Consider the following 72089-nt stretch of genomic DNA (forward strand, 5'->3'; position numbering starts at 1 on the left):
AGGGAGGACAACCCTAGTGAAAGCTCCCTTGTGGGTTTTGGTGGTTTGGATGACAACTCAATTAAAGGACTGACATGTGTTGCTTTTTGTTGAATAGGTGCTTAGTGCAAAGCTTGTAGAGTTCAACACAAGAGATCAAGTTTGATGGTCTAAAGGCTGAGATGAATATGGACAATGAACATCACAAGCTAAGTGAAGGTGAACATTGCTTATGTGAGACTCGATGTGCATAACTTGGAGACAACTAGTAAATCCAAGGATGGAGGCAAGATGAACTTCGAGGTACCAAGTAAACGAGAGAAAGTCGAGGAGGCCAAGATACCTAAAGTTAGGGGTGAAGAAGACGACTTGCAAAGTCAAGGTTGATTGAGTTGAGAAGAGCTATGGTGCATTGAAGATCACTACCTAAGAATGTGAGTTACAACCAATAAGCTAATACCTATGGATATGTGGTGTAAGTCATAAGGCTCAAGATTAAGCTCAAGCAGTAGAACAAGGTCACTAGAAGGATGAGTAGTGTCAAAGCCAGAACCTGGAAACAACCCAAAAGAGCTATGTTCACTCTGACCTTTAGTTTGGGTTGTTCTTGTGTTTAGAAATGTTATATGTGACCATTGCAGGGTGTTGGAGCTATAGATGACAATCTAGATCAATTCAAGTCGACTTGATGGTTTGGAGTCCAATATCAACCTCAAACAGGCCAAAAAGGGCAAAACGATGAAGAAGGTTAAGTATGTAAGGTTTGAGTGTTTAACTAAGTTGTATACACCTTCTACTATGCATATGGCACTTTGGTGTTGCTCTCTAACCATGTTTGTAGAGAAAGTATCATTTGAGGCCCTGTTTAAGGTGAAATAGAAAAGTTATAAAGAGAATGAAAAGAGGTAGCTTTCTGGGACTTAGTCAATTGGATTATGCTCTAATCATGTGTGTCTAAGTCACAGGTCAGTACTCCAAAGAGTTGATATCATTTGGAGAAGAATTGGAAAAGATAGCCCTCACATGAAACCTATTTGGACACTCCGGACCGTGAACAACAGTGGTCCGGTGGCGCACCGGACCGCTGGGCAGTGGGGCTGGCTGATGGCTTCAGCAACCAGGTGCACCGGACCGGGTTCATGGTGTACCGGACTGCCTGTACGGAGGAACAAGCCGGTCTCAGGAATTATTTTTATAATTCACCGGACCATGAACAGTACCGGTCTGATGTGCACCGGACCGCCTGTCCAACAGCTCTCTCCAACGGGCTGCGGTGACTAATGGCTAACTGATGTCACCGAAGGGTCCTGTGGTGCACCGAACTGGTCCGGTGACACTGTTGGGGACTTGTTCTCAAATGCTAAGAATTAAGAACAAGGCAACACAAAAAATGTTAAGTGTTAAGGTCCTTCGTCCTCCATAACGATATATCCCTTCGGGATATAAAGCATCTCGGACGAAGGTTACGAAGGACATACCTTCGTAAGCATAACAATGAAGAATGAAGCATTCACATAAATCATAGAATATGAAACAAACATTTTAAATATTGTCATAGAATTATCTCTATTTGTATTAATGAATATAAATGACTTTGAATTACAAATGTACCTTCGGTCCTGCGGAAGGCAAATGTACAAGCGTGATGCGAAAGCAAATGACAGGTTCACGTGAACAGTACAGAGGTACTGTTCATCTATTTATAGGCACAGGTCGCAGCCTGTGACAAATTACAATTATGCCCCTTGCGAAAGTTTACAGCATTGACTCAGACCTATATGTATAAAAAGGTCATTCTATCTCTATGTCGGTTTAAAACGCCGAAGCTCCATGAAAAGGGACCTTCGGCCATCTCTTGGAGACGACTTCAGCCGAAGCTGCTTCTTCGTGTGAGACCTTCGGCGCACCGAAGCACGACCCCAACAGTAGCCCCTTTCGCGGTGCTAGATCGTTCTTCGTAACGAGCTTGACCCGTGAAAAAAGCCTCTTCAGCTTCGGGAAGCCGAAGGTCCAAAAAACACCTTCCCTGAGCTCGTTGCGGAGAAACGATCCGACTTCCGAGCGCGTGTCGGTCCCACCTTGCAGAGTTACTGTTTGATCCTTGCGGTCCACTGCGCAGCGGGTACAAGTTACTGCGCGCCTGGTGTAACAATTCCGTCGCTTCGCCTTCTTACCTGCAGCACTATATAAACTGACAAGTAGTTGTGAAGTTACCACAGCATTCATTGCTATTTGCACTGTTTTGCTGCCGAAATTTTCCATCATAGCCGAAGCTTAAGTCCCAAAATCGAACGAAGGTGCTTCTCAACGTCCGCTTCGTCAGAAAGAAGAGCTTCGGAGAAAAGAAAAAAGTAAAAAGTTTTTGACTTCCCAAACTTAGAATCAAATGGCGAGAATACGATCTACTGCCAAAGTTGTACGTGAGGGAGACGAAGCCGAAGGTTCAGACACTGTGCCCATCTCCGAAGCAATGCAGCGTTCCGGTCTACTGACTACAGAAGAAATGCCTGCTGCCGAAGCAGGCCCAACAACTGCCGAAGGAGAAGAAAACATTGAAGGGACTGACTCCGAAGATGACTATCACCTTGCTACGCCCAGCAAGCCCAGTCACCTGGATTTTGGGAAATCAACTGTTTCAAAAGCTGACCTTTCGAAGATGGTGAAAGCAGGTTATTTCAATGAGGACCAGAAGAAGCTACTCCGCTTCGGGGAAGAAGAAACCACCCCGAAGCCAAGGAAGGATGAAATTGTTATTTTCAAGAGTTTTTTAAAAGCCGGGCTTAGATTCCCTCTCCACGGTATTGTTGCGGAGATACTAAGGAGGTTTGGTATCTACTTTCATCAATTGACTCCTAACGCCATCGTTAGGCTCAATGTTTATATCTGGGCCCTCCGAAGCCAAGCTGTGGAACCATTTGCTGACAGCTTCTGCCGAGCTCACGAATTACATTACCAAACAAAGGCCAGAAAAGATGGGCTACATGATAATTTCGGTTGCTATAATTTTGCCTACCGGAAGACAACAAAGTGTCCTGTCATCAGCTACCGAAGCAAATGGCCAGCAGGTTGGAAATCTGAGTGGTTTTATGTAAAAGTCGATGAAGACAAAGAAAAATTGGTTCAAAGCCCTCTAGAGTTAACCTTCGGAGAGACAAGGCCACAATGCCACATTGGCGACCTAAAAGGTCCCACCTGGGCTGCTCTGGGTGAATTTGAAATTATCTCAGAACATATTGGCACCAGGGATCTAGTTCAAGAGTTCTTGGCATTCAGAGTTTTCCCTACTCTAAAAGAGTGGGAGATGCCGAAGCTGGAGGGAGAGAAGAAGAAGGGGGAGCTTGTCCGGCTTCCCTATTACTTCAAGTTCAAGAAGTTCTTCAAAAAACCCTGCAAAGAATGGTTAGACACTGTTGAGGTGATGTGCAACGAAATCCTGGGGAATTACTCCAAAAAAGAGGATCAACTAATGACAGCAGCCTTCGGTGCCCGACCGAAACGAAGGCTGAACCGAGTGCTTGACGCCCTAGGCTTCGAATACCCAGACTACGAACAATTGAACAAGGGCACCGAGGGCCTCAAAAGAAAAAGAGTAGCCGAAGCTCTGATCAGGGATGAAGAAATACCAGCAAAGAAGAAGAAAGTTCTCAAGAAAAGAAAAATATCTGCTCCGAAGCGCAAATCACCCGAAGAAGAGGAGACCCCCACACCGCCTTCTACCAGCGACGTGGAGGAAATTTTAAAGGTAATGACTGAACCCATGCCTACAAAGCTAAGTCCACTAGGGCTCCAACTGACGAAGCTTTTTGAAAAGGTGGACGAGCCGGATCAACCGAAGATAAACAAACCCAAACGGCAAAGAATTATTGCGGTAACTGAGGTTATCGACAAAACTCCACCTAGGTTGTCAATTCAGAAAACGGCAGCTGCCGAAGATACAACAATCGTCGAAGGCGTAGCTTCGGAGGTCGCGGCTACCGAAGCCGCTACAGCCGAAGATACAAACTTAGAAACTACGATTAAGAATATCAACAAGATTTTGGAAGACATGGCTGCGGAAGAAGCTGGTGCTACTACTGAAAAAACCATGGCCACAGTGCCTGAGAAAGGAAAAGAAATAGCCGAAGACCCTTCGGACGACGAAGCCTACTCTTTCCAGAACTTAGTTGGGCAAAAACTGACGAAGGACGAAATAGAAGAACTTAAAGACTACGCCAAGTCTTGCGGCTACAAGTCAGGTGCCCTCCTATTTGGGGGTGTAGATGATGAAAAACTAGGCTGTATTCGAGACCAGACTGGAGCTAAGGTAATCGGTACTCTATCGAAGAGTATCGGTTTTCCGAAGCTAGAGACAGACATCAGCCGCTACCGACGACAACATATCGTCGGCAGCTTGTTTTATTCTAACTTCAAGGTAAACAACCTTTTTCTCTGGTTTTTATTGTCGTTAACAATGAAAATATTACTTAACATAAGTTGTTTCTGTTCAGAGCATGCTACTGAGCAAAGCTCTGATGATGCAACAAGACTTGGAGGACAAAAAACACGAAGCTATAATTGAAAACTTGGAAAGCAAAATAAAAGAGCAATCTGCCATCATTGAAAAGAAAGACTTCGAGCTCCAATCGACCGAAGGCTTGCTGGCTGAAACTGAGGCTAAAATATTAGAGTTAAATTCGAAGCTTATCAATCAATCAAAACAATTTGATCAGGAGAAGCTAGAACTGAATTCGAAGCTTAAAGCCGAAGTCTAGACCAGCTCAGAATTGAAGAAAGCATTAACAAGCCTTCAAGACAAATGCTTGAACTTTGGCAATAATTGTATTGGACGATTAAAGAAGATATTTTACTCTGTTGGAGCCAGCAGTGGGAAATTTAACCCTTCGGCGGAAAATTTACCCCAGGCCTTCGATCATATTGAAGCTGAAATCGAAGAGCTTGACGAAGTTATAGCCGGGCACGGCGACTTCTGTGCCTGGGTAGCTTCTCGGGGTACCGCTGCTGCATTTCTGAAGGCCGGCTGCGAACATGGAAAGGTTGTCAACAGGCCCAACTTCACCTTATCTTCATCAATCCTGGATGATATGCCCGACCTCGCCCGAAGTATCTCCAATAGATTCATAAAAATGGTATGGACAAAGGGCGGGCGAGAGAAAGCTGGAGACGAAGCCCGAAGTCATCTTGAACCAGTAAGAAATGACATTTCGTGCTTACCTTTTCCTTTGGGCTTGATTCTTATGATTCCTTGACTCATGTAGGATGACGAAGGTGAAGATGATGCCTAGGATATGTCGCCGAAGTTGTCGTCGAAGCTGAAGCTTAATGAAGACTAGCAGAAGTGTGCTTTAGAAAAACTCAGGATAATTTTGTAACAACTCTTGTAAATAGAATTAAACTGTTCTTCAAGGAACTTTGTACATACCTTGTAATATATTCTTACCCTTCGATTGAGGTGCTTTGATGTGGACGAAATCAGTTTTTTGAGCCGAAGGCGAAAAAACACCTTCCCTTCTTTTCGTACACAACGAAGCATAAAAGGCCGCTTCCTCTTTTTGCCGAAGCCTTTCCTTACATAACAAAACATAAAAGACTGCTACTCTTATCTGCCGAAGCTTTTATTTACATAACAAAACATAAAAGACTGCTACTCTTATCTGCCGAAGCTTTTATTTACATAACAAAACATAAAAGACTGCTACTCTTATACACAACGATTCATAAAAAACCACTTCTTCGAAACCTTTCTTTTACATAACGAATCATAACAAACCATTTATCCGAAACTTGTCTCTGTGCCGAAGCAACCATTTAAGAACACAAATGCTATGAATGAATGCTTATGCATGCAAATGCCATGATGTAATGTGCAAATGAATGCCCGAAGCGTATGTCCGAAGCCACACTCATCCATCATTTTCTTAGGAGCAAACACACGTCAGCTCTGCATTCCCTTAGGAACGACTTTGGAGCATCTTTGCCTTTTACTTAGGCAGTATCAGCGTTGACTTTTCGCTGTAAGCTCTGCATCCCCCCAGGGACGTCTTTGGAGCTTCTTCGTCTTTTACTTAGACGGTATAAGCTCTGCATTCCCTTAGGAACGACTTTGGAGCTTCTTCGCCTTTTACTTTCGGCGGAATCAGCGTTGACTTTTCGCTGTGAGCTCTGCATCCCCTTAGGGACGTCTTTGGAGCTTCTTCTCTTTTTTTGTTTCGGCACTCGATGGTGCGCTCTCAGCTTTTACATTTACATTCTTTGGGGGATTTTGCTCTTATAAAACTAAAAAGGAAATTACATAAGATGGCCCCATTAAAAACCTTTCTCCCCCTTTAGAAAGGAAAAGGGTGCCATGAAAAAGAAAAGAAAAGTCAAAATTACATCGAGTTATACATAAAACCGCCGAAGCTCATCCGCATTCCAAGATCTTGGAATTTCATTGCCATCCATGTCCTTCAGTCTGTACGAACCAGGCCTTGACGAAGATGCTACTAAGAAAGGCCCTTCCCATTTCAGTTGCAATTTGCCCACTGTATCCGGATTGGCCACTCTCCGAAGCACCAAGTGTCCTGGCTCAATATTTTTTAGCCGGACCTTTCTATCTCGCCATTTAACTGTTTCAGCCTGGTACTTATTGATATTCTCCACGGCCTGAAGCCTGATCCCTTCTAAGGCATCTTTTTCCACGAGACAAGTATCTTCGGGACCTGATTCTGCCGAAGCTACCACTCTTATTGATCCAGCTTTGGCTTCTTCCGGGGTTATTGCTTCGTCACCAAATAACAACTTAAATGGGGTAAAGCCTGTAGATCTTGATGTTGTTGTGTTATGGCTCCATACCACTTTGGTAAGCTGATCTGGCCACTTTCCCCTTGGTTGATTAAAGATTAGCTTCATTATTCCTGTCATTATGATGCCGTTGGCCCTTTCAACAAGCCCATTCGACTCCGGGTGCCTGACTGACGCAAAGTGGATCTTCGTGCCAATTTGATCACAAAAATTTCTGAATTCTTCGGAGTCAAATTGTGTTCCATTATCTACAGTTATAGCCTTCGGCACTCCGAAGCGACAGACAATATTCTGCCAGAAAAATTTTTGGACAGTGGCCGAAGTTATTGTAGCTAATGGCTTCGCCTCAATCCACTTGGAAAAATATTCCACAGCAACTACAACATATTTCAGATTGCCTTGAGCCGGTGGTAATGGGCCCAGCAAATCGAGGCCCCACCTTTGCAATGGCCAGATGGGTTGTATTAGCTGTGTCAAAGACGAAGGTTGTTTTTGATCTCTTGCACATTTCTGACAACCTTCGCACTTTTGAACTAACTCAGCTGCATCCGAAGCTGCCTTCGGCCAATAAAATCCTTGACGGAACACTTTTCCAAGTAACGGCCTGGATCCGATGTGGGATCCACAAAGGCCTGCATGTATCTCCTTCATCAACTCTATACCTTCGGCTCTAGACAAGCACTTGAGCAGCGGGGCACAAACTCCATGCTTGTATAACTCCCCTTCTATAATGATATACGGACGAGCTCTTGCCTCTATTCTTTTATTATAAGCTTCGTCATCTGATAGGAAGTTGCCCTGAAGGTAAGAAATTATTTCAGTTCTCCAATCTTCACTGTACACAGGAGAAATAGTAAGAACTGCTCTTTCAAGTAACTCCACTGAAGGTGCCTTTATTGTTTCGAAGAATACATCCGAAGGTAGCGGCAGCCCCTGTGCTGCAGACCTGGCTAACAAATCAGCATGTTCATTTTGCCCTCGAGGGATATTCTTAACAGAAAATCCTTCGAAGGAAGCTTCGATCCTTCGGACTGTGTCGAGGTATTTTTCAAGCTTCGGGTCTTTAGCCTTGCAACTTTTGTCAATATGACCCGAAACAATCTGAGAATCAGTTTTAAGGATCGCCCTCCTGATCCCCATCGCCTTTAGTTTCCGAAGACCCAGGAGCAAGGCTTCGTACTCAGCAATATTATTTGTGCAGCTGAAGTCCAGTCTTGCTGCACAGCAAGTTTTAACCTTGGACGGTGAAACCAAAACAGCAGCTGCTCCTGCTCCGAAGGTTCCCCAGGAGCCATCACAAAACACTGTCCATGCTTCGGCATCTTTATTCGCTTCTTCGCCCTGAGCCCCTGGCGTCCAGTCGGCAATAAAATCTGCCAATGCTTGAGACTGGATCGAGGATCTGTGCACATAATCAATGTAAAATTCATTAAGCTCCGCAGCCCATTTTCCAATTCGGCCAGTAGCTTCTTTATTTCTCATGATATCTTTCAACGGCTGCGAAGAAGGAACAATAATATTATATGCCTGAAAATAATGCCGAAGCTTCCTGGATGCCATTAGAACGGCATACAACACCTTCTCCAGCTCTGTATAATTTTTCTTTGAGACACTAAGGACCTCAGATACAAAATATACTGGGACCTGCTTCTTGATTTGTCCATCAAACTTCTCCTGCACAAGTGCCGCACTTACTGCTGAGTGCGAAGCTGCCACATACAACAACAGAGGAGCCCCTGGCATTGGTGGAGTTAATGTTGTTAGATCTATCAGGTATTGCTTGAGTTCTTCGAAAGCTTTTTGTTGAGCTGGGCCCCATTGAAAGACTTCAGCTGATTTTAGCACCTCGAAGAAGGGTAGATTTCTTTCCGCTGATCTGGATATAAATCTGTTAAGAGATGCCAGTCTTCCTGTCAATCTTTGGGCCCCCTTTCTTGTGGTTGGTGGCTCCATTCGAAGTATAGCTTCGATTTTATTTGGATTAGCTTCAATTCCCTTTGTTGAAACCAAGCATCCAAGGAACTTACCCTTCTTTACTCCGAAGACACATTTTTCTGGATTCAGCTTCAGACCAGCTTGTCTGAAGCTGGCGAAGGTCTCCTGCAGATCAGCAATATGGTCTTCTTGCTTCGTGCTTTTTACAATAATGTCATCAACATAGGTCAACACATTTCTGCCTATCTGAGATTGGAGAACCTTCGCAGTCATCCTGCTGAAACTCCCTCCAGCATTCTTAAGCCCCTCAGGCATCCGAAGATAGCAATATGTACCACTTGGGGTTATGAAACTAGTCTTCGGCTCATCCTCCTTTTTCATCCAGATTTGATGATAGCCTGAGTAACAATCCAGGAGACTCATGAGTTCCGAAGAAGCTGCTGCATCAACTAAAGAGTCTATCCTTGGCAGCGGGAACTCATCCTTCGGACAAGCCTTGTTGAGATCTGTGAAATCAATACACATTCTCCACTTTCCATTGGCCTTCTTCACCATAACAGTGTTAGCTAGCCATTCTGGATACTTCACTTCTCTGATAACTCCTGCACTTAGGAGTCTTTTTACTTCGTTGCGAGCCCCTTCGGCCTTGTCATCAGACATTTTCCGAAGCCTCTGCTTGCGGGGTCTGAAGGATGGGTCAACATTGAGCGAATGTTCAATAACATCCCGATTCACTCCACAAAGATCATTGGCTGACCATGCAAAAACATCTTTATTGTTGAATAAAAACCTTATCAAGGTTTTCTCTTGATCTTCAGATAATTGCGAGCCCAATAGCACCTTCTGCTCTGCTATATCCTCACACAGCAGCATGGGCTTCGGCTGATCAGCCGAAGCTGCTTTTTCCCTCCTGAACTTGTACTGTTCACAAGCTTCAACTCCATCTATATTATGGATTGCCTTGGAATCAGTCCAGCTTCCTTCGGCCCTTCTGGCAGCTTCCTGACTCCCATGAATAGCAATAGGCCCTTGGTCCGAAGGTATCTTCATGCAGAGATAAGCTGGGTGAAGAATTGCTTCAAAAGCATTTAGGGTACCACGACCAATGATGGCGTTGTAGGGGTATTCCATGTCAACAATATCAAATACAATTTGCTCAGTCCTTGTGTTATTAACAAATCCGAAGGTTACCGGCATGGTAATCTTCCCGAGTGCCACAATCTGCCGCCCTCCGAAGCCACAAAGAGGGTGCGTAGCATCATGAATCTTGTCTTCAGGTTCTTGCATCTGTCTGAAGGCTTTGGCAAATATAATGTCAGCTGCACTGCCTGTGTCAACTAGGACATTGTGAACCAGAAACCCTTTGATCACACAAGAAATGACCATAGCATCATTGTGAGGATAGTCCTTGAGCTGAAGATCTTCCTGAGAGAAGGTAATTGGAATGTGAGACCATTTTGACTTAATGAAGGGTCCCTGCACTCCAACATGCTGCACCCTTCTCTGAGCCTCCTTCTTCTGCTTTTTGTTAGCTGGCTCTGAGCAAGAACCGCCTGTTATCGGGAGCACCAGCTTCGAAGCCGAAGCAGCTCCAGCTTGAGTGTTGAACGAAGCCATCAGCTCAGAAAGGTGGAAGTGAGTTGACCGGAGGTGGGCGCCAATGTTGGGGACTTGTTCTCAAATGCTAAGAATTAAGAACAAGGCAACACAAAAAATGTTAAGTGTTAAGGTCCTTCGTCCTCCATAACGATATATCCCTTCGGGATATAAAGCATCTCGGACGAAGGTTACGAAGGACATACCTTCGTAAGCATAACAATGAAGAATGAAGCATTCACATAAATCATAGAATATGAAACAAACATTTTAAATATTGTCATAGAATTATCTCTATTTGTATTAATGAATATAAATGACTTTGAATTACAAATGTACCTTCGGTCCTGCGGAAGGCAAATGTACAAGCGTGATGCGAAAGCAAATGACAGGTTCACGTGAACAGTACAGAGGTACTGTTCATCTATTTATAGGCACAGGTCGCAGCCTGTGACAAATTACAATTATGCCCCTTGCGAAAGTTTACAGCATTGACTCAGACCTATATGTATAAAAAGGTCATTCTATCTCTATGTCGGTTTAAAACGCCGAAGCTCCATGAAAAGGGACCTTCGGCCATCTCTTGGAGACGACTTCAGCCAAAGCTGCTTCTTCGTGTGAGACCTTCGGCGCACCGAAGCACGACCCCAACAGACACCTAGCTAAGAAAATACGCCAATCAGATCCTAGACTGGGGGCACATAGACCCGATCTAGTGGTGCATCGGACTGGTCCAATGCGCCCGCAGACAGCCAGGATTTGGCATCTTTTTTGTAAGGAAGGGGCAACGACTAGGGGCTCATTCTGGGTTATAAAAGGACCCCCTAGGCGTCTATATTTAGTGCCCCAAGTCTCCCAAGTGTAGCAACCAAGTGTGGACGGATTGGAAATCATTTCTACCTCCCTCTCATGTGTACTTCTCTCTAGTTTGTGTGTTGGCGTGGTTATAAGCCAATAGAGAGAGAGAGCAGATGAGTGTTGCTGCAAGTTAGAGCAAGGTCTTGAGCATATCGTTACTCTACCAGAGAGCTGATGACATCTATGACAGCCTCGACCCTATGTAACTCGACATCGACATAGTGGAAGGCTCTCTCTTTCACCATGACAGATCTGAGCAACTGGAGGATGGAGTGAGATACTCCAAGCCAAGGTTTAGCTAACTCCAACATGGATGTAGGCAAGCATTTCAAGCTTGGCCGAACCACGGGATAAATCCTTGTGTATGTTGTGTGCTTTGCTCTGTGGTGGTCTCTATCTCTTTGTTTTTTATTAATTTACTATTTGCACTTCATTACTTATCTTTGGTATAAGTTTTTCTTAAAGTGCAGGCTAGATTCAAGCTGGAACTTCAATTCCACTGTGACCTACTTGACATGATCTTCATTCCGTTGCGATCAGACTTCGATCAGAGTAAGAAGTTTAAAGTTTTTAGTGTTAATTTTTATTCGCATATTCATCCCCCCTCTAGGCGACATCCAGATCCTATTCCCGGGCAAAGGGAACTTTCAATTGGTATCGGAGCTAGGCCTCTCCATCATGGGTTTAGCCGTCCGGAGATGACAATGTTGTCACAAGAGGTAACACTAGAACTTCTACTTGGTGATGGTACTAATTACAAATTTTGGCATGTCTCTGTTCTTAATGCTTTCATGAGTATTGATCCTAATTTGAAACATATCTTTAGAAAAAAGTATTGTACCCTATAATATTAATACAAATCCCTCTAATAAAGAACTAAGATGTTTATCTCTCAATCACCATGCTTGCAACATCTTAGTTGACTCTATTTCAAGAGATGCTTATTTTGCCATCATGAGTAGTGATAATGATTTATTTGTTAAGGCTCATGATTTGTGTACTAGAATTAAATTGAAACGTTTTAAGTCCAAATGTATTGCTTCTACTCCCTCTATTGCTTGTGGTACTACTAACTTGTCAAAGGGAGAAGAAGACGAATAAAAACGATGGCAACCGAACGAGGAATCCACCTCTCCAAAAGGTACATTTTGCCATAGTGCTTTGCTTGCTTCCGCTAACCATGATGATAGGGAAAATGAGACCGAGGACATGGATGAAGAGGAGATTCGCAAGTTCTACACCCATCTCAACAAAGTAGACAAGATGCTTTTGATGAAGCTGTTGAGAACGAACAAGGAACAAGGCGTGACGCTTCTCAGGCTAGAAGAAACTCTCATCAAGACCAATGACGGTTTGGATAAGGTGACCAAAGAACATGAGGAGCTAAGGTGCTCCCATGATTATTTGGTCTTAATGTATGATTCGGTGTTAATTGAGTAAAGAAATAGTGAAGATGCTTTATATTGTGTCCCTCAATTTAAAATTGAAAGTGCCATGCTTAAGAGTCAATTAGAATTGCTAAATCTTGAGAAATTTGCTCTTTATAAAAAATATGATATGTTGTCTAAGTCTCATGATAATTTATTAGATGATCATATTATGCTTGAAGTTGCTCATGAGGTTGTCATTGTTAGTTTAAACTCTTGTGAACATCATCAATGCATATGTATTCATTTAGATAATGTATTACCATGTGCTAACCCATGTTGCTCAAAAGAAAACTAATCATTAATTGAGTAACAAGTTACGTCTTCAACACAAAGAAGACTTAAAAGGTACAAGAGAAGAATGCAGAGAACGCGTCATGCTCAACCTCCTCAAGACATCCACAGACACGTGGTGAAGAAGCTTGAGAAGGGGAAACCGAAGCATGCACCAGACTCCATCTAAAGCGAGTTCCTAAAGAAACAGGAGAAGCAAACAACAAGAACAAGGAAAAGTTGAAAATTCAAGTATATATGTTGTTTGCACTAATGATCTTTCTATGATCTTTAAGAGCAAAAAGAGGATCAGAAAGAGCGGATGCTTCAGATGCAAGGAGTTGGGCCATTTCATAGCTTCATGTCCTCACATGGAGAACAAGATCCTTGCATCACCAAGGATGACCTTCACCAACAATAAGTGTCATGTTAGGCTAAGCGACGCTTCTGCAACAAACATGGTGAGCAAGGTCATCTCAAGATGGTTTGTATTGTGAGTAAGATTCCTAAGCAAGAAATTCATGTCATTCTTACTTGCTTAGGAGACCCAAATACGACACTTGTGCTAGACCCATGATTAGATCACCTAGAACTAGCACAAAGGCAATTTGGGTACCCAGGGCACTTTTAGCTGATCTCTATGAACCCATCTCGAGACTGATACCGAAGTGTGCAAACTAGACCATGCAGGTCCCTAAAGATGAACTGGAGACCTTTGGAGAGCTCAAGACGGTTAATTCGGGTTTTGTGCTTAAGCTATCAAATTCATTGGTTATCCATTGACCCAAGGTTGCATAATTATGTATTTATAATCTTATGTTCATCTCGAGTTAAGGTGTAGAAGTCCTTGATCTGTATCTGTGAATCAAGCAAAGGACCATTAATGAAGAGATCCTGCAACATGCAAATCTCCAAAAGACAGTAACTTTGTGATCCAAAGTGCATTATTTTCATTTGGTATTCTCCTTTTGTCTTAAGTTTCTATCCTGTTGTTGGTAATTATGCATAAATTAGTACTGGCCTATGTGCAAGCATGATATTAGTGTTTAGTCCATATTAATGGGATCTCTTTGTCTTAGTAACCTATGGTTGCTAAAACAAGAAATCCTTGCTTGGGTTTCTAATGCACTCCCTCGAGTAGTGTCAAGGTAATATTAAAGGAGGAGTTGCATGAACAAGCAAAAAGAAGCATTCAATTGGTATCAACAAGTGCCTTCAAACTCATACTGCCTTAAGAATGAACCTCAGGTTATTCAGGTAAAAGGCAAAGGTATGAAGTATGGAACTATGTAATTCATTGTGATGTTCTATATGAGTTCTATTTTTAATGAATTGTGATCATTATTGTATTATTGCTTTTCATTGGTAGTATCATGGCTTAGGCATGTTGTGTTTTGAATTAGTGTTTTTTCAATTAGTTTTCCTAAGTAATTCCTTCTGACCATGATATGCCTAGAAGTATAGAGGTTCATGCTTAAAGATGGTGTTCTTCCAATGTAAGATCTAAACATTGATTTTCAATTGTATATGATTTGTAATGATCGTTTGGTGTATAACATGCCTATATCGATAGTAAATGAGATTTATTTGTTAAGGCATGTCTTGCTATGATTCCACTAGGCATATGTTGAATTCTTTCAATTAAATTTGGTACAATTATTCAAATGGTATATTTGTGTAAATTAAATTAACATTGTTATGCCTAGACCAAGGTTTGTGGTGCCCCTTTAGTTCTGAAAATGCTAGATGTGCTGGTGCAAGTTATTCAAAAATTTGATGCACATCTTTAGGGGGCACACATAACTTGTGTCATTTGAGACCAATTGGTTCTTGAGTAATACTATATAGTCTCAAGGTGGAAGAAGGAAGCCGAGCAAGCTGTGAAGGAATCCGGACTTGGGTACCTATATGGATTCGTGTAATAAAGTTGTGAGTTATTGCATATTTAAATATTTCTCTTGATCGTTGGTTAATATTTGTTTCCATGATAGTTGGTGATCCTAGATGTTTTTCATTGAATATCCTAGAGTTGTTTTGGTCAACTATATTGTGAGGAGCTTAGTAATCTTTCACCTATGTAGTAGTCTTTCAATTGGTAGTCTCGGTAGTGCTTTCCAGTTGGAAACCTTTGGTGATCACTAGAGTAGGAGTTTATCATGTGCCATAATGCAATAACTTGTTCTAAGCCTGGTGTCCTAGCAAAAAGAAAAGATCAAGATAGAGGATCAGGCATAAGTATGAAGAAGCTCCCTAGAGATGGAACCTTCAAGTGGGAAACCTTCAATTGGATGGCAAAGGGAACCACAAAATAGATGGAAAGGGCACCATCACTTTGTAAATGTCATAAAGGGGGAGAAGTTGTGCATTAAAGCTTACCTCGACCACCATCACTTTGTAAATGTCACAAAGGTACAACATGAGGTATTATCACTCTTATTTTGAGTAGTTGTACTTTAATTCCCTCTAATGCTTGTGTTGCATACTCTTAAATTGTAAGGGGGTGTAATGTTAGTGTGATGCATTTCTCTGCTTCATACCCTGTTGTCCCTTGACATCATCCTCTATTCTTGTTTGAAATGTGGTTTTGGTGTTTGATGTCAAAGGGAAGAAGTTCTACATTAAAGCTTACCTCAACCTAAGAGAAAAGCTTATCTTAAGAGGGAAGGTGTGTTGTGTGCTAAAAGGCTAGAAATCAACCATGTGATGAGGATGAGCTCACCTTGGATAAGGTGGGGTTTCCTTGAGCTCCTTTTGATCTTAAGGAGCAGAATGCTTTAGTTGTGTTAATATTGCTAATAGTTGTCGATGCTTGATATTTTATTTGATATATTCTTGGTGTAGCATTGTCTTTAGGTGTTATTGATTTGTAGATAAATTGCTATCTATTGTGCCTATTGTTTATCTTGTGATAGATATTCATGTGTTGATTGCTTATATGGTGCTTTACTTGGTATCCTTATAGTGTATAGTGGTACATTGATATCCTGAGGATATATCTATTTAATTGGTATCTATATGGTGTTTAACTCTAATTGTGTGCATTTCAGTGTCATACGCATCACGGTTTGATTCTTTACACTATGCACCCCACAGGTGAGATGAATATGGACAATGGACATCATAAGCTAAGTAAAGGTGGACATTGCTTATGTGAGACTCGGTGTGCATAACTTGGAGACAATTGGACAAGCCAAGGAAGGAGGCAAGACAAACTTTGAGGTACCGAGTGCACGGGAGAAGGTCAAGGAGGCTGAGGTACCTAAAGCCAGGGGTGAAGAAGAAGACTTGCAAAGTCAAGGTTGGTCGAGTTAAGAAGAGTTATGGTGCACTGAGGATCACTACCTAAGGATGTGACATACAACCAATAAGGTAATACCTATGGTTATGTGGTGTAAGTCATAAGGCTTAATATCGAGCTCAAGAAGTAGGACAAGGTCACTAGAAGGAGGAGTGTCAAAGCCAGAACCTGGAAACAACCCAAAAGAGCTAAGTTCACTCTAACCTTTAGTTTGGGTTGTCCCTGTGTTTGGATATATTATATGTGACCATTGTAGGTTTAGAGTCTAGCACTTGAAGTGATACCAGGGGAAGCAAACAAATCCAAGAAGAACAAGGACAAGGAGAAGAAGATGAAGAATATTTCATCCACTCTAGATCAAAGAACAACTGCAAGAACTCCAAGAAGGAGGAGTGTCAAAGCAAGAACTGCAAGAACTCTAGGAGGTGGTTATCTCCTCCTCCAACAATGGCACCTCTCGATCAAGCTCAAGTAGCGAGGATGAGGTCATCCACACCAGAGGTGGCAAAAGAAAAAAGCGATTAAATCTAACTATGCTCGCATGTCTTTCAATTATGGTGGCATTCCTTCCAAGACCAATACCCCTCTACTATATGTATCACTTGGCAAGCCTCCTCAATTTTATGGAACCAACTATGTCAAGTGGAACCATTGTATGAGAGGACATTTATACTCACACTATCCAAGCATTTGGAATGTTGTTATAAAGTGAAGCATCCCAGTCCTTTGGGACTCAAATGTGATACAATTACTAGTCCCAGGAGGCTAGTAACCACATTCCTTACTTCAAATAGTATAGAGTTCGAAAAAAAGTTATTACAATACCAGAGTACAAGCTCGATAGAGAGCCAGAATTACAAGTGTGGTAGAAGATAAACTAGCCCAAGCCACAGGCAGAACTGGGTGCAGACACAGCCCCCTCAATCAAGCATAGCAGAAAAGAAGTCTTCAGCTGCTGAAAAACATAAATAAATCTGGGTGAATACACTAGGTATTCCGCAAGCCCATCCCGCTCCCGTAAAGAGAAAGGGACCTATATAATACATGCTTTATGTGGTGGAGTTGAAGTCACTCTTCTTTTTCCAGAGAAAGGCAATACTTTGATGGTTTTTCCCAAAGAAGGAAATAGCACATTTTCACACTCAACCACCACTGAGCTTCCCGCTCCCGTGGCATCGTTTTCATTTCCAAAAACACACCCACACACACACACTTCCCTGTTCCCGGAGGTTGTAAAACACTAATTGTCATACCACACCAGACTCGTCCATTCTAGTGGACACGGACTATTTGAATAGGTTTGAACTCTGCGCAGAGGGGTACACTTTACCCACTAGTCTGGTTTCTGCGATCTCACCGTTGTGAGACCCGAATGCCGAATCTCTTTCTTTCCTCGCACGTCCTTACCTTAACGGTTATACCGGAAGGAGTCAGGCCACCACCATGTCCAAACCGGACAAAACATTCCCCCTCCTTATCCTCCCGGTGCTCTCCAGCCTTCATAACCCTAGGGTTTAGACCGTACGAGTTCAGATTGAGTGACTTCCCATACAGTCTCGAGTGGTTGTACTTATCATGAGTACATATAGTGAAAGATGACAAATCGGTCCTTATATGAGGGGACAATCCTTCTGCTCACACCTAAACCGGCTGAGCCATCACCTTAGGCCCTCCCCTAAACCAGGGAGTCCCTGATCATCCCACTCACAAGGTGATGAGGGTGAATACCCTTCACCATACACTTTTTTGAAAACATCGTTCAGTAAAAACACTGCCCTTTTCCCATCCCACATTTTGTACTCAAAAGATGTTTGTTAATGCGGGCTATCTCTCTGCTCACAATGCAAAAGATCCATCCCTTAATCCCGGCTTAGGTAGTGGTAGAAAGAATAGGTAATTTATGCATCAAGGGAAGAATGGACTTGCCTTCGTCGAAGTTCTCCTGGCACAAAAGATCTATTTCAGAGGGGTTGGGTTCCTTCCCTTCTTCCGGAGCTACAAATTCCGGAGGATCGAATCCCTCTTCTTCTAGCAAAAATAGGCAATGAACAATACCTCAATCATGGTGACTTGGTGGGGTGTGCCAATTATTAGACATTATTATTTTGTGCCCTAAAATTTATTTAGACTATTTTTGGTGCATAAAATATCAATATATATACATATATATATATAATAGGAAAAGAAAAAGGAAAAAGAAAAAGAAAAGAGATTTTCTCAGCTAGATGGGCCAGGGGGGATTCGGCCCAGCCGAGCGCGGGCGCGCGCGGCCGCGTGGGCAGGTGGCCCACTTGGCCCGCCAGCGGGGGAACATCGTGGGGACGGCGCTGTGGGTGCAGGCCCACGTGCCATCTGGGGGAGGCTGACGGCGCTAGGAGGGGGTGACGGGGGGACGAACCGGTCGAAGCCCGACCGCCGGTGAGGTCCGCGGCGGTTCTCCGCCGAGGTCCCGGTTCTGTGACTGTGGAGTGGTGGAAAGGCACTGGTAGGGGTAGGGGATCACGGTGGTAGGGCCAATTTGGCTGGAGGGCGCTTGGGATGGCCGGTCCACGGCGAGGTGGCGGGCGGGACTCACCGGAGTGAAGGAAGGGCGCGGCGGCGCTGGCTCAATTGAGCTCGGGGGAGGGAAGAGGGAGTGGCCGAGGCTGGTGTGGAGAAGGAGGGAGCTCGGGCGGTCCTTTTATGGGCGCCCGGGGCGGGGAACGGGGCGAGAGGTGGCGAGCACCGGCGAGCTTGCCACGGTGGGGATGGTGGCGCACAGTGGCGACGACGGGATGGCTCGGGCCAGGGGGTGACGGGATGGCTCGGCTGGCGCAAGGGGACAGAGACGCAAGGCGCCAACCGGGCTGGCGAGACGACGGGGCGGTGGCGACCGGTGGCGATCGTGTCGCTAGCCCGGTCACGGGCGTGAGGAAGGCGCTGACAAGCGGGACCCGCTTGCCAGAGAGAGAGAGATCACGAGAGAGCGAGGGGGAGTGCGGCTGACGCATGGGGCCGAGCTAACAGCGGTAGAGGGGAGGGGAGCGCGGGTGCGCGGGTGATGGGCCGCTTGGGCCGCGAAGGGGGGGGAGTGCGGGCGCGCGCGCGAGAGAGGGGGGTTTGGGCCGAAAACGACCCAGCCAATGGGGGGTTTCCTTTTTCTTTTTTTTCTATTTTCTATTTATTTTTTCTCCTTTTCTTTTGAACAAATAATTAGATAAATAATCTTAGGTGCTAAAAAAATATTCTATGTGAGGTGCTTCTAACAATCATAGTGTATGCATAAGATGAGATGTCCTATGAGGTGGAGTCTAGGGAGAGATTAAGGGGGGGTTAGGAGATTAAGGTTCCAAACCTCGGGTTAAATTTTGGGATGTTACAAACCTACCCCACTTAAAGTAATCTCGCCCTCGAGATTTAGACTGGGCTTGAGAAAAGGTAAGGGTATTCCCTCCTCAAGGAGTCCTCACTCTCCGAGGTAGCTTCCTCTTCTCCTTCTCTGCTCCACTGAACTTTACAAAGCCTCACTTCTGAGTTGCGGGTCTTTTGGACTACCGAGTCAAGAATCTTTACTGGCTTTTCTCGGTACTGAAGATCCTTCTGAATCTGGATTGCCTCTTCTTCGATGTGATTTTATGGTACTTGCAGGCATTTGCGAAGCTGGGACACGTGAAACACATTGTTGATATCTGACATAGATTCTGGCAATTCAAGGCGGTATGTTGCGGGTCCTACTCTGCCAATGATAGGATAGGGGCCGATGAACCACGGGGCTAGCTTCCTTTTCACTTGAAACCTTTTGACTTCGTGCATCGGGGAGACCTTGAGGTAGACGAAGTCTCCTTCCTCAAATCTGAGTTCTCTCCGCCTGTTATCTGCATAACTCTTCTGTCGACTCTGAGCTTCAAGTAATCTTTTGCGGATCAGGGCAACCTTCTCTTCTGCCTCTTTAACGAAGGCAGGTCCTTCTAGTGTCTTTCCCCTACGTTGGACCACATTAGATGGGTCTGGCACTTTCGTCCATACAATGCTTCGAACGGTGACATCTTGATACTGGCCTGGTAGTTGTTGTTATACGAGAACTCTGCATAAGGCAAACTGGACTCCCAATTTCTGTCAAACGTCAACACACAGGCTCTTATAAATCCTCGAGGACCATGTTGACCCTTTTTGTCTGACCATCTGACTGGGGTGATAGGTGGTGCTGAAGTCTAGCTTGGTGCCCATAGCTTGCTGAAGGCTCATTCAAAATTTTGAGGTGAACTGTGTTCCCCTGTCTGACACTTTCTTCCATGGAATACCATGGAGTCTAACTATCTCTTTAAGATATATCCGGGCAAGGGTGGCTCCTTCGAAGGTAGTTTTCACTGGGATGAAGTGGGCCACCTTGGTAAGACGGTCTATTATCACCCAGATAGAGTCGTTCCCTTTTTGGGTCCGGGGCAGTCCGGTTACAAAATCCATGCCTATTTCTTCCCACTTCCATTCGGGCACTAGAAGGGGTTGCAGTAGACCTGCAGTCTTCTGATGCTCGACCTTAGTTCGTTGCCAAGTGTCGCACCGGGCCACATATTGTGCTATCTCTTTCTTCATTCCTCTCCACCAGTATCTGGTTTTGAGGTCTAGGTACATCTTGGTGGTCCCTGGGTGGATGGAGTAGGCTGAGTTGTGAGCTTCCTCGAGCAGGACTTCTCATGCCTCTCCTTTTGGTACACACAGACGGTTCTTGAACCAAAGGACTCCTTCCTCATCTGTCCTGAAGTCCAGAAGTGGTTCCTTGCGAGCTTTTCCATAAGACCTGTTGTCTCAGTGTCCAGGCTTTGAGCCTTGCATATGAGGTCTTCTAGCATTGGCTTGACATCTAGGTTGCCATTGTCTCCCAGACATACATTCAGTTGAGCTGATTCTTTCTTCCAATCTTCCAAGAAGTTGGTTCCTTTCTTCCCGAAAGGTTTTCGACTGAGGGCGTCTGCTACCACGTTGACCTTCCCGGGGTGGTAGTGGATCTCAAGGTCATAATCTTTGATCAATTCCAGCCATCTCCGCTGACGGAGGTTGAGGTCTGGTTGAGTGAAAATATACTTCAGACTCTTGTGATCGGTGAAGATGTGACATTTGTTCCCAATTAGGTAGTGCCTCCATATTTTTAGGGCATGCACTATGGCTGCCAATTCCAAGTCGTGTGGGATAATTCTGCTCGTGCGGGTTTAGTAAGCGTGATGCATATGCAATGACTTTCTCATTTTGCATAAGTACACACCCTAAGCCTTGCCTTGAAGCATCACAGAAGACGACGAAATCCTGATGGATGTCGGGCAGTGTCAAAACGGGTCCGGTTGTGAGCTTCTTCTTTATGAATTGGAAGCTTTCTTCACACTTCGGGGTCCACACAAACTTATTGTCTTTCTTGAGGAGCTCGGTCATTGGTCTTGCTATGCTGGAGAATCCTTTGATAAAACGTCGGTAATACCCTGCCATTCCCAGAAAGCTTCGAACTTCACTAACGTTAGATGGCTGCTTCTATTTGGATACTGCTTCTACCTTAGACGGGTCTACTTCTATTCCTTCTGCAGTCAAGATATGCCCAAGGAAGGCTATCTTTTCTAACCAGAATTCACATTTGCTGAGCTTAGCATAGAGTTGGTGTGCTCTGAGTCTTTCGAGGACAATCCGGAGGTGATGCTTATGATCTTCTCGATTCTTGGAGTAGATAAGGATGTCGTCAATGAAGACTACAACAAACTTATCCAGCTCTTCCATAAATACCTTATTCATGAGGTTCATGAAAAAGGCGGGTGCGTTGGTTAGTCCGAAGGGCATTACTGTGAACTCATATTGTCTGTACCGGGTGACAAATGCAGTCTTCTGAATATCTGCTTCCTTGATTCTCAGCTGGTGATATCCTGACCTTAGGTCTATCTTGGAGAAATACTTGGCCCCTTGAAGCTGGTCGAAGAGGTCGTTGATCCGAGGGAGTGGATACTTGTTTTTGATTGTAACCTCATTTAAGGATCGGTAATCGATACACATCCTCATACTTCCATCCTTTTTAGCGACGAAAAGGACTGGTGCTCCCCAAGGAGATGAGCTGGGACGAATGTACCCTTTTTGTTGAAGCTCTGTGATCTGGAGTTTTAATTCTGCTAATTCAGTGGGAGCCATGCGATATGGTCTCTTTGCGATGGGCGCAGTGCCAAGGATTAGATCTATGTAGAACTCCACTTCTCTTTCTGGTGGCATTCCTGGTAATTCTTCTGGGAATACATCCATGAATTCTTCTACCACAGATATGCTTTCTGCTGCTAGATTAAACACCATTGGATCCTTGGCGGGTGGCTGAGCCTGACAAGAAACTGACTTTCCTTGGTGGTCAGTGAGAAGGACGGTCTTACTTGCGCAACTTATGATTCCCTTGTGTTTGGTTAACCAATCCATTCCTAAGATCACATCAATCCCTTGGGATGGCAAGACGGTTAAGTCTGCCAAGAACACTACCCCACTTAAAAGAATTCTAACTTGGGAGCATTTAAGCTGGCACAAAAGGTCTGACCCTGGGGTTCGGGTGACCAAGGGAATTTCTAGGTGGGTAGAGGGAATGCCATGCTTTTCCACAAAACTAGTGGCTATAAATGAATGGGATGCTCCTGAATCAAAAAGTACAGTAGCGGGAGTAAATTCAACAAGGAACTCACCGAGCACTACTCCCGGAGCTTGCTGAGCCTCTTGAGCATCGACGTGGTTTACTCGTGCCCTGCCATGATACTGGGTCTTGTTCTGCTGGCTGATGGAGGAGGGTGCCTTAGAGGTGGGCGCTGGGGCATTCTTGGGGCCATTCACTGAGTTGGAGTAAGTAGGTCCTGATGCCTTCAACTGGGGGCAGTTATTCTTGAAGTGACTGGGGTCTCCGCAGTGCCAACAGACATTAGCTGGTGGTTGGTTGCTTGCGACTGAGGGGGCCTGAAAGGAGCTCTGACTCCACTGACTGAAACGTGGCGGAGTGGGTCCAGCTGTCTTATTGAAGCTTGGTCCCTTGGGTGGAAACCCAAAGGATCGAGTTCTGTGGTGCCGGTCTTGCTGCTGAGCTCGAAGGACTTGGAATTTCCTCTTGAGGTGACCTTTTTCTTCTTCCCTTGCCCTCTCCACTTGTATAGCTTTGTTTGAGAGGTGCGAGAAGCTGAGGAAATATTGGCTGGCGAGGATGGTCTTGAGTTTTGGTCTTAGCCCTTTCAAAAAGCGGGCCATCTTCTTGGCTTCTGTGCTGACGTCGTCAGGCGCGTAGCGAGCTAATTCTGTGAATTTGTGCACATACTCACTGACAGATCTTCCACCTTGAGTTAGTTCCCAAAATTTATCCTCCTTGAGCTGAACGATCCCTTGGGGCACATGATGTTCTCAGAAAACAGTTTCAAAATCTACCCAGGTAGCATCTCTTACGACAGCGCTGAAGGTATCCCACCAGGTTAGGGCCATCCCGGAAAGTTGATGAGTAGCCAATTGAACACGCTGATTCTCAGGGCATCCGATGGCTTCTAACTTCCTTTTTATCGTGTGTAGCCAGTCATCAGCATCGAGGGGATTGCTAGATCCAGCGAATGTGGGAGGCTTGAGCCTTAGAAAATCTCCCATCCTGTCATGTGGTCTTCCACCATTCGGGCGCTGATTCTCCAGACTTCTAGTGAGGACTTCAATGAGTCGGGTTTGGTTGGCTAGAACTTGGGCTAAATCTAATGGCAGCTCCAGAGGTGCGGGGAGGTGGGTCTCACTCCCTTCTCCACCGGCTTCTCCTTCAGCTCCTAGGGGAAACCCTGCTCCAATCCCGGAGGCGGTAGTCGTGGTTTTATCCGAAGCCATCTATCAGGGGGAGAGAATTACTACTATGCATATGCCAATTTTTTCAACCAAGTTATTTTATTCATCACACAAGTTCATTACAAGCATACAGTTACCACAAGTCGCACTACACGCGAGCGCTTTCTAAGGTACTTCCGAACTCCCTTTCTAAAGTGTCCCCAAATTCCTTGAGAAGGTCGTCAAGGCTAGCTAAGGACATATCCTCGACATCGGACAAATTCTCTATCCTGGAGGGAGGTAGTGCTGGAGGGGCTTCCTTCTTCCGCTCAGTCTGGCATCCTTGGCTCTTGGTCTTCTTTCGGATTTTCTTCGTGGGGGCGAGCTTCTTTAGCTTCTTATCGTAATCCATCTTCAGGGTTCGGTAGGCTTCACGAGTGTTGGCCTCTTCACCTTCTGCTATTTTGAGACTCTCTTGGAGGGACGCCTTCTCCTTTTTAAGTTCCTTGACCTATTGCTCTAAGCTTTCCACCCGGGAGTTTAGGTGGGTGTAGTGGGAGGAAAGGTCATCATAGTGGTTATCGAGAGTGTGGAGATATCCGGACATGTAGACGATGGTGGGGTCATCCTCAGTAGGATCTCTTCTTGAGAGGGCCTGAAGTCTTTTCCTACAGTCAGGGGTATTTTTGTTGCTAGGTGGGAAGTAACGAAGGGGGGTTTCAAAGACCTCCCTGCTGTAGTTTTGGCATAGCTGTCGGAGGGCTTTTCGGGCAACATTTTGACAAGTGTCTGGAAAGTGGTGTCCGGTGAAGGTGACTTGGAAAGGAGGGTGGTTTGGGTAGCTTCAGCTTTCTCCCAGGTAGACTGCCATAGAGCACTTCTCAGTTCCATTCTCGTGGTATTTTTTCCAGATGTACTCCGGCTTCTTGCGGATCCCCATGCGAAGCACGCAACTCAGCAAGAGATGAGGGAATCCTTCCACCTCTAAGCAGTAGGATGTCCTAATGACCAAAGAGCCTTCCATCTGGTAGAGGAAAAGAAGGGTCTGTTAATATTGGGGGAAAGGAGAGAAGATTTTACTTAGAGGTAAGAGGTATTTTCTTTTTAAGGCAAACTTTTAAGGTCGGGGCTGCGATCTACGACCAGTCCTATTGGCTCTAATACCACCTAAAGCGTCCCGGTCTTTGGGACTCAAATGTGATACAATTACTAGTCCCAGGAGGCTAGTAACCACATTCCTTACTTCAAATAGTATAGAGTTCGAAAAAAGTTATTACAATACCAGAGTACAAGCTTGAGAGAGAGCCAGAATTACAAGCGCAGTAGAAGATAAACTAGCCCAAGCCACAGGAAGAACTGGGTGCAGACACAGCCCCCTCAATCAAGCATAGCAGAAAAGAAGTCTTCAGCTGCTGAAAAACGTAAATAAATCTGGGTGAATACATAGGTATTCCGCAAGCCCATCCTGCTCCCGTAAAGAGAAAGGGACCTATATAATACATGCTTTATGTGGTGGAGTTGAAGTCACTCTTCTATTTCCAGAGAAAGGCAATACTTTGATGGTTTTTCCCAAAGAAGGAAATAGCACATTTTCACACTCAACCACCACTGAGCTTCCCGCTCCCGTGGCATCGTTTTGATTTCCAAAAACACATCCACACACACACACACTACCCTGTTCCCAGAGGTTGTAAAACACTAATTGTCATACCACACCAGACTCGCCCATTCTAGTGGACACGGACTATTCGAATAGGTTTGAACTCTGCGCAGAGGGGTACACTTTACCCACTAGTCCGGTTTCTGCGATCTCACTGTTGTGAGACCCGAATGCCGAATCTCTTTCTTTCCTCGCACGTCCTTACCTTAACAGTTATACCAGAAGGAGTCAGGCCACCGCCATGTCCAAACCAGACAAAACATTCCCCCTCCTTATCCTCTCGGTGCTCCCTAGCCTTCATAACCCTGGGGTTTGGACCGTACGAGTTCAAATTGAGTGACTTCCCATACAGTTTTGAGTGGTTGTACTTATCATGAGTACAGATAGTGAAGGATGACAAACCGGTCCTTATATGAGGGGACAATCCTTCTGCTCACACCTAAACCGGCTGAGTCATCACCTTAGGCCCTCCCCTAAACCAGAGAGTCCGTGATCATCCCACTCACAAGGTGATGAGGGTGAATACCCTTCATCATACACTTTTTTGAAAACATCGTTCAGTAAAAACATTGCCCTTTTCCCATCCCATATTTTGTACTCAAAAGATGTTTGTTAATGCGGCCTATATCTCTGCTCACAATGCAAAAGATCCATCCCTTAATCCCGGCTTAGGTAGTGGTAGAAAGAATAGGTAATTTATGCATCAAGGGAAGAATGGACTTGCCTTCGTCGAAGTTCTCCTGGCACAAAATTTCTATTTCGGAGGGGTCGAGTTCCTTCCCTTCTTCCGGAGCTACAAATTCCGGAGGATCGGGTCCCTCTTCTTCTAGCAAAAATAGGCAATGAACAGTACGTCAATCATGGTGACTTGGTGGGGGAGTGCCAATTATTAGACATTATTATTTTGTGCCCTAAAATTTATTTAGACTATTTTTGGTGCATAAAATATCAATATATATACATATATATAAAAAATAGGAAACGAAAAAGGAAAAAAGAAAAAGAAAAGAGATTTCCTCAGCTAGCTGGGCCGGGGGGGAATTCGGCCCAGCCGAGCGCGGGCGCGCGCGGCCTCGTGGGTAGGTGGCCCACTTGGCCCACCAGCGGGGGAACGACGCGGGGACGGAGCTGTGGGCGCGGGCCCACGTGCCAGAAGGGGGGGAGGCTGACGGCGCTAGGAGGGGGTGACGGGGGGGCGAACCGGTTGGAGCCCGGCCGCCGGTGAGGTCCGCGGCGGTTCTCTGCCGGGGTCCCGGTTCTGTGATGGTGGAGTGGTGGCAAGGCATGGGCGGGGGTAGGGGATCACGCTGGTAGGGCCAATTTGGCCGGAGGGCGCTTGGGATGGCCGGTCCACGGCGAGGTGGCGGGCGGGACTCACCGGAGCGAAGGAAGGGAGCGGCGGTGCTAGCTCAATTGAGCTTAAGGGAGGGAAGAGGGAGTGACCAAGGCCGGTGTGGAGAAGGAGGGAGCTCGGGTGGTCCTTTTATAGGCGCCCGGGGCGAGAGGTGGCGAGCACCGGCGAGCTTGCCACGGCGGGGATGGTGGCGCACAATGGCGACGACAGGACGACTTGGGCAGGGGGGGTGACGGGATGGCTCGGCTGGCGCAAGGGGGACAGAGACGCAAGGCGCCAACCGGGCTGGCGAGCGAGTTAATGGTGAGAAGACGGGGTGGTGGCGACCGGCGGCGATCGCGTCGCTAGCCCGATCACGAGCGCGAGGAAGGCGCTGACAAGCGGGACCCGCTTGCCAGAGAGAGAGATCGCGAGAGAGCGAGGGGGAGTGCGGCTGACGGGTGGGGCCGAGCTGGCAGCGGCAGAGGGGAGGGGAGCGCGGGCGATGGGCCGCTTGGGCCGCGAAGGGGGGGAGTGCGGGCGAGAGAGAGAGAGGGTTTGGGCCGGAAATGGCCCAGCCGAGGGGGGTTTCCTTTTTCTTTTTTTCTATTTTCTATTTATTATTTCTATTTCTTTTATCTCCTTTTCTTTTGAACAAATAATTAGCTAAATAATCTTAGGTGCTAAAAAAATATTCTATGTGAGGTGCTTCTAACAATCATAGTGTATGCATAAGATGAGATGTCCTATGAGATGGAGTCTAGGGAGAGATTAAGGGGGGGTTAGGAGATTAGGGTTCCAAACCTCGGGTTAAATTTTGGGATGTTACAAAAAGGGATGGAATTGTTGGATAGTGACGACGAGGACTATTCTCAAACAAAAGTTGAGCAAAAGATCCATTGCAATGCTCAAGCATGCATCATGCTCATCTCTTGCCTCAACCAATAGGAGTACCACAAGGTGGACGAACTAGAGAGTGCCAAAAGAATTTGGGGCACTCTAAAGGTAGTGCATGAAAGGACAAAAGTGATATGCAATGCAAGGATTGAGCTTCTTGAGGGGAGCTTGGAAGAGATTATGCCTTCCCTCGAGCGCTGATAGTGTCCCCTATCCCCCTAGACCAAGGAGGTCTACAGGTGGTCCTAAGCTTCACGCAAATGCCTGACAAGATAGACCCATCGTGAGTACTAGGAATACTGGTGCTTCTCTGGTTATCGACATAAGGGATGATGCAACAACCAATAGTCCCTATGCTAAGTGGATGTGCAAAGGAGAGGACAAATCAAGGAGATGAAATGACAACCCACCATGGCAGAACTGGTCCATTCCAAGGCTTAGCCGCTCCTAGGGTACTAACTTCGAGCTTATTATGCCATACCACACCACACAAGGGCTAGTTGTTAGACACCATCTTAGCTTGACTTGGAGTTTAAGCTTGACTTGGAATTGAAGCCACACACCATGATGTTGCGAGGTGTAAGGAAAATGGACCCCGAGCCATTTGGCTAAATGAGTTTTGGTGTTTGATGATTAACACAATCCGTGAACTAATGTATTTGCTAGTGTTTATGTTTGTAGTTCACAGGATGCTAGAATTACTTGGACCAAGGAATTGAGGAAAGCAACACCTCAAAAGAAGACATTAAGAAGATCAAAGAAAAGTCCAAGAAGAAAGAAGATGTGTTGCCACAGGCGGACTGTCCGGTGTCACACGCCGGACTGTCCGGTGCACCAGGAACTGCAGCCCTAACGACTAGTTCTAGGTGGCACCCCGAGGGAAGACCACCGGACTGTCCGGCGTGAAGTCCGGACTGTCCGATGTGAAAAGGTCTATGCGCCAACGGTCACCTGCTCTGACAGACTAATGGCTAGGCACACCGGACAGGGGCATCGGACGGTCCGGTGACCCCACCGGACGGTCCGGTGCACCACAGAAAGCAGCAGCTTTCCTCCAATGACTATATTTGTGTTGGGGGCTATAAATACACCCCAACCGGCCATTTCCAAGTGTGAGAGCCCAAGCAACATACCAAGGCATATAGTGCACATTTCCAAGAGCTCAAACACCCAAGTGCTTAATAGAATCACTCGGTGATTAGCGTAGGTGCTTTGCGAAGTGCTTAGGTTAGTTAGACTGCTTTAGCGCTTGCTCTAGGTGAATCCTAGTTAGTTGAGTGAGTTTAGATAAACTGCCAACCTCTTGGCTCTTGCGTGAGCCATTATTTTACCGAGTGGGGCGAGAGTCTTGCGAGACCGTGACAACCGCGTTTGTGTCACGACCGCCACTGTGTATCAGAGGGAACGAGGCCCGCGGCGTTTTGGCCGGAAGCTCAATAGTGGAGACGACGGGGAGCGTCCGAGAGGAGCCGGAAGCGGAGCACCACTTGCGCGTGGAGAAGGCCTACGGCTCTCTACGGAGTTACTCGACCGAGGTGCTTGGCCCTCGCGTGGGCTTCCCTTTGCGTAGGGGAACCAACGAGGATTAGTCGGGACCTTGCGCAGTTCTGGATACCTCGGTAAAAATATCGGCGTCATCCACGAGAGTTTGCATCTCTACCTTGCCCTTTAAGTTTTCGCATTTATATTAAGCATTTAAGTTTCAATCTTGTATTCATACTTATATAGTGTAGTTTGAAACTTAGGTATTGCGGTAGAGAAAGCAACACTTAGACAAAACCTAGTTTGCACATTTTAGTTTGATTATTTGCATAGGTTTTTGCTCTAGGGATTTATTTGTGGCCTAGTTTAGTGAAAGTTTTAGAAGTCCTAATTCACCCCCCCCTTAGGCGTCACCCGTTTCCTACAAGTGGTATCAGAGCCTGGTTTGGCTCATTTGAAACGTTTTAGCTTCACCGCTAAAAGAGTCGACGCTTTTTAGAGGAAGGGATGGATACCCATAGGCCACCACACTTCAACGGCACTAACTTCCCATATTATAGTGCTAGAATGGCTTGTTATCTAGAGGCTGTTGATCTAGGTGTTTGGAGAGTCACTTGTGACAGGATAAAAACCCCCCAAGAATCCCGAGAAACCCACCACGAGTGAGGAAAAAGAAATTCATTTAAATGCTAGAGCCAAAAATTACTTGTATGAATCTCTTAGCATGGACGTTTTTAATCATGTATTTACCTTGAAAACTGCTAATGAGATTTGGCTAAAATTGCATGAGCTCTATGACGGCACATCCAATGTCCGTGAGCAAAAACATTGCCTAGTCTTAAATGAGTATAATTCTTTTGCTATGAAAGATGATGAGCTCGTTAGAGACATGTATTCTTGTTTGAATCTAATTATCAATGATCTCAATTCTATTGGCATTAATAAGCTAGGTGATGCGGACAATATGAGGAAGATTATCTCCTTGCTACCACAACAAAGACATGGGAGCATCATCACCATCCTTCACAATATGGAGGACTTGAGTACCATGACCCCGACCATTGTAATTGGAAAAATCGCGGCTTTTGAGATGTCGTGAAAAATGTGTCGGGGAGAGGAGCCAACTTCCTCAAGGCCATATGCTTTTGCATGTGATGAAAGGAAGGGTAAAAGAAGGCTCCCACTCCAAGTTCCTCAAGTGAAGAAGAGGAAGAAGAAGAAAGTGATGATGATGAAGATAATCAACCATGCACATCATCCTTCGAGGACGAAGAAACAATCTGGCGCGTCGGAAAGGTAATGGGGATGATCCGCAAGATTAATCTAATGGGTGTGCCCCTGCAGGTCGAAGATATTCTCTTTAATATTGACAAGAAAAAGCAAAGAAAGAGAGGATGCTTCGCATGTGGGGAGAAGGGCCACTTCAGGGACAACTGTCCAACTATGACCGAACCTAAAAAGGAAAGGAGCAAAGGCAAGGCGCTAACAAGTGTAAAGACTTGGGATGATTCTTTAAGTGAAGATGAACCTCCAAGGACGCGCAGCCACCGGTCCTCATCACGCTCATCATGGTCATCACGCAAATGCCTTATGGCAAGAGGTAAAATGAGCATTCCATCCTCTAGTGATGAAAGTAGTAGTGATGATGAAGGTGAGGGAAAGCCCTCCGTAGATGAGCTTGCGGAAGCCGTTAAATTTTTTCAGGATGTTTGCACTAAGCAAAAAGCTCAACTTAAAACTTTGAAAAATAAGTTGATTAGCTCCCAAAATGATTATAAAGGTTTGCTAGAAAAATTTGAAACTTTTGCAAACTTAAATAGTGAGCTATCAACTAAAATTGAGCTATTAGAATCTAGTGCTCCATCCACTGCTACCGATGATGGCCTTATTAAAAAGAATGAGAAACTTAAGGCTAAGTTAGCTAGCTCCCAAGATACCATTGAAAATTTGCTAGAGAAAATGGAAATTCTTAGCATACACAATTATGAGCTAACTTCCAAGCTAGAAAACATTGGTAGCACCCCAGAAGTATCTTTGGTTAAAATACCTGAAACAATTAAGAAAGATGCTTCTACTTCCTGCTTTGATTTAATTGATAATTCTAACCCCTGCAACCAAGCTCTTGTTAAGAATATTATTGTAGAAACATGTTCGAATGAGGTTGCAAAGGAGAATGAGCAATTAAGGCAAGAAGTGGCTCGCCTTGGCAAGGCTTTATATGACAAGAAAGGCAAAGCCAAACAAATCCGACCTCCATAGGATAACACCACTGCGGGAGTGAACAAGCCTATGGAGGGCGAAACTATGATTTGTAGGTTATGCCACAAGGAAGGCCATAAGTCTTTCCAATGCAAGGCGATGACCAGGATAAGCAAAAGCAAAAGCTCAAGCAAAAGCCATCAAACAAAATCTCCAACACCTACATCAACAAGGTGGACAAAAAGGCTGCTACACCATATTTGATCAAGAAGAAAAATAATGTGAAGGTGATAGCAATGAAGGCCAACAAGCAAGCCAACAAAAAAGGGGGCCAAACGTATCTGGGTGCCAAAAGAAATAATTTCAACCATGAAAAGAACCAAGAAGGTTTGGATCCCGAAAGGGAAATGAGTGAACCGAAGGTCGACGGGAAATTTGGAGACTTAGCAAAGTTGGGATGTATATCATGGGATACATCATATTGGATCAAGTTTATTGCCAAGTGAGTTAGTAAAAATTTTGGACCCAAATTTCCCACTCATGACTAAGGTAACTAGATTTATTGTATTTCATGTTTTTAGATATGTGTATCTATTTATCTTACATCTAGTTTACCTTTCATGCCTAGTATTACAATTTGTATTTACTTTCGTTTAAATGCATGCATACTAGGTAAATCACATGGTAGGATTGCTTGCTTTAAATTCATACACTTAAGAAAACCTACATGGTTTAAAATGTTTATTTAAGCACGGCACATAGCTTCTTTATCACTCCATAATAAATGATACATCAATTGATATGTTTAATGCTACAAGTATTCTACAATTTGTATCATTTAACTTATATGTGCCAAAGTTCAGATTATAGATAATTTGCCCTTTTTGATATCAAATCAAAGTGCATGTCTCCTACAAGTATTCAAAACTTTTATGCACACTTTCAGGGGGAGGTTACTCTATAATATATTACTTTGAGACTAATACCTTTTTCAAGTCTATTTCATGTGATAGTCTCATTGTAAGGAAAATGAAGTCCCCGGAGAAAGACAACAATCTTCCACTGCAAATCTACAAGAAATCCTCATGTCACATCATTTACATGTCTTCTCCAATTTTTGGTTAGACTATATTTCATATCTTATACTTCCTTTGTTGCTATACATGCATAAGTGGTTAAATCATATTCTGTTACCTATGCATAAGGAAGTTAGTCTAATCAAATCATGTCTTGCACCTCTAATTTTTACATGCTTTTTCCTAAGTAGAAGATCTCTGTCAGGGGGAGCATTTCTTCGTCTCTAAAAAGGGAAGAAATCCCTTTCTAAAAGAGAACACTAATTTAGGGGGAGTACCTATTAGGTTCAACTAGTACCCTACGTGTGGTTTAATTTAGTATCCTACAATTAGTATCATTTTTCAAATATCTTTATGAGGGCAACTCTTATTTTCTTCCTACATGCTTTTAATGTCTTCCTTTTCGGTGGTTGATGCCAAAGGGGGAGAAGTTTAGGGACCAAAGCAATGAAAAACGTATCAAACACAAGCAATGAAAAACGTATCAAACACCAAACACCACCAATTTAAAATGTTAATTCTTCAGTGACTTTTCAAGTGGTTTTGGTTCTTTGGTCCAAAATAGGAAGTAAGTGAATTACGGAGTTAGGGGGAGGCTTAAGTCAATATCACATTTTGGGGACAAACATGCATCCTAACAAGTAGATTGCATTTTCTCATTCAAATGTATGAATTATTTGCTTGCTTTGGTTGTGTTGTCATCAATCACCAAAAAGGGGGATATTGTAAGGAAAATGGACCCCGGGCCATTTGTATAATTGAGTTTTGGTGTTTGATGGTTAACACAATCTGTGAACTAATGTATTTGCTAGTGTTTATGTTTGTAGTTCACAGGATGCTAGAATTACTTGGAGCAAGAAATTGAGGAAAGCAACACCTCAAAAGAAGACATTAAGAAGATCAAAGAAAAGTCCAAGAAGAAAGAAGATGTGTTGCCATAGGCGGACTGTCTGGTCGAGGGCACCGGACTGTCCAGTGCCACACGCCGGACTGTCTGGTGCACCAGGAACTGCAGCCCTAATGGCTAGTTCCAGGTGGCACCCGGAGGGAAGACCACCGGACTGTCCGGTGTGAAGTCCAGACTGTTTGGTGTGAAAAAGGTATGCGTGCCAACGGTCACCTGCTCTGACAGACTAATGGCTAGGTGCACCGGACAGGGGCATCGGACGGTCCGGTGACCCCACCGGACGGTCCGGTGCACCACAGAAAGCAGCAGCTTTCCTCCAACGGCTATATTTGTGTTGGGGGCTATAAATACACCCCCAACCGGCCATTTCCAAGTGTGAGAGCCCAAGCAACATACCAAGGCATATAGTGCACATTTCCAAGAGCTCAAACACCCAAGTGCTTAATAGAATCACTCGGTGATTAGCGTAGGTGCTTTGCGAAGTGCTTAGGTTAGTTAGACCGCTTTAGCACTTGCTCTAGGTGAATCCTAGTTAGTTGAGTGAGTTTAGATAAACCACCAACCTCTTGTCTCTTGCGTGAGCCATTATTGTACCGAGTGGGGCGAGAGTATTGCGAGATCGTGACAACCGCGTTTGTGTCACGGCCGCCATCGTGTATCAGAGGGAACGAGGCCCGCGGCGGGTCGGAAGCTCGATAGTGGAGACGACGGGGAGCGTCTAAGAGGAGCCGGAAGCAGAGCACCACTTGCGTGTGGAGAAGGCCTACGGCTCTCTACGGGGTTACTCGACCGAGGTGCTTGGCCCTCGCGTGGGCTTCCCTTTGCGTAGGGGCACCAACGAGGATTAGTCGAGACCTTGCGCGGTTCCGGATACCTCGGTAAAAATACCGGTGTCATCCAGGAGAGTTTGCATCTCTACCTTGCCCTTTAAGTTTCCGTATTTATATTAAGCATTTAAGTTTCAATCTTGTATTCATACTTATATAGTGTAGTTTGAAACTTAGGTATTGCGGTAGAGATAGCAACACTTAGACAAAACCTAGTTTGCACATTCTAGTTTGATTATTTGCATAGGTTTTTGCTTTAGGGTTTATTTGTGGCCTAGTTTAGTGAAAGTTTTAGAAGTCCTAATTCACCCCCCCCCTCTTAGGCGTCACCCGTTTCCTACACGAGGCATATGTCGAGCTACAACACCATCGTGTTGAGAGAGACGATGAGGTTCTCTCTATTTCCAACTACCAGGGTGTCCTCGTGAACCAACCTTCAGCTTTTGATCATGTGACCTACCCCATAAATATACTATCAAAAAAATTTCAACACCTTGAGATTGGATGACATAGTTTTCCTCTTTAAGCTCATCACTAGCTTTTTCTACTATGTCTAGCAAATAGAGACTTACTCTCATATTTTAGTTTCTCATTTTTTATGTTGTATTTATAATGATTTGTGTGTATTCATTAATCAAGGCAACTAATTCATCATAAGTGGGGAGTGGTAAATTCTCATCACTATCACTACAGTTACTATCATCATCACTTTGTACCTTTTAACCACCTTTGTCCATAAGGCATATGTGTGTATATGATCGTAGTGGAGAATAAAACACAATAGCAAGTGTGGTCACCTTGTCTTCTTCTTCATCACTATTGCACGAGGATGAGCTGCTTGTGGAGTCAATGTCAGTGAGTCGATCACCAACAATATACGCCTTGCCACTCTTATTTTTCTTGTGGAATTTCCTTTTTTTTGTTATTCCTTCTCTTAAAGGCTTTGTCGTTTTTCTTCCCATTGTCACTTGAGTCATCTTTCTTGCCATTGAACTTTTTGGGGGCTTGGAGACTTGGTGAGCAAGGTGACCCAGTTCACCACATTATAGCAATCCATCTAGTACTTCTCTTGCTACTACTAAAGAATTTATTCTTTCTTTAATCAAATTTGGTTCCTTCCTTGTTGATTTTATTTCGCATATTTTTTGTCTTCTTCATCATTAGTGTCATCTTCACATCATCAACTTCATAATAATTTGAGCTTTCAAGATCTTATTTGATTTTTCTTTTGCATTTAATGTCATGGTTGGCTTTGAAATCCAAGTCCTTGTTTGAAGAAGAGTCGTGTTGATTGTTTATGTGCATGTACATCTCATGGGTGTTGACCATCCCGAAGATTTTGCTTGGTGTAGTGGTGGATAGATCAACTTGATGGAGCATGGTGACAATGTGCCCATATTTGTTAATTGAGAGGACAATTAGAATTTTTCTCATGACGTCCTGTTGTGTAAATTGTATGACTCACAATCGATTGACTTATTCTATAAGGACATTCAAGTGTGAGTACGTGTCATTTGCATTTTAATGAGAAAGCATTTCAAAAGAATTTAATTTATTCATGATTAAATGGTAACACTCCCCACACTCACTCTTTGTTCCCTCATGGATTGTGCATATATCTGACCAAAGAGCATGAGCGTATTTACGATTACACACTCTATTGAATACAGCCTTGCAAAGGCCTCTGAAAAATAGTTCTCAGCCTTGGAATTGCTCAAATATAAATACTTAATATAAAAGGAAGGATTATAAATGCCTCGATGTTTTGCTAAGGTAGCAGAATGTCATCACTCTCCATTCTTCCTTGTTGGAGAACCCATGAAAGGGTGTCACTCCCCTTGATCTGCGCAAGGACCAAGCACTCTTTATGAGCAGGTTCTTTGCCTCTATAGCATGATGAACCATTGACAACCATGTACACACTTAAGTTTGGTCACCCACAAGCTCTTTAGGTGACCATTAAACTATCGATCACCACTAAATTGTTTAGACGATGTTGTTCGTCAAGAGTAATAAACGCTAACTCTCACTTGACCTAACCAAGTCTAATAAGGATGGTGAATGCACAGAAGCTACTCTCAATGTGCTAACGAGGTCGTTGATCACATGATTATTAACTCTCAAGTCCCTCATTAGGTAAAGGTTCTTCCTCACTATCAAATGATCCATTCAACTATTGAAATAGGCAAGAGACTTCATTTGGCTGAATTGGTAGGGGCAAAAATAGCCTAAAGCAAAGGAACTAGTTGCTACAATCCAACTCATGATAGTTAGAGGCATCAGACATGTCGTGTGCACTAACTCCCTATACCGGACATGTTTGGTGCCTTCCCGATGGCTAGTTTTTTAAAATTTGAAACTAGTCCTTATTTAGAATAGAGTTATCTTGTTTAGAATGGTTGTGCGTTCACAAACGAGATAATTGGATTTTTGTCACTCACAATGTTCTGTTCTTGTTATAATTACCATTGTGTTTATGAATTGTGGGTCCAGCTGGGTCTATAAAATGTGGGTCTGATGGCAATTTTACAAATCTGTTTCTTGCTGATGGCAAATATCAGCTCGTTCACAAACCCCTCTGGCATCATGTCTGGCCCGGCCCGCGCTCACCCAATGTCATTAGGCCCATCAACCAAATAGCACTCCATTCGATGCTACGCGTCTGTAGTAGTGATGTGTAGTTACTACAACGGGTTTTCGTGCCTATGATTCGCGGTAATCACCAACATTTTATTTTGTTTTTTTTTATGCGCTTGTGAAGGCCGGCAAATAAAGCCGGTGGAAGGGCACCGCAAAGTATCGTGCTCTGCTCACTCTCTCCAAGACCAAATGACATGCGTTGCGTTGCGTTGCTTGCTAGCAACTTGATATATTCTTGCTGCCATGCCAATCGTCGGTGCTGATCCTAATCATCCTGTCTAAGCTCAGACGACGACACATCGAGGGATGCCCCTCGCCGGAGCCGCGACGGCCGCGAACCTGCCACGACTCGCCCCCTACGCCCAAGTACCAGCCCGCCCACCACGCTGTCTTCGCCACTCGGCATCGCCGACGTGGCGGCCCTCGCCGACGCCGACGCCAAGAGCGTCTCCCCGCCCGCATGGCCGGACGACGACGACGACGACGTCGCCGGGAGGGACGACTGGGTCCACCATCTCCCGCCCCTTGACATGCACATGCCGCCGCTCGGCCTCGGCGCCGCAGAGGCCTGGGAGCCCCACGCGCAACCTCCGGGTCCGGGCGGCCTCACCCTCTCGCACGCCCAGCAGACCCACGACAGCACCTTCCTCGGCTGGTTTATTGCCGACGACGTCGCCATGTCGGGCGTCATGGACGACCACAACTCCCACTCGGTACTTCATGACCTCGACCACATACCCTCTTCCTCCGTGCCGCCGCCGCAGTTCCAGCCTCTCGCGCCCCACGTGCACTACCCGCCCAAGCTGCACCACCACCAAAACCCCGTGGTGCCCGCGTCGCCTCCCAAGCACACGCTCCTGAAACCCAAGCCGGAGGCGCCGGGGACCGACGACGCTTCCACGGCGGTGGACCAGCTCGCCGAGGCCGCCAAGCTTGCCGAAGCCGGAGACGTTTTCGGCGCCCGCGAGATACTGGCGCGGCTCAACTACCTGCTCCCGCCCGGCGCCGCGACGGCGACGCCACTGCTCCGCTCCGCCTTCTACTTCAAGGAGGCTCTGCGCGCTGCCCTGTCCACCACCGCCTCCGCAACCGCCGCCGCCGCCGCCGCGCCGGTGGACGTGCTCCTAAAGCTCGGTGCCTACAAGGACTTCTCCGAGCTCTGCCCCGTGCTCCAGTTCGCGCACTTCACCTGCGTCCAGGCCATGCTCGACGAGCTGGGTGGCGCTGCCTGCATCCACGTGCTGGACTTGGACATCGGCGTCGGCGAGCAGTGGGCGTCGCTCATGCAGGAGCTGGCCAGCCGCCGCCCGGGCGCCGCGCTCAAGGTCACCGCATTGGTGTCCGCGGCGTCGCACCACCCGCTGGAGCTGCAGCTCGTCCACGAGAACCTGTCCAACTTCGCGGCCGAGACGCGCGTCCCGTTCCAGCTGGCCTTCTTCAACCTCGACGCCATGGACCCCGCGGAGCTGCTCGCTACCGCCGCCGGCGACGCCGTCGCCGTCCACCTCCCGGCCGGCTCCGTGCACGCCCCCGCGGTGCCGTCCGTCCTTCACCTCGTCAGGCGGCTTGGCGCCAAGCTTGTCGTCTCCGTGGACCGCAGCTGTGACCGCGGCGAGCTGCCCTTCGCCGCGCACTTCCAGTCCTGCGTGTTCCTGCTCGAGTCCCTGGACGCCGTCGGCACGGGCCCCGACATCACCGCCAAGATCGAGCGCTTCTTGATCCAGCCGAGGATCGAGAGGTGCCTGGCGGAGAGGTACCGCGCCGCGGCGGCGGGCGACAAGACGCCGCCCTGGCGGGCAATGCTCGTGTCGGCCGGCTTCGTGCCGGTGCAGGCAAGCAGCTTGGCGGAGGCGCAGGCGGAGGCGTTGCTCAAGAAGGTGCCCGTGCGGGGCTTCCGCGTCGAGAAGCGCGCCGGCTCGCTCGTCCTGCATTGGCAACGCGGGGAGCTGCTCTCCGTGTCCGCCTGGAGATGCTAGCACCTTGCTGCTGCTCAATCTGCCATTGTTTAAGGATCCTGATATATGTATCTTAGATAGAATCCACAAGTCTGCTCGTGCTTTGTACAATCAAATGGGGGTTATATGGTGTATGAAATGTTCCCTGCACTCAGGCATTGGATGCTTGTTTTTTCTGTGAAGTTCATGATCATGAGATTCAGAACTATGAATGGAAATTAAGTTCCTCTTTTTCTTTTGTTCATATATAATGTATATATTTCCTAAAGAAAAAAAAAAATCTTTGTTGAACATAATTCACAAAGAAAACAGGGAGCCTTTAATGGTCAGGAAACACAAAATGGGAACCCATTCAAAAGCTAAAAATGTCATGAAATTTCGTTATGCTACTTGGCTGCATGCCTGCATGTCTCATAGGCTGTAATTGACTTTTAGACTGTATCCAGTAACTTTCCTATTCCACCTCCTACTACTCTGTAAGCAGTGCATTCTACATATGTGTTTTGCACGACCATATGTACGGTGTGCTTGAGACAGCCTTATTGCATAGGAAAGTTTGTGAACAAAACATTACACGCAAGTCATAGACGCCGTCCTCCCTCTGTAACCAGCAGTTCTCCCTCTTTGCCACTGGAATTCATGCAAGTTATGACCCAATGTTGTCACTTCATTTTGACTAATAAATAATAATATCTCCTAACTGCATAGGCTTCTAGACTGACTGATCCTATGTCGAGATCAATGCAGTAGTTCATGTACCGATTTGGTGAGTTAGTTAAAATGATTACCAACTCGGTACTTGATAGTTGATACTGCAAAGTACTGGTCCAGATGCTTTGTAAATTGGAACAAATCTCCATGATCAGAGGGGTACCTTCAAATGCTTTCTCCTTGAAGAAAATCCAGACACCTGTACATCCGAATTACACGAGAAAGGCATGTTTTTTTATGAATAATGTTGTATATTAGAAGAACATTTCCAAGCTGACAATTGCAGAATGCAACAGGGCTTTGGGAATAAAGTGGAACTGGAAGTTAAGAGACAAGCATAAAGCAATACGATCTTCTTTATCTGTGAGTGAGATTCTGATTTGCATTATACTATTTGTCACCAGGGTGTGGCTCAAGAGATCAGACTGTTACGTTACAGCTGCTGACAACTTCTGAACAGAAAATGCTAACACATAATACCAAAGGACTAAGTATTCACTCGGAATATGATCATACAAAACTAATCAAGGATGACAGGTGTTCTATAGCTGATATCGTTCAGCTCACGAATTCTGTTCTATAGCAGATATGGACCACAGGTGTTGTGTCAAGTGTCAACCATGCTCAAAGATGACAGCTTGAGTAGTGCAGTCCCTATCTTTTCCTCGGGGAGGAGGAAATACATATCACGACAGTGTTAGATTCTTTGTTTTTGAGTGGATAAGCGAGTAGTTTGTACAACAATCTTTTCCATGGGGAATTTGTTTGCATGACAGTAGCTAGGGGGAGAATTGACATCTACCTAGCTGTTTATCCTGACAGAATTTCTGGCTGCTGCAACATGGACCAAATCCTGCTTGTTCTGATGAGGATGCAGGGAATGGCAATCAGAATGTAAAGTGGATGTGCTTTTACCTCAGTGGTAGCAGCATCTAACCGTCTCATCATCAGCATTTTATTTAATTTGTGCAGCTAATCTAAGTACCATGCAAATTCGTCCGACTAATCACGATTAGTCAGGCTATTCGCCTATTAACACCCGATTAGCCGGACGACTCAAATTGGGTGTCCGGTCGTCTAGATCGTCTGATTTTGTAGTTTCTCGTCGTCGGCGGCTAAGGTTTTGTATTGGGCTAAGGATGTTTTTGGCACATCCACAAGAACATTTAGTTTGGGCTCTCCTATGTCGAAACCCTAGAACTACCTAAACCATGTCTGCGCCCCTCTGCCGCCCTACGTTTGCTCGCCTCTAGGCCTGTGTCCAGATCACCGTCAGCTGCTCGCCTGCCTCTCTCTCTCTCTCTCTCTCTCTCTCTCTCTCTCTCTCTCTCTCTCTCTCTCTCTCTCTAGTTCTGTCAGTTTGATAGAGAGATGAAGAATTGGATATTACGGGATGTCATGTTCAGGTCAGTCACAACTCACGATAAAGCAATCTGATATTTTGTATATCATGATTGTTTGTTCTAATTTATATATATATATATATATAAGTATATAACTGCTAGTCTAAAAGGTCTAGGACGACCCGGGACCGACTAGGACCAACCAGGGGTCGACTAAATTGTTGCTAAGTACCCAATTTATAGAGTAAGGCTTGTCTCGGTTATTCCTTCTCCAAACCCTACTCATGTGAGGGCCACCAACAATGGGTCTCTCCTTTTAATCTGAGTACACAATTCCTCCACGTTGGGACTGCATGATATACACATGCCACCTGGTCGGCCCCTGATTCTGTCTGCAGGAGATAATAAGCCTAGTTGTTCTTTTCTCTCACTACATACTTTATTTATGGCCCCATTTTGGAATGTGAGAATTTTCATAGGATTCGTGTGGAGTTTTATTTGCGCCCACTATATACTTCATTTGTGTCCCCATTTTTTAAATTTCCTCACTATGAATATGAATAGGCCCTCTGATTTGCAATCACTACCCAAAAATCCATATACTACATATGCATGTAACTGCAAAAGCAAGAACGTAAATTATGCCTCCACCATCCGCTCTGCATCCAGTAGAAGAAAAAAAAACCTAGGCACATGATTTAACCCCCCAGATCACTTGCAAACACAAGCATCTGCTACTTTATTCCCTGACCATCAACCTCCCTTCAGTTATATTATATGCATACTTTGTAGTAGTTTAGAACAGGAGCAGTTAAAGCCCCACGAACCGCTAGATCACAAAAGTATAGCAATTTTGGAAAGGCAAAAAAAAGCCGCCAGGGAATCGATTCTTGCACGAGGGATGAGAAAGGTCATAAGATATCGCCATTATCTACCGAAAAAAGAGGTTCTAAATCAAAGGTTGAGATGAAGTCAGTGCTACAACACTAGCAGTGGTATGTGGGCACCAACACAAGGAGTGCCGTCCTTGGAAAGGGCTAGAGATGCTTCTAAGGCCCCCAAAGGAACAAAGAAAAGAGGAGGCTGTCTTGTGTCATAGTGAAGCCGCCTCTGATGGAGAGGTTCACATATGCATTGCCCATAATTTTTCTCATCCACTCTTTTTTCTTCCTATGTTACTGAGTACACAGCAGAGAGATGCAATGGCTAGTTACAAATTCAAATGAGAACCCAAATCATGACTCTCTCTTTTTTTTTGTAAGAGAAGTACCTTCTTATTCATACCTTGTTTTCGGTCATTTGAACCCAAGCTAATGAGTGATGATCAGCTGATGTATGACACTTCAATTTGGCAGATATGTACTATAGGTCGGTGGTTATGGGATTTTCTTTTCATATATATAATCAGCTCTAATGTGGACAGTTGTGATTTGTCACGTTAGATTCTCAGGACAGTTCCTTGGGTAATTTGACTAAAAAAATAGTAGCTTATGTTGAGCCAGTACATAATCCTAGTCGTCAAGCTTTAGACTTCAGTACACGACTCAGGCAGTACAGTAGAGTAGCGAAGGTGGACAGTTATTACCATGCATGTTTCCGTGTACATGTAACATGTCCAATAAGTACACGCCTTAGGGCCTGTTTGTTTACCCCCCAGATTATATAATCTGGATTAAATAATCCTAAGAGGCAAACAAACAGTCCAGCTTATTTGCCCAGATTATATAATCTAACCCCTTGGATTATGATAATCCATAAGCAAGTGAGGAGGTGCTTATTTCAGATTATTTTTTTCCCACTTCCCCACTACCCTTTCAAGTTTCCTAGAAATTACCCACCATTGTCATTATAATCCACCTAATCGTTTTTGCGCCTAGTACTAGTCAATTTGGAGATGAAGAAGGTGACATGAATGCCTTCCGTGATAATATTGCTAATGCAATATTTGCCAATGTCAATTGAATTATTTTTTTTCATATATGAGTTTCAACCTAGTACAAATATAGAGGGTATTCTTGTCTTCCTCATACAAAAGAATCCTATTAACAACTCAAATAATCTGGGTAAACAAACAGGACTACTCAGATTATATAATCCAGATTATATAATCCAGATTATATAATCCTCCAAAAATAATCCAGATTATATAATCCATGGGGGTAAACAAACAGGCCCTTAGGCTCCAGGTCGATGGAAGTAAGAGAAGGAAACCCAGACGTTCCAATTCCATGGATTGGAGTGTATTGAAATAGGTCTGGATAGATTTTGAATTGCTATATATTTAAACCGACTCAATACCACCAATTCCATTCCAATAGCAATTCAAAATCCATCCCGATCCATTCTAATACACTACAATCTATATAGAACTGGAATAGGTGGCATCGCAGACCTAAGCTTCAGAGGTTCTCCCTCTCACCTTCTGTATCTGACAAAAAGAAAAATAACAAACAGTGATGATGTGATCTATCGTATCTGGTCTGAACGAACATGCCTATATATAATAAGAAAGCTAAAAAAAAAGAAAAGAGAAAACTTTGGTAAGCCAATACATGAAGAACCTTCCCTAAACAAGGATACCAATTGCTTAAAAGTTAGATGAGAGAACCAGGAACCGACATGATAAATTCTCTCCTGTACAGTAACTGTACCATGGAATCGACTAAGATATTGCTTTGTTTTTGAAAAAAAAAATATATATATATATAGCACTAGTTTTATACAAGAAGAGAAAGGCTCATGATTTTTTTTATATAGGTATCTTAATGTCGCATCCTGATTGAGCAACCAAATTCTGGTTTCATTTGATTCATGGAAATGATCGGCAGTGCATTGCGACCATATTTTAGCAGTATACATCAGTAAAGCAGGATGGGGAGTGGGGAATATATAGGGGATCCCTCAAAAGATGTAACAGCAGCTGTATATCTACACTAAACCACATGTCTTCCGTGAGGCATCTGACAAACGAGAGAAAAGGAGATGCTCTTTTACCTTGGCGACGAAGGTTTCTCCTATTTTAAGCACGGCAATCGCTTGCCCATCTATATTAAATATGTACAGATACTGATATATATATATATAGAGAGAGAGAGAGAGATATAATAAATAGATAATATATTTATATACAGATATATTGAAGGATGGGAATCTCAGGCAAAGAAAAAGCTGTAGATAATGGGGCTAAAGGTAATATATAAGACATGCACATTGTTTGTTTGATTGATAGGGTTGCTAGGTCCAGTCCACCACAACTGGGCAGGTGCACCGGAGAATGACATGCAATACGTATTGCCTGCATAATTGCATTCCACATGACAAGGAAGGCCACAAAAAATAAAGAAGCTGAATACGGAAGGGCACATGTTTGCGGGACGCGTATGTATCAGGTTTTTGTATGTGTGAGACTTGCACACAAGGGGATCAGAACCCTTACGTATGAACAGAGGCCAACACCACAAGACAACACGCTACTCATTACTAATGTTGCAAGCAACCGTGTACGCTGAATGAAATCATGTCAGACATTCATGCAGCTTCCAGCTTGCCAACACATCCAGACATGAAGTGAGCTCGTGACTGGTTTCGCTTGCATGCTCAGAGGCAGGAGCAATAATCTGGTAACATCCAGATGATAGCAAACTCGCATACTCATCCATTTTTTACCCATTCAAAATGCAGATAGTGCATTATTAGAGCAAGACGGCACACGTTGACGCAAGCACACAAGTTTTGTTGCAACTCCGACAGTTACAAATCCACGACGACGTCCAACATGAGGATGACAAAGGTCACTGGGGATACAATAGATAACAGACTGCACTTCAACACGGTGGTGCAATCACTTCAGGAGGGTCTTCACAATGGATTTCACGTTCAGCTTCTTCAGGTCCGTGTAGGACTGACCACAGCCAACGAACATGACTGGAGCTCCAGATATGTAGACCATGGAAAGCGCTGCTCCAACCTGCATGATTTTTTTTGGAGGCTTGTGTTAGAATACAACACACAACAAAGACATACCACTTGATATAACACGAACTAGTGTACAAGTTCTGACCTTGTCGTCGATGGTGTCAAACTTGGTGAGCAGGATACCATCGATCAATCTAGCAGTGGGAACAGCAGATAGGTCTGCTAGTTTCTGTTTGAGTTCAAGAAACACTTAGTGACAGAAACCAGATTCCATATAGGACTAAGAATGAACAAGCATCATTCAAGTGATAATATTCGTCTGCCCTTGAAATGCAAGCTATTATACCTGGTTAAATTTAGTGAGCTGATCCACAGCATCATTTCCAACCAATGCTTCTCCAACAAATAAAACCAGGTCTGGGCTATTGAGATTGATTAGCTTGGAGAGTGCCCTCATGAGTGGCTCGTTGTCCTGACAGATTCAGTTAGACAGAGACTTTCACGTAAACTTCCAAGTAAAGATTATATCCTCCAGTACAAGGACAGAAAGATACTAGATACTTCAAAATAAACCACTTAGTCAACCTGCATACGTCCAGCAGTGTCAACCAGAACAACATCTGATTTGTTCCGGGTTGCTTCCTGAATAGCCTCCCTCGCTACAACTGCCGGATCTTTCTCATAACCCTTCTCAAATATAGGTATCTGCACACAACAACATGACATCAATTTCAATGTCAAAATAATGCCCTTTGGGACATAAGACACCATAGTATAATGCATGACCAAATAACATAGTTCAACGCTACATCAGAGAAATTAGTTCCTGAATGTACGTCTCAGATGAACTTTTTGCTATTATAGTACTCGTTTTATTAGGCTTCTCTCTTCTAGTATTCATAATTTCTTCTTCTCCCTAATAGTATTTTCAAGTGACGTTATCCTTTAAAATAGCACTCTGACTCATTTTAATCATTTTCTTTTCTTATTTCTCATATCTAAATAGAGCATACTATGAATGAATCGGAGTCAAATAATTGTAAGTAAAGAGTTGCAGTCAAGTGATAGTGGAAAGTAAAGAATCGGAGTCAAATAATTGTAAGTAAAGAGTTGCAGTCAAGTGATAGTGGTAAGTAAAGAATCGGAGTCAATCACAATTGCAGGAGATCTGCTAGGCAAGCAACTCACGAGGAGGCAGTTTTGTAGAAGACACATTGGGAGCTGTTCATCGGGGCAAAGGAAATGGAGGCTAGGATGGGGAGGTAGGATTCTGATTCACACCCTCTTTCTATAAATTTCTGGATTTATTCACGTACATGGATGAGTTGAAAGGTGGTGCCTAAGATCAAATTTGTTGTCAAATATCTTGGAGGGAGAGGTGTGTACAAATGTAGTTCCCAGATTGAGCTAATTTCTCCCTAGTTCATAGAAGTTTATTCAAATTTTTATACAGACAATTAGATTTTTTTGGTCAGAGGTGATGGAAAAGAAAATGAGAAATAAGAAAAAAAATATTTAAAATGAGTTAGAGTGCTATTTTAAAGGATAACTTCACTTGAAAATATTATTAAGGAGAAGATGAAATTGTGAGTTCCGGAAGACAGAAGCCAAACAAAACGAATACTATGATAGCAAAAACCTTGTTTCATATGGGCATTCCAAAAGAGCATATGGACATGTTTTGCCAAGAGCAATTGCATAGGAATATGTGTGGTTAGCCAAAAAAATGTGTTCAAAAAAATTGGATATGAATTAACATGAAGCATTACAAGAGAGAAGAAAAGGTTACAGAAGCACACAGCTGCAAAATAATGTATGACTAAAATTAGATAAAGCTAGGAACACATAAATAGCCGGCTTTTTGTAGTGTTGACCTGGCCCCTACATGCAAAGCAAAGTTTGTTGATAGATTCACCTTGGTTACCCATAGCCATGTTTTTAAGTTGTCCAACTAATCGCGATTAGTCGGCCTTATCGCCATTGCAAGCTCGATTAAGGTGTGCGACGCGACTAGGGCAACTAGAACTCTGATTGTTCGACTAATCACGATAAAACGGTGATTAGTCGTCCGACTAGGAGTCCAACCGACTAGTTGTTGATAAAGTTTTTTTCCTCGAACGCTTTTGTTGATAAAGTTGTTGATAAAAACTATTTTTTAAGGGGTTGTTGATAAAGCTGTTGGTGCAACTGAGCATCTAAGGGGTAGAAATCTCCCTAGAGCTGCTGCTGGGGTTGTTAACCAAACATACACTAGAACAAGGAAGTGTGTTGTTCCTCTTCCTCCACAATCTGGCGAATATGATTCTGATGAAGAAATGCAAGAACAAGGAGTAGCACTTGCTGCTGCATCCACTGAAGATCCAACTGAAGATAGAGGAAGCTTTTTTTTAGATCCAACTGAAGATAGAGGAAGCTTTTTTTTTGAAACGCAATGGCAGGAGCTCTGCCTTTCACAATCTGGTGAATATGATTCTGATGAAGAAATGCAAGAACAAGGAGTAGCACTTGCTGCTGCATCCACTGAAGATCCAACTGAAGATGGAGGAAGCTTTTTTTTTGAAACGCAGTGGCAGGAGCTCTGCCTTTCAATTAAGATAGGGAAGAGTTTATGTACATGCTTAAATTAAAAAAACACCCTCGGGACAGAGTTCCGGCAAGCACAAAGGTGCAAAAAACCAAAATAACACTTATGATTCTACATTTCCCAAATTAAGGCCCTTCTTTGTTGCTCGATGTCCTCTTTCGCTCTAGAGGCCACTTGTGCTGCCGTTTCAAACGCGCCGGTGAAGATCCTTTTGTTCCGTTCTTTCCGAATGTTCCAAATAGTGTAAATCAATACCCCATTGAATCACCTCCTCTCACTTTTCGGAATCTTGGTTTGGGATGCCTCCCACCACCGGATCAGCTTGCTAGGTTCTTTAGACGGAAAGATTAGATTTTCGTCGAAATGCGCCCAAGCAAGGGTGAGTCTCCAAACCAATTTGGCAAAAGGGCAAAGCAATGCCAAATGGATACATGTCTCCAGTGGCCCATTACATAGAGCGCAGTGATCTTGGTGAGGCCAACCCCTTTTTTGTAATTTGTCCGTGGTGAGTACTTTCTCCCTTGCCATTGTCCATGCGAAAACCTTGAACTTGTTTTCAGCACGTGCTCTCCAAATTAGGCCTGACTGGAAAGGCTCGAATGAGCCTCTAAACTGGACACGGTATGCTGAGTGAGTGGAGTATGTTCCGTTTGTCGTCCATCTCCAGAGAATGGAGTCCCTCATGCCCGGTGTAAGGTGGGTGTACTGGGTTCTGATCCAAAGGGAGACAAACTCTTGTGATATGCTTGATTAGCACAACAACCTTCTAGTGGCCTGCCTTAATTGTTTTTTTAGTCACAGAACAACATGATGCATTTTAACCTATCATGCTGCTATGGACACACACACATGTGTGTGTATACGCACATATATATGTATATATACATACATGGTCCTAGTATAGGTGGACGACTAGGAGTCGACTAGGTTCGACTAATCACAATTAGTCACCTTATCGCTGCTCAGATGACTTGAATCGACTTGTCGACTTTAAAACATTGACCCATAGAGCAAAATTTAGGTACTTCCCTAGAATCCCACAGTGGCTAGTTGCTCTGTAATTTTATTTTATTTTAACTGTACATAAGCTCTTGTTCTCTTTGCTATGTATAATAAATAAGGGTGTGCCCTGTGTTTTCAAATCGTCCGACTAATCGCGATTAGTCGCGATTAGTCGGGCTAGTCGGTTAGCAGAGCTCGATTAGGCAGCCGACTCGACTAGAGTACCTAATCGCCCTGGTCGTCCGACTAGTCGACGATTAGGGCCGATTAGTCGCTCGAAAAAAACATAGGGTGTGCCCCTCCTGTTTCATTTAAAAAAATGATAAGGCAAATACAGTTCGAAAAACGTTACATTTCATTTGCTGTATAGAATCAATAGGAGTCTGCATCTCCTGTTATGTCTTAAAAACATGGTGGGGCAGTTACGACTTGATAGATGTTACATGTCATTAGGTCAAAAAATGGCATAGTTTTGCACGGTATGGCCAAATTTTAGTGTTAGACCGACAAAAAAATGTACTAAAAAACTGGAGCGCAAACGCAGCATATACCCTTCCCCACACTATGGGGGATAAGCAGTAAGATAAAATGAACTAGGAGATTTTTTTTCTTGGCTTCGTGATAAAAACAAGTGCTAGTTCAGAAAGAAATATAAACTCCAGTATGGCAAATTTACAATTTTAAAACTACTCTTTCACAAAACAAATAAAGAATAAACTGTCAAACAGAATTCGATTCCATAACTGGTGACAAAGAGAACATGGTAGTGTGGTCATTGGATTATTGGACAGCACTTAGATAGTTTGATCGATACCTGAAGCCTCCTTGCATGAGTTCTCAGCTGCTCAACAGCACCAGATCTGAAGGTGTCACATGCTGCAAGTGTAACACTGAGGTTATGCTGAAGAAGCCAATAAGCAACCTGTGAAGTTCCAAATGCAGACAATGAATAAATATCCCAATGAAAGTTTCTTGTTTTCTTTTTATGGTAGTGGTGTGATGCCTGGAAATGCATACCTTTGCAAGATTGGTGGATTTGCCAACTCCATTCACCCCAACAAAAACAATAACATATGGCCTCCCACGCTCCTTGGCAGCGTGCACGTCCCTCAGTATGTCAATAGAGCGCCTTGGGGTCAAAATACGAAGAAGCGCATCCTCCATAGCTGTCTGCAGGAGTAACCATCAAATGAAGCATATTACCAACCTATAAGATGCTTAGATTTAGATGATATAAGAAGATGAAGATATTTTTTTATGAGAAGATATGCTAAAAACCTGGACTGTTGATGATATTCTAGTGAAAGATCCTAGCTTCTTGCCCTCAAGGCTAGCTGCGACAGATTCGCAAAGCTTCTCTGCAATTTCCTCTGCCTGCATAAGGCTAGCCTTCTTCAGACAGACAGAAAAAGAATATCTATTAAGTATATCAAATGAACACCTACAGAATATACACATACCACGTTCTTTGCCATCAGCCTATCTTTGAGAGCTTTGAGCGCAGGCTGCAGATCAGACTTCTCCAATACATTGTTACCAGAAATACTGAGCACACAAGTGCAATGTATTATATTACAGGATATGCACATAGATTGTAAATCATATACAAGTTAAAAGCATAATGCAATATGTTGAAGAGAAACAAAAGCCAGCATATGAGCTGTTTATTTGGTGCCAGAAGCCAAAAATAATAAGGATGAAAGATTGCAGGTGGGGAAAACACAGCAGCCATCACATAATCTATTGTCATCATCATGATTGAGTCTAGGCTATATATCCTTATCCATATTTACAAGCTACTACATATGATAGAACACTAGACATGGGAGCATGTGTGTGGATTACCTCTGGAACATTGATGAGAACCATCCTTTCTTTTTGGGTCCATCTTCCACCTCTTCGTCCTCGCTGTCGCTGCTCAGATCCTCATCCTTATCCATCATGCTTTCTCCCTCGATGACCGCCACATTGTCTGCCACCTCGTCCCCTCTCTCGTCTGCCGGGTCTGTAAAATCCAGCTTCTTGTTGGAAGGTTTGTCGTCCCACACCCTATCTTGCTTCCCTTTCTTCTTTATGTCAGGTTTGGTCAGCTTCTTGGTTCCATTGTCAGTGGCACCATTCTTCTTGTTGGCCCGTAGCTTCTGTAGTTTACTTACATCGAAGGCCCCTTCATCCTTGGGGGCCCCATTCTCCTTTCCCTTGACAACAACAGTGCGGCCATGAGAAGAATTCTCCTTGCGGACGCCATTCTCTTGGCCCTTGAAGGCACCATTTGCCAGAGTACGGTGGTCCTGGTTGCCATAGCCGTCGCCATCAGAGTCATCCTTGGCACCAGAGCCGCCCTTGTTAGCAGCGCCGCCGCGGGAATCACCGCCGCGGCCCTTGGGACCAGGCTTCTTCTGGGTGAGAGCAGGCTGCGGACGGGACGAGAGGGCCTGCTTGGACTTCTTCATTTCCTCGGTGCGCGCCTCGGCCTCGCGGTGGAGCTGGCGGAAGATGTCCCCAAAGTCATCGTAGGAGGTGCGCTTGGGGTCGTAGATCTGGGAGAACTCCTTGCGGACGGCGGCGAGGAGATCGTCGACGTAGAGGAGGTGGAGTATCTTCTGGTATACGGCGACGAAGACAAGGCCGAGGTCGTTGTGGAAGGTCCACTTGAGGGCGTAATTGTCCTGGGAGAAGCTGGCGTCGGCGGATCGCTCCTCGAGGAGACAGGAGCGGATGAGGGCGTCGATGGGGGAGCCCTTGAGGGCTGCGGCGCCGAGCGCCCGGCAGGACGACCACAGGATGAGGCCGCCCCGGGTGAAGATGAGCAGCTCCTCCAGCATGGTGGCGACCCTACCTCTACCTGCGGATCCGACCGACGAATCATCATCAATTTCATATCATATCGTATATAGCATGAATGGATTTGCCGATCAGGATCTAATCCAATTAGAACGAACCAGTCCCAGTTGTAATTGATAAGGGGGATTGCCCCTGGATCTAGACAGGAGCGCGATCGAGCAGCAACGCCAAGCCTACAGCTACAACGGGGGAATTTGACTGATTCTCCCTACTCTACAGTTGGATATGATACTGATCCGGTCGATCGGGGGTTGGTTCGTAGCGTACCTGGGACGGCGCCTTGTATCCTCGGAGAGGAAGAGGGAAGACGAGAGGAAGATGAATCCCTAGATAGAGAAGCCTTGGGCCCTTGGCGATGGAGTGGACTGGAACCCTATTAATATTAATAATAATAATAATAATATATTATTATTATTATTTTGCGCGTCTAGTATCCGCTTCCTCGAAGGCGGAGGCAAACGCGGCTCGGTCAATGGTCAACAAACCCGTCCATCGGTCCATGTCACCGCATATATAATTCAAACTTTATACTACTTCTATATCTTGCTACCGATTTCTATTTATATTTTTATTGATTATGTAGGTATAAATATAGGTTTGAACCAGCAATTATAGTTTGAATCTAAACCTATACATAATTTTACACTTTTCATCATTTTAAACGAAAGGGAAGGGATTTAAACGAAAGTGAAGGAATAACAACCCTGAAAACTGGAGCTTGTTTACACGTTCTCATAATCTCATTATCACTAGTGGTTAGTCGGTTGGATGCAGTCGGACATCTCGGTGATGAACGGACATATATTTTCGTTCAAAAAAAATGAAAAACAAAAGGACGTGGCCATTGAGGAGCTTGAGCTAAGGCTATGCGCAACGCTGCCCCTTGCAATCCACCTCTCCTTGCATGCCGGCGGTAGGGGGCACCCTACGGCCGCAGCGGTGTCCCCTACAGCGCCCGCTACGTGTCGGCACCATTCTCTCCCCCCAGATCTAGCGTATCATTGTTCATCACCCTAAACATTATGCTGTGGGTCCACGAGTAATTGTTAGTAGATAAAAATTGATAGTTGATATAGAAAATGATATTTTATAGTTGTAGTGGGGTATAGGGGAGTATTTAGGGGGAATCGCTGTGGGAGATGAAAAAATAGGGGGAAATAAGGGGAAAAGTGATATAGGGGAAAAAATTTAGGGGTAACGGTTGCGGATAGCCTAAGCGGCTATCCGTGTGTGGGACGGTGCCCGTGAGATTTTATTTTCACCACATACGTACCTTTGATGGTGTACGCTGGGTCGCGGGACGGCTGGTGACACACAGAACATCCTCTCTTGTCCCTCCAATTTTAAGAAATAACTGAAAATAACACTGAAATAGTCATGTTCTAACCCTGATTCCAAACTAAACAACCTTATTTAAGAATTCATCCTATCTCATCACGTTGTGTCATTACAACTAAACACACTATAAAAGCATCTAAGAGAAGGGTGAATAGGTGATCCTTAAAAAATGCTTCAAACAATAAAAATTTGATATATAAAAGGTGTTAGAGTAAGGCCATGTTTGGTTTCTTTAGTCTAGGGACTGAAGTTTAGTCTCTAACATATTTGTTTTTAGGGACTAAAAATAGTAAGAATATACTAAATGACTCATAAGAAAACTAAAATGGTATTTAACATTCTCCTGTTATTAGTACAATTGAACTAAACGAGGGGTAAATGTGGAATTAATATGGTTTAGTCCCTTTTAGCACATATGTGAAGGACTTAAGACTAAATCATTATAGTCCAAATTTTAGTCATAGTGTTTGACAAAAAAAGAGACTAAATGGGACTAAAAACTAGAGACTAATCTTTAGTCCCTCTAACCAAACACCCCCTAAACTAAAACCAAATTTAAATGAGAAAATGAGAGAAAAACGTATTCTTCGTTTGATTGTTTTTTTAGATGTGTATTAAACTAGGAGCAATATATAAGTGAAGTTTAAGCACTAAGTAAGATAGAAATTGCAATAAAGTAAAATAGACAAAAGACACGACGATTTTCTCATGGTTCGGCCAAAGTCTACACCATATTATGGTGACCTCCTTTGGTCAATGGTTGCACTCAACCGCTCTCAAGTGACCCAAAGATCAAACTTGAGTGTCACGATATTCTTCCTTATATCTCAACTCATCTGTGAGGAATCTCCACAATTTTATCACAATCAAAATCAGAGTAAGAGAGTGAGTTAGAACACGCAGAACTACACAACGCATCAACAACACGCACAAAAAGCAAAGACAAGAGCGCAACTACAAAACGACATAGTAACAGCCCAGAAATAAGCTCAAATCTCTCTCAAATCATTGAACGGTGTGGTCGCAGAGTCTCGGAGTGTGGTGCTTGGTACCATGAGAGGGCGCCTAGGGCTTCCTTTTATAGCCCCAAGAGGCTTAGAGGTCGTTGCCTTCTTTACAAGTGATCTAAAAAACTTCCATATCTGCGAGATCACTGGACAGTCCAGTGCGCTACTGAAAATCTAGCCAGCAACAGTAGGCTGCTATCGGTGTTTGGAGCCCGACCGCACACCAATGGTTACCCCTCGCGGTGCTTTTGGGTAGGACGGTGTTGTTGACTATACCTCAATGGTTCGTGCGAGATGCACGAGAGATGACATGCGATTTTTTACACGTTCGGGCTGCTTTGAGATGTGTAACACCCTACTTCCTAGTGTGAATCTTTATGTGGTGGGTTACAAGGGAAGTCTCCTATATGGAGAAAAGCTAGTGAGCTGAGTAGATGGTCGATGGAAATGATGGGGTACCCCCTAGGCCTTATATACTTGACCGTGGGGCACTACATGCGTGTATGATGACGATGTGTACCTAAGTAATAGTGAACCGACTGGAGTTATCTTCCTATAATCTTGCCGACCTATCCCTAGTTTGCTCCGATATTCAAGGTCGCCCTACGCGGGAAAGTCAGATCGGCGCTGTGGATAGCGCTTACATCCAACGAGCCGCCTGGGCCCAAGTCTGCTTCTTCCTCGCGTCGGCACATTCCATCAGTAGTTCTCCCATGGCCCACGAAGGGGTGGCCTTGCGAGATAATAGGCCCAAAGCCTTTCGCGAGGCCTTCTTGCCTTCTAGTGGACCCGGTGGATATCTGTCCCCCACAAGCCCCCAATCTTTGAGTTGATTTTGAAATAATCAGCCCAAAGATTCTAGGTCCAGCTCGCGATTCTGTGGCTTTATTTCCATTCTAGTGATGGGCACGCCGAAGGTGCACTTTATTGAGCGTTGCTCCTGAACTTTAAGTGACTCAGTAAAAAACAGCCTTCAAAGGTCCTCCTTCAGTGCTTTGGAGATCAGCATCTTGTCATCATATCGTGCTTTGGAAGTCGGCATTCAGAACTTTGAGTAGGTTTTTTGAAAACAAACCACTCAAAGGTCTTCATTTCGTGCCTTAGAAATCAGCGTTCTGTCGCCAACTTGTATTTTAGAAACCATCATTTTGTCTTCTAGAATTAAAAATCTATTGGGCGCACTGGAGGTGCACCCAATGGGTGTAGCCCCCGAGCTTAGAGTGGATTTTTGAAAATAATCCACTCAATGATCTTTATCTTATGCTTTAGAAATCAGCATTTTATCTTCATCTCATGCTTTAGAAATCAACATTTTGTCTTCATTTCATGCTCTTACGAATTCAAAAAATAGTATATGCCCACTGAAAGGGAAATGTGCCCTTGGGCCATTTCTAAATATTTTGGTGATTGAGTGCCAACTCAAGTGCTTAAATGTGAATTTATGCCATGGATGAATAAAGTGCAAATCAAGAGCAAAGGTATGTTTCTAAGTCTTAGTACATTGGTTTTGTGTACTAATATACTTGTCTAAGTATTGGAAACAGGAAGAAAAAGAAAAGAAAAGAGTTGGTTGTGTACAGCCAGAAGGCTGCTTCGGTCTGGAGCACCGGACTGTCCGGTGGTGCACCGGACAGTGTCCGGTGCGCCAGGCTGCCTCGGTCGAAGAGGCCGCTCTCGGGAATTTGCTGATGGCGTACGGCTAAAATTCACCGGACTGTCCGGTGTGCACCGGACTGTCCGGTGAGCCAACGGTCGGCCGCGGATTCTGCGCGCGACACGTGGCCAAGCCAACGGTCGGAAGGGGGCACCGGACTGTCCGGTGTGCACCGGACATGTCCGGTGCGCCAACCGCTCCCAGATCTGCAACGGTCGGCTTCGCCATTTAAGGAAAGGAATCGGGCACCGGACACTGTCCGGTGTGCACCGGACTGTCCGGTGCGCCCGATGACAGAAGGCAAGGATGGCCTTCCAGAATTGCTCTCAACGGCTCCTAGCTGCCTTGGGGCTATAAAAGGGACCCCTAGGCACATGGAGGAGGACACCAAGCAACCTTAGAGCATTCTTGATCATCCACACTCAGTCTTTGCGCATCCGTTTGTCATTCTCAGTGATTCGAGCTCCGTTCTAGTGAGAACTTTGAGATAGTCTTTTGAGCTCGATTCTTGGTCGTGTGTGTGCGCATTTTGCTGTGGATTTGTGTGTGTTGCTTCCCTCCCTTACTCCGTATTTCTTTGTGAATCTCAAGTGTAAGGGCGAGAGACTCCAAGTTGTGGAGATTCCTCGCAAACGGGATATTGAAAGGAAAAGCATAACACTGTGGTATTCAAGTTGATCATTGGATCACTTGAGAGGAGTTGAGTGCAACTCTCGTCCGTTGGGACGCCACAACGTGGAGTAGGCAAGTTTTGTACTTGGCCGAACCACGGGATAAACCACTGTGTCTTCTCTGTGTTGATCTTTTGTGGTATTGTGTTTTGTTGAGACTCATCTCTAGCCACTTGGCGATTATTGTGCTAACACTTAACAAGTTTTTGTGGCTATAAGTTTAAGTTTCACAGGATCACCTATTCACCCCCCCCCCCTCTAGGTGCTCTCAATTGGTATCGGAGTCGTTCTCTTCAAGAAGGGACTAATCGCCCGAAGAGATGGATCCTAAGGGAAAGGGAATCGTGATCAACGACAAGGAGAAGGAGTCCTTCGTCAACGAGCCTAAGGATGACAAGCCTACTGACTCGGGCTCGGGCCACAAGCGTAAAGATGGGAAGAAGAAGAAGACAAGGCGCATCAAGGAGATCGTCTACTACGACGATAGCGATGAGTCTACTTCTTCCCAAAAGGACGACGACAACGACTACAGGAAGACGGTCAATTCGAACTTTTCATTTGATTATTCTCGTATTCCACATAGTTCGAATTCGCATTTGCTCTCCATTCCTCTTGGTAAACCTCCACACTTCGATGGGGAAGACTACGGATTTTGGAGTCACAAAATGTGTAGTCACTTATTCTCTCTCCATCCAAGCATATGGGAGATTGTAGAGAATGGAATGAAATTTGATAGCTCGGATAGCCCTATGCTTATAAATGAACAAATCCATAGAAATGCACAAGCTACTACTGTCCTATTAGCATCTTTGTGCAGGGAAGAGTACAATAAGGTGAGCGGCTTGGACAACGCCAAGCAGATATGGGACACCCTCAAGATCTCTCACGAGGGGAACGACATCACCATGCTCACTAAAATGGAGTTGGTGGAGGGCGAGCTTGGACGATTCGCAATGATAAGGGGAGAGGAGCCAACCCAAACTTACAACCGGCTCAAGACCCTTATCAACAAAATAAGGAGCTACGGAAGCACGCGATGGACGGACCACGACGTCGTCCGCCTAATGCTAAGGTCCTTTACTGTTCTTGATCCTCATCTCGTCAACAATATTCGTGAGAATCCCAGGTACACGATGATGACGCCCGAGGAGGTACTCGGAAAATTCGTAAGCGGGCGGATGATGATCAAGGAGGCGAGATACGTCGACGACGCCTTGAATGGTCCGATCAACGAGCCTCAACCCATTGCTCTCAAGGCAACAAGGAGCAAGGAGGCGCTACCCAGCAAGGTGGCACAAATTGAGGCTGCCGGTCTTAATGATGAAGAGATGGCCCTCATCATCAAAAGATTCAAGACGACGCTAAAAGGTCGAAAGGGACAGCCAAGCAAGACTAAGACCAAGGGAAAGCGATCATGCTTCAAATGCGGTAAGCTTGGTCATTTTATTGCTAACTGTCCCGACAATGATAGTGATCAGGATCAAGGGAACAAGAGGGAGAAGAAGAAGAACTATAAGAAGGCAAAGGGCGAGGCGCATCTAGGCAAGGAGTGGGACTCGGACTGCTCCTCTTCTGACTCCGACAATGAAGGACTCGCCGCCACCGCCTTCAACAAGTCATCCCTTTTCCCTAACGAGCGTCACACATGCCTTATGGCAAGGGAGAAGAAGGTGAGTACTCGAGACTCCACTTATGCTTCTTCTAGTGATAATGAGTCTAGTGATGATGATGACATAGACTATTCATGCTTATTCAAGGGCTTAGATAGATCTAAAATAGATAAGATTAATGAGTTGATTGATGCTTTGAATGACAAGAATAGATTACTAGAAAAACAAGAAGATCTTTTATATGAGGAGCATGATAAATTTGTTAGTGCACAAAATTCTCTTGCTCTAGAAATTAAAAGAAATGAAATACTCTCTGGTGAATTATCTACTTGTCATAAAACCATTTCTACTCTAGAAGGTGTCAACAATGATTTAAATGCTAAATTAGAAGTAGCAAATAAATCTAATTCTTATGTAGAACATGTTGTAATTTGTACTAGGTGTAAAGATATTGACATTGATGCTTGTAGTGAACACCTAGTTTCAATTTCCAAGCTTAATGATGAATTGGCTAGTCTTAATGCTCAACTTAAGACTAGCAAGAATGAATTTGACAAGCTAAAATTTGCAAGGGATGCCTACACGATCGGTAGACACCCCTCAACTAAGGATGGACTTGGCTACAAAAGGGAAGCCAAGAACTTAACAAGCCATAAGGCTCCTATCTCCGCCAAGGAGAAAGGGAAGGCTCCTATGGCTAGTAGTACTAAAAGGAACCATGCTTTTATGTATCATGATAGGAGACAAACTAGAAATGCTTATAGGAGTTATAATGCTTATGATGATTTTGACTCTCATGCCATGTTTGCTTCTAGTTCTTCCTACATGCATGGTAGAAATATGTCTAGGAGAAATGCTATTCATCATGTGCCTAGAAAGAATATTATCCATACTCCTAGGAAAGTAGTGAATGAACCCTCTACAATTTATTGTGCTTTAAATGCTTCCTTTGCTATTTGTAGAAAGGATAGGAAAATTGTTGCCAGGAAGTTAGGGGCAAAATGCAAGGGAGACAAAACTTGCATTTGGGTCCCTAAGGATATTTGCACTAACCTTGTAGGACCCAACAAGAGTTGGGTACCTAAGTCCCAAGCCTAAATTTGCCTTGCAGGTTTATGCATCCGGGGGTTCAAGCTGGATTATCGACAGCGGATGTACAAACCATATGACGGGGGAGAAGAAGATGTTCACCTCCTACGTCAAGAACAAGGATTCCCAAGATTCAATTATATTCGGTGATGGGAATCAAGGCAAGGTAAAAGGGTTAGGTAAAATTGCAATTTCTAATGAGCACTCTATCTCTAATGTGTTTTTAGTAGAGTCTCTTGGATATAATTTGCTATCGGTTAGTCAATTATGCAATATGGGATATAACTGTCTATTTACAAATGTAGATGTGTCTGTCTTTAGAAGAAGTGATGGTTCACTAGCTTTTAAGGGTGTATTAGACGGCAAACTTTATTTAGTTGATTTTGCAAGAGAAGAGGCCGGTCTAGATGCATGCTTAATGGCTAAGACTTGCATGGGCTGGTTGTGGCATCGCCGCTTAGCACATGCGGGGATGAAGAACCTCCACAAGCTTCTAAAGGGAGACCACGTGATAGGGCTAACCAATGTTCATTTCGAAAAAGATAGACCTTGTGCAGCTTGTCAAGCAGGTAAACAAGTGGGAGGAGCACATCACAGCAAGAATGTGATGACCACATCAAGACCCCTGGAGCTGCTACACATGGACCTCTTCGGACCCGTCGCCTATCTGAGCATAGGAGGAAGTAAGTATGGTCTAGTTATTGTTGATGACTTTTCCCGCTTCACTTGGGTGTTCTTTTTGCAGGATAAGTCTGAAACCCAAGGGACCCTCAAGCGCTTCTTCAGGAGAGCTCAAAATGAGTTTGAGCTCAAGGTGAAGAAGATAAGGAGCGACAACGGGTCGGAGTTCAAGAACTTGCAAGTGGAGGAGTTCCTTGAGGAGGAAGGGATCAAGCACGAGTTCTCCGCTCCCTACACACCACAGCAAAATGGTGTGGTAGAGAGGAAGAACAGGACGAGCACGGGGTGGTGACAAGGAACAAGGCTCGACTTGTGGCAAAAGGTTATGCCCAAGTCGCAGGTTTGGACTTTGAGGAGACGTTTGCTCCTGTGGCTAGGCTAGAATCAATTCGTATCTTGCTAGCATATGCCGCTCACCATTCTTTCAGGTTGTTCCAAATGGATGTGAAGAGCGCTTTCCTCAACGGGCCAATCAAGGAGGAGGTGTATGTGGAGCAACCCCCTGGCTTCAAGGATGAACGGTACCCCGACCACGTGCGTAAGCTCTCTAAGGCGCTCTATGGACTTAAGCAAGCCCCAAGAGCATGGTATGAATGCCTTAGAGACTTTTTACTTGCTAATGCTTTCAAGGTTGGGAAAGCCGATCCAACTCTGTTCACTAAGACATGTGATGGTGATTTGTTTGTGTGCCAAATTTATGTCGATGACATAATATGTGGTTCTACTAACCAAAAGTCTTGTGAAGAGTTTAGCAGGGTGATGACGCAGAAATTCGAGATGTCGATGATGGGCGAGTTGAACTACTTCCTTGGGTTCCAAGTGAAGCAACTCAAGGACGGCACCTTCATCTCCCAAACAAAGTACACGCAAGATCTGCTAAAGCGGTTTGGGATGAAGGACGCCAAGCCCGCAAAGACTCCGATGGGAACCGACGGACACACCGACCTCAACAAAGGAGGTAAGTCCATTGATCAAAAAGCATACCGGTCAATGATAGGGTCTTTACTTTATTTATGTGCTACTAGACCGGACATTATGCTTAGCGTATGCATGTGTGCTAGATTTCAATCCGATCCTAAGGAGTGTCACTTAGTGGCGGTGAAGCGAATTCTTAGATATTTGGTTGCTACGCCTTGCTTCGGGCTCTGGTATCCAAAGGGGTCTACCTTTGACTTGGTTGGATACTCAGACTCCGACTATGCTGGATGTAAGGTCGATAGGAAGAGTACATCAGGGACGTGCCAATTCTTAGGAAGGTCCCTGGTGTCGTGGAACTCTAAGAAACAAACCTCCGTTGCCCTATCCACCGCTGAGGCCGAGTACGTTGCCGCAGGACAGTGTTGCGCGCAACTACTTTGGATGAGGCAAACCCTCAGGGACTTTGGCTACAATCTGAGCAAAGTCCCACTCCTATGCGATAATGAGAGTGCTATCCGCATGGCGGAAAATCCTGTTGAACACAGCCGCACAAAGCACATAGACATCCGGCATCACTTTTTGAGAGACCACCAGCAAAAGGGAGATATCGAAGTGTTTCATGTTAGCACCGAGAACCAGCTAGCCGATATCTTTACCAAGCCTCTAGATGAGAAGACCTTTTGCAGGCTGCGTAGTGAGCTAAATGTCTTAGATTCGCGGAACTTGGATTGAATTGTAGCATACATGTGTTTATGCCTTTGATCATGTTCATTCTGCATTTTGTTGCTTATTTTGGTGCTCAAGTTGTACAAACACTCCCTGGACCTCACAAGTCCGTTGCAAAGTGATGCACATGTTTAGGGGGAGATGTGCTACAACTTGACCCTTTGAGACTAACCATTTGCTTGAGTTTGCTTGTTTTAGTCTCAAAGAAGGTTTGAAAGGGAAAGGTGGACTTGGACCGTGAAAGACTTCCACTGCACTCCGATGAGGGGGTAACTTATTCCAAGTTCATCTTTAAACTCTTATTGCCTATTTGCTCTTCATTGAAGATTTTGGTGAGGCAAAGGGGTTAAAGGGCCAAGATTGATCCCGTTTTGGTGCTTGATGCCAAAGGGGGAGAAAATAAAGGCCAAAGCAATAGATGGATCAGCTACCACTTGATATATTATTGAAACTAGAATAGAGCTTTTTGTTTTGTCAAAACTCTTGCATTGTCTCTTGTGTCAAAAGTTGGCCTCTTGCGGGGAGAAGTGTTGATCATGGGAAAAAGGGGGAGTTTTTGGAATCTTGAATTAATTTTCTTTGGAAAACCTCTCTGTATGTCTCTACAAGTGGATTTGACTTAGAGATAGGATTTTGAGTTTGATTTGCAAAAACAAACCAAGTGGTGGCAAAGGATGATCCATATATGCCAAAATTGAATCAAAATCAATTTGAGTTTTATTTGAAGTGATTTTGCACTTGTTCTAGTTGCTTTATGTTGTGTTGGCATAAATCACCAAAAAGGGGGAGATTGAAAGGGAAATGTGCCCTTGGGCCATTTCTAAGTATTTTGGTGATTGAGTGCCAACTCAAGTGCTTAAATGTGAATTTATGCCATGGATGAATAAAGTGCAAATCAAGAGCAAAGGTATGTTTCTAAGTCTTAGTACATTGGTTTTGTGTACTAATATACTTGTCTAAGTATTGGAAACAGGAAGAAAAAGAAAAGAAAAGAGTTGGCTGTGTACAGCCAGAAGGCTGCTTCGGTCTGGTGCACCGGACAGTGTCCGGTGCGCCAGGCTGCCTCGGCCGAAGAGGCCGCTCTCGGGAATTTGCTGACGGCGTACGGCTAAAATTCACCGGACTGTCCGGTGTGCACCGGACTGTCCGGTGAGCCAACGGTCGGCCGGGCCAACGGTCGGCCGCGGATTCTGCGCGCGACACGTGGCCAAGCCAACGGTCGGAAGGGGGCACCGGACTGTCTGGTGTGCACCGGACATGTCCGGTGCGCCAACCGCTCCCAGATCTGCAACGGTCGGCTTCGCCATTTAAGGAAAGGAATCGGGCACCGGACACTGTCCGGTGTGCACCGGACTGTCCGGTGCGCCCGATGACAGAAGGCAAGGATGGCCTTCCAGAATTGCTCTCAACGGCTCCTAGCTGCCTTGGGGCTATAAAAGGGACCCCTAGGCGCATGGAGGAGGACACCAAGCAACCTTAGAGCATTCTTGATCATCCACACTCAGTCTTTGCGCATCCGTTTGTCATTCTCAGTGATTCGAGCTCCGTTCTAGTGAGAACTTTGAGATAGTCTTTTGAGCTCGATTCTTGGTCGTGTGTGTGCGCATTTTGCTGTGGATTTGTGTGTGTTGCTTCCCTCCCTTACTCCGTATTTCTTTGTGAATCTCAAGTGTAAGGGCGAGAGACTCCAAGTTGTGGAGATTCCTCGCAAACGGGATATTGAAAGGAAAAGCATAACACTGTGGTATTCAAGTTGATCATTGGATCACTTGAGAGGAGTTGAGTGCAACTCTCGTCCGTTGGGACGCCACAACGTGGAGTAGGCAAGTTTTGTACTTGGCCGTACCACGGGATAAACCACTGTGTCTTCTCTGTGTTGATCTTTTGTGGTATTGTGTTTTGTTGAGACTCATCTCTAGCCACTTGGCGATTATTGTGCTAACACTTAACAAGTTTTTGTGGCTATAAGTTTAAGTTTCACAGGATCACCTATTCACCCCCCCCTCTAGGTGCTCTCACCCACACCTTGTTATGTTTGAAATTTATTTGATCGGTGATAGATTGGACGTCTGGTAGATGGCTATTGGCTGGTCTTCATCCCGTTCTGCGCTTCAATGCTTCTGCTGACTAGACTTGCAGTTTAGTAGCTATATTTGGATTTCCTTCGATCTCTATCGATCTATTCCTTCTGTCTCAGCATATTCATTGTGTATACTGTATGGATATGACTTCTTCAGAAAATCCAATGAAAATTCCTGGTCGTCCCCCCAATGGGTGTGACCAAGGGACGTCTTGGTACGCAAAGCATTTAGTATACTGTCCTAGAGTAGTAACTTGATGTGACTGCGGGGTGTAATCATACCGCCCGATCAGTTGACCTTAGTCCAAATGGTGTCATGTTATGTGAAGTGGCGTCTGTTGCCTAACTCATTTTCAGGCGGCTTGAATTGCTTATTGAATACTTGCGACTGTTCGGCGAGCGTGGTAGGAAGTGGACGGTCGCTTCCAGCCTCTATAAATAGCCTGCTTGCACCGTTGTTCTCTTCACTCATCCTTCGATCATCTGCTACTTTATTCTCCCTTTATCCTCTTATCCATCTGTCGGGGACCATAATTAGGGGTACCCACAAGACTCCTAATTCTCAGCTGGTAACCCCCATCAGCATAAAGCTACTAAGGCCTGATGGGTGTGATTAAGTCAGGGATCAGTCCATTCGAGCGACTCGATCACGCCTCGCCCGAGCCTAGCCTCGGACAAGGGCAGCCGACCCCGGAGGATTTCCGCCTCGCCCGAGGCCCCCCTCCGACGGCGAACATATCTCCGGCTCGCCCGAGGCCCTGCCTTCGCTAAGAAGCAACCCTGACTAAATCGTCGCACCGACCGACCAAGTCGCAGGAGCATTCAATGCAAAGGTAGCCTGACACCTTTATCTTGACGTGCGCCCCCCGGCAGAGCCGAAGTGACCGTCGTCACTTCGCCGCTCTACTGACCGGCCTGACAGAAGGACAGCGCCGCCTGCGCCACTCCGACTGCAATGCCACCTGACAGAGTGAGATTGACAGGCAGTCAGGCCCTGCCAAAGGCACCATAGGAAACTCCGCTCCGCCCGACCCAGGGCTCGGACTCGGGCTAAGCCCCGGAAGACGGCGAACTCCGATCCGCCCGACTCAGGGATCGGACTCGGGCTAAGCCCCGGAAGACGGCGAACTCCGCTCCGCCCGACCCAGGGCTCGGACTCGGGCTAAGCCCCGGAAGACGGCGAACTCCGCTCCGCCCGACCCAGGGCTCGGACTCGGGCTAAGCCCCGGAAGACGGCGAACTCCGCTCCGCCCGACCCAGGGCTCGGACTCGGGCTAAGCCCCGGAAGACGGCGAACTCCGCTCCGCCCGACCCAGGGCTCGGACTCGGGCTAAGTCCCGGAAGACGACGAACTCCGCTTCGCCCGACCCCAGGGCTCGGACTCCGCCCTGGCCTCTGCCGACGACCTCCGCCTCGCCCGACCCAAGGGCTCAGACTCGGCCTTGGCCATGGAAGACAGACTCGACCTCGGCTTCGGAGGAGCCTCCACATCGCCCAACCTAGGGCGCAGGCCAGCCACGTCAACAGGAAGTGCCATCATCACCCTACCCCGAGCTGACTCGGGCCGCAGAGAACAAGACCAGTGTCCCATCTAGCTAGCTCCGCCAGATAGGCAATGATGGCGCCCCGCATGCTCTGTGACAACGGCGGCTCTCAGCTCTCTTACGGAAGCAAGAGGACGTCAGCAAGGACTCAACCGCTCCGACAGCTGTCCCTCCGCCGGGCTCCATCGCTCCTCCGACAGCCACGACATCACACCAGCTGGGTGCCAAAAACTCTCCGGCTGCCACATCGGCATGTACTTAGGGCGCTAGCTCTCCCCCGCTAGACACGTAGCACTCTGCTACACCTCCCATTGTACACCTGGATCCTCTCCTTATGCCTATAAAAGGAAGGACCAGGGCCCTCTTATAGAAGGTTGGCCGCGCGGGGACGAGGACGAGACAGGCGCTCTCTTGGGGCCACTCGCTGCCCTCTCCCGCGTGGACGCTTGTAACCCCCTACTGCAAGCGCACCCGACCTGGGCGCGGGACGAACACGAAGGCCGCGGGATTCCCACCTCTCTCACGCCGGTCTCCGGCCGCCTCGCTTCTCCCCCCTTCGTGCTAGCCCTCGCGCTCGACCCATCTGGGCTGGGGCACGCGGCGACACTCACTCGTCGGCCCAAGGGACCCCCCGGTCTCGGAACGCCGACACCATCCGCCATGGGCAAAGGCAAGAGGGGTCGAGGCTCGCCTCATCGTGTCGGCGACAAGCGGAAACACAATCCAAGTCCTCCCTTGGAGGACTTCGGCGACTCTGAGTACTCAAAGGAGGAAGTTTCCTCCGAGTTCGAGGGGTCCCTCGCTCTCGCCTCTCCCCTGACGTTGTCCGATGATTCGGACGACTCCCAGGGGCTGGACACTGAGGTGTGTGAAAGGGAAATGTGCCATTGGACCATTTCTAAGTATTTTGGTGATTTAGTGTCCAACATAAGTGCCTAAGTGTAAAATGGTGGACAAAGTACAAATCAAGGAAAAAGGTATGTTTCTCAGACTTAGTACATTGTTTTAGAGACTAATGTATTGTGTCTAAGTGCTGGAAACAAGAAAAATCGAATTGGAAATGAGATGACTTTGTTCAGTCAAAGTCTGCTCAGTCTGGGAGCACCGGACTGTCCGGTGGTGCACCGGACAGTGTCCGGTGCGCCAGGCTGGCTCGAGCGAACTGGCCACTCTCGGGAATTCACCGGCGACATACGACTATAATTCACCAGACTGTCCGGTGTGCACCGGACTGTCCGGTGAGCCAACGGTCGGCCGGGCCAACGGTCGGCCGCACGATCTGCGCGGGACATGTGGCTGAGCCAACGGCTAGAAGGGGCACCGGACTGTCCGGTGTGCACTGGACATGTCCGGTGCGCCAACGGCTCTCTAGCTGCCAACGGTCGGCTTCGCCGTAGAAGGAAAGAAATCGGGCACCAGACACTGTCCGGTGTGCACCAGACTATCCGGTGCGCCAGACGACAGAAGGCAAGAATTATCTTCCCAGATTGCTCTCAACGGCTCCTAGCTGCCTTGGGGCTATAAAAGGGACCCCTAGGCGCATGGAGGAGAATACCAAGCATTCCTAGAGCACTCTTGATCACTCACACTCCATTCCTGTGCACTTGTTCGACATTCTAGTGATTTGAGCTCCGTTCTAGTGTGCTAGTCTCTTGAGCTCAAATTTGGGTCTTGTGTGTGCGTATTTGCTGTGATCTTTGTGTCTTGTGTGAGTTGCTAATTCCTCCCTTGCTCTGTGCTTCTTTGTGAACTTCAAGTGTAAGGGCGAGAGGCTCCAAGTTGTGGAGATTCCTCGCAAACGGGATTAAGAAAAGCAAAGCAAAACACCGTGGTATTCAAGTAGGTCTTTGGACCACTTGAGAGGGATTGATTGCAACCCTCGTCCGTTGGGATGCCACAACGTGGAGTAGGCAAGCGTTGGTCTTGGCCGAACCACGGGATAACCACCGTGCCATCTCTGTGATTGACATCTTTGTGGTTATTGTGTTTTGTTGAGACTCCTCTCTAGCCACTTGGCGATTATTGTGCTAACACTTAACCAAGTTTTTGTGGTTTAAGTTTTCAAGTTTTACAGGATCACCTATTCACCCCCCTCTAGGTGCTCTCAATTGGTATCGGAGTCGTTCTCTTCAAGAAGGGACTAATCGCTCGAAGAGATGGATCCTAAGGGAAAGGGGACGGTGGTCAACAACAACGAGAAGGAGTCTATCTTCAACGAGCCGAAGGATGACAAGCCTACCGACTCGGGCTCGGGCCACAAGCGCAAATACGGGAAGAAGAAGAAGACAAGGCGCATCAAGGAGATCGTCTACTACGACAGCGACGAATCTTCCTCTTCCCAAAAGGACGACGACGACTACGAGAAAAAGAAAACGGTCAATTCGAACTTTTCTTTTGATTACTCTCGTATTCCTCAAAGTACAAATGCTCATTTATTATCTATTCCACTTGGCAAACCTCCTCATTTTGATGAAGAGGACTACAGATTTTGGAGTCACAAAATACGTAGTCACTTGTTCTCTCTCCATCCTAGTATTTGGGAGATTGTAGAGAGTGGAATGCACTTTGATAGTACGGATAGTCCCATGTTCATTAATGAGAAAATTCATAAAAATGCACAAGCTACTACTGTTCTTCTAGCTTCCTTGTGCAGGGATGAATACCACAAAGTAAGCGGCTTGGATAACGCCAAGCAAATTTGGGACACCCTCAAGATCTCTCATGAGGGGAATGACGTCACAATGCTCACCAAGATGGAGTTGGTGGAGGGCGAACTCGGGAGATTCGCTATGATAAGGGGAGAAGAGCCAACCCAAACGTACAACCGGCTCAAGACCCTTATCAACAAGATAAGAAGCTATGGAAGCACGCGATGGACGGACCATGACGTCGTCCGCCTAATGCTAAGGTCTTTTACTGTCCTTGATCCTCATCTTGTAAACAATATTCGTGAGAATCCTAGGTACACCAAGATGACGCCCGAGGAGATACTTGGAAAGTTCGTGAGCGGGCGAATGATGATCAAGGAAGCAAGATACGTGGACGACGCATTGAATGGTCCAATCAATGAGCCTCAACCTCTTGCTCTCAAGGCAACAAGAAGCAAGGAGACGCTACCTAGCAAGGTGGCACAAATCGAGGCTGTCGGACTTAATGATGAAGAGATGGCTCTCATCATCAAGAGATTCAAGACGGCGCTAAAAGGTCGCAAGGGGCAGCCAAGCAAGACCAAGACAAAGGGGAAGCGCTCATGCTTCAAATGTGGTAAGCTTGGTCATTTTATTGCTAACTGTTCCGATAATGATAGTGATCAGGATCAAGGGAACAAGAGGGAGAAGAAGAAGAACTATAAGAAGGCAAAGGGCGAGGCACATCTAGGCAAGGAGTGGGATTCGGATTGCTCCTCTTCCGACTCCGACAATGAAGGACTCGCCGCCACCGCCTTCAACAAGGCATCCCTCTTCCCAAACGAGCGTCACACATGCCTTATGGCAAGGGAGAAGAAGTATGTACTCGAAACTCTACCTATGCTTCTTCAAGTGAGGACGAATCTAGTGATGAGGATGAAATAGATTATTCTTGTTTATTTAAGGGCCTAGATAGAACTAAGGTAGATAAAATTAATGAATTGATTGATGCCTTGAATGATAAGAATAGGCTTTTAGAAAAGCAAGAGGATTTGTTGTATGAAGAACATGACAAATTTGTAGAAGCACAAAAATCTCATGCTCTAGAAGTTAAAAGAAATGAAGTGCTTTCTTGTGAATTATCTTCTTGCCATGAGACAATTTCTAACTTAAGGAGCATTAATGATGATTTGAATGCTAAGTTAGAAATAACTAGTAAATCAACATCTTGTGTAGAAATTGTTGCAACGTGTAATAAGTGTAAAGATTTTGACATTGATGCTTGTAGTGAACACTTAGTTACAATTTCCAAACTTAATGATGAATTGACTAGTCTTAATGCTCAACTTAAGACTAGCAAGAGCGAATTTGATAAGCTAAAATTTGCGAGGGATGCCTACACGATTGGTAGACACCCCTCAATTAAGAATGGACTTGGCTTCAAGAGGGAAGCCAAGAACGTAACAAGCCATAAGGTTCCCATCCCCGCCAAGGAGAAAGGGAAGGCCCCTATGGCAAGTAGTACTAAAAACCATGCTTTTATGTATCATAATAAGAGACATGCTAGAAATGACTATAGAAGTTATGATTCACATGCTTATGATTCACATGCTATGTTTGCTTCTAGTTCTTCTTATATGCATGATAGAGATATGTATAGGAGATATGTTCATCATGTGCCTAGAAAGAATATTATTCATGTTTCTAGGAAAGTTATGGATGGTCCTTCTACAATATATCATACTTTAAATGCTTCCTTTGCTATTTGTAGAAAGGATAGGAAGATAGTTGCTAGGAAATTAGGGGCAAAATGCAAGGGTGATAAAACTTGCATTTGGGTCCCTAAGACAATTGTGACTAACCTTGTAGGACCCAACAAGAGTTGGGTACCTAAGTCCCAAGCCTAAATTTGCCTTGCAGGTTTATGCATCCGGGGGTTCAAGTTGGATTATCGACAGCGGATGCACAAACCATATGACGGGGGAGAAGAAGATGTTCACCTCATACATCAAGAATAAGGATTCCCAAGATTCAATCATATTTGGTGATGGGAACCAAGGCAAGGTGAAAGGCTTAGGCAAGATTGCAATTTCAAATGAGCACTCTATCTCTAATGTGTTTTTAGTTGAGTGTCTTGGATATAATTTGCTATCTGTTAGTCAATTATGTAATATGGGTTATAATTGTCTATTTACAAATATAGATGTGTCTGTCTTTAGAAGAAGTGATGGTTCACTAGCTTTTAAGGGTGTATTAGACGACAAACTTTATTTAGTTGATTTTGCAAAAGAGGAGGCCGATCTAGATGCATGTTTAATTGCTAAGACTAGCATGGGCTGGCTGTGGCATCGCCGCTTAGCACATGTGGGGATGAAGAACTTACACAAGCTTCTAAAGGGAGAATACGTGATAGGTCTAACCAATGTTACTTTCGAAAAAGATAGACCTTGTGCAGCTTGTCAGGCAGGTAAACAAGTGGGAGGAGCGCATCACAGCAAGAATGTGATGACCACATCAAGACCCCTGGAGCTGCTACATATGGACCTCTTCGGACCCGTCGCCTATCTAAGCATAGGAGGAAGTAAGTATGGTCTAGTTATTGTTGATGACTTTTCCCGCTTCACTTGTGTATTCTTTTTGCAGGATAAGTCTGAAACCCAAGGGACCCTCAAGCGCTTCCTAAGGAGAGCTCAAAATGAGTTTGAGCTCAAAGTGAAGAAGATAAGAAGCGACAACGGGTCCGAATTCAAGAACCTTCAAGTGGAGGAGTTTCTTGAGGAGGAAGGGATAAAGCATGAGTTCTCCGCTCCCTACACACCACAACAAAATGGTGTGGTAGAGAGGAAGAACAGGACGCTCATCGATATGGCGAGGACGATGCTTGGAGAGTTCAAGACCCCCGAGTGCTTTTGGTCGGAAGCCGTGAACACGGCTTGCCACACCATCAACAGGGTATACCTTCATCGTCTCCTCAAGAAGACGTCATATGAGCTTCTAACCGGTAACAAACCCAATGTATCTTACTTTCGTGTATTTGGGAGCAAATGCTACATTCTAGTGAAGAAGGGTAGAAATTCTAAGTTTGCTCCCAAAGCTGTAGAAGGGTTCTTGTTAGGTTATGATTCAAATACAAAGGCGTATAGGGTCTTCAACAAATCATCGGGTTTGGTTGAAGTCTCTAGCGACGTTGTATTTGATGAGACTAATGGCTCTCCAAGAGAGCAAGTTGTTGATCTTGATGATGTAGATGAAGAAGATATTCCGATGGCCGCTATACGAACCATGGCGATTGGCGATGTACGACCACAGGAACAAAAGGAGCAAGATCAACCTTCTTCCTCAACTATGGTGCATCCCCCAACTCAAGACGATGAACAAGTTCATCAACAGGAGGCGTGTGATCAAGGGGGAGCACAAGATGATCATGTGATGGAGGAAGAAGCGCAACCGACACCTCCAACCCAAGTTCGAGCGATGATTCAAAGGGATCATCCCGTCGATCAAATTCTGGGTGATATTAGCAAGGGAGTAACTACTCGATCTCGATTAGTTAATTTTTGTGAGCATTACTCCTTTGTCTCTTCTATTGAGCCTTTTAGGGTAGAAGAGGCCTTGCTAGATCCGGACTGGGTGTTGGCCATGCAAGAGGAGCTCAACAACTTCAAGAGGAATGAAGTTTGGACGCTGGTGCCTCGTCCTAAGCAAAATGTTGTGGGAACCAAGTGGGTGTTCCGCAACAAACAAGACGAGCACGGAGTGGTGACAAGGAACAAGGCTCGACTTGTGGCAAAAGGTTATGCCCAAGTCGCAGGTTTGGACTTTGAGGAGACTTTTGCTCCTGTGGCTAGGCTAGAGTCCATTCGTATTTTGCTAGCATATGCCGCTCACCATTCTTTCAGGTTGTTCCAAATGGATGTGAAGAGCGCTTTCCTCAACGGGCCAATCAAGGAGGAGGTGTACGTGGAGCAACCCCCTGGCTTCAAGGATGAACGGTACCCCGACCACGTGTGTAAGCTCTCAAAGGCGCTCTATGGACTTAAGCAATCCCCAAGAGCATGGTATGAATGCCTTAGAGACTTTCTAATTGCTAATGCTTTCAAGGTTGGGAAAGCCGATCCAACTCTTTTCACTAAGACTTGTGACGGTGATCTTTTTGTGTGCCAAATTTATATCGACGACATAATATTTGGTTCTACTAATAAAAAGTCTTGTGAAGAGTTTAGCAAGGTGATGACTCAGAAATTCGAGATGTCGATGATGGGCGAGTTGAACTACTTCCTTGGGTTCCAAGTGAAGCAACTCAAGGATGGTACCTTCATCTCTCAAACGAAGTACACGCAAGACTTGCTGAAGCGGTTTGGGATGAAGGATTCCAAGCCCGCAAAGACTCCGATGGGGACCGACGGACACACCGACCTCAACAAAGGAGGTAAGTCCGTTGATCAAAAGGCATTCCGGTCAATGATAGGGTCGTTACTTTACTTATGTGCTAGTAGACCGGATATTATGCTTAGCGTATGCATGTGTGCTAGATTTCAATCTGATCCTAAGGAGTGTCACTTAGTGGCAGTGAAGCGAATCCTTAGATATTTAGTTGCTACGCCTTGCTTCGGGCTCTGGTATCCAAAGGGGTCTACCTTTGACCTGATTGGATATTCAGATTCCGACTATGCTGGATGTAAGGTCGATAGGAAGAGTACATCGGGGACGTGCCAATTCTTAGGAAGGTCCCTGGTGTCATGGAATTCTAAGAAACAAACCTCTGTTGCCCTATCCACCGCTGAGGCCGAGTATGTTGCCGCAGGACAGTGTTGCGCGCAACTACTTTGGATGAGGCAAACCCTTAGGGACTTTGG

The 72089-nt window shown here is 45.2% G+C and overlaps 2 protein-coding genes across 3 annotated transcripts; one reads left to right on the forward strand and one right to left on the reverse strand.

Moving 5' to 3' along the window:
• The first annotated feature begins 36862 nt into the window (after positions 1 to 36862).
• Positions 36863 to 39121, forward strand: LOC103630535 (scarecrow-like protein 6). Its single transcript, XM_008651591.4, has one exon. It carries the CDS (start codon positions 37465 to 37467, stop codon positions 38908 to 38910), a length of 1446 nt encoding a protein of 481 aa, XP_008649813.1. The 5' UTR covers positions 36863 to 37464; the 3' UTR covers positions 38911 to 39121.
• Positions 39122 to 44401: 5280 nt separating this feature from the next.
• Positions 44402 to 51692, reverse strand: LOC100191673 (signal recognition particle receptor homolog 1). Of its 2 annotated transcripts, none has more exons than XM_008671846.3 (10): positions 51387 to 51692; positions 50290 to 51289; positions 49905 to 49989; positions 49723 to 49818; positions 49462 to 49614; positions 49259 to 49366; positions 45444 to 45563; positions 45205 to 45330; positions 45004 to 45087; positions 44402 to 44910 (listed from the first exon to the last, which is right to left on the reverse strand). In XM_008671846.3, the coding sequence occupies exons 2-10, from the start codon at positions 51267 to 51269 to the stop codon at positions 44785 to 44787; spliced, it is 1878 nt and encodes a 625-aa protein (XP_008670068.1). In that variant the 5' UTR covers positions 51270 to 51289; positions 51387 to 51692; the 3' UTR covers positions 44402 to 44784. The 2 variants fall into 2 exon arrangements, with proteins under 2 accessions (XP_008670068.1, NP_001130574.1); NM_001137102.1 differs by having other exon boundaries at positions 44558 to 44910; positions 51556 to 51614.
• Positions 51693 to 72089: the final 20397 nt, after the last annotated feature.

Source organism: Zea mays, chromosome 1, assembly GCF_902167145.1.
Source record: "Zea mays cultivar B73 chromosome 1, Zm-B73-REFERENCE-NAM-5.0, whole genome shotgun sequence".
In the NCBI taxonomy this organism is placed as follows: domain Eukaryota; kingdom Viridiplantae; phylum Streptophyta; class Magnoliopsida; order Poales; family Poaceae; genus Zea; species Zea mays.

Bases quoted from the DNA above. Each gene is read 5' to 3' on its own strand.
- LOC103630535 (XM_008651591.4), top strand. From the start codon at position 37,465: ATGCACATGCCGCCGCTCGGCCTCGGCGCCGCAGAGGCCTGGGAGCCC.
- LOC100191673 (XM_008671846.3), bottom strand. From the start codon at position 51,269: ATGCTGGAGGAGCTGCTCATCTTCACCCGGGGCGGCCTCATCCTGTGG. The intron at 45,564-49,258 runs GTATCGATCAAA...TGTTGTGTGCAG, and splicing joins CTCATGCAAGGAGGCTTCAG to ATACCTATATTTGAGAAGGG. The intron at 45,331-45,443 runs GTTGACTAAGTG...TGAATCTGTCAG, and splicing joins ACACTGCTGGACGTATGCAG to GACAACGAGCCACTCATGAG.